At 40.0% G+C, this 72,089-nt stretch overlaps 1 protein-coding gene across 1 annotated transcript; it reads left to right on the top strand.

Moving 5' to 3' along the window:
• The first annotated feature begins 39,257 nt into the window (after nt 1–39,257).
• On the top strand, nt 39,258–41,328 carry PDC (phosducin). The gene is made up of 3 exons (XM_057402435.1): nt 39,258–39,318; nt 39,886–40,046; nt 40,756–41,328. The coding sequence occupies exons 1-3, from the start codon at nt 39,258–39,260 to the stop codon at nt 41,281–41,283; spliced, it is 750 nt and encodes a 249-aa protein (XP_057258418.1). The 3' UTR covers nt 41,284–41,328.
• The last annotated feature ends 30,761 nt before the right edge of the window (nt 41,329–72,089 follow it).

Genomic DNA, 72,089 nt, shown 5'->3' with positions numbered 1-72,089 from the left:
TTTTTTTCCACAGACACTATCAGTTCTGGCTTCAGTGTTCTACCTGCCCTCTCTTCTCCCTTCTCTTCCATACTTCAGCAACTATCATCTTCACCTCATCCTCTGTCTTTCTCTCACTTGGGTCACACCAGCTCTTGAACTGTCTCATCTCCTGACACCTTTCCCCAGTTTAGCCGGCATACTCATCCATAGGAACAGAACAGGAAGTTTCAGAAATCCCTGTTTCTAGATAATTAGTCAAGAAACTATAGCAAAAGAGTGAACTTGTTATCATGACCTAATTCTGCATTTGCTCCTCCTGTGTCTATGCAACATAGTAAAAGAGATTTCAAGGACCAGCTCCAGACACTGGTGGTCCAGCCAGGTGATAAACATGGATGAACAAAGACCCACGTGTCTCATAGGAATGCATAGGAGGTATATGTGTCTCAGACTCCAGCTCACTCCTCCCTACACCACTGTTCATGTTCCCAAATAAACAGGAAGGCATATATGAATGTTTTCTATTTGGTGACACAGTAAGTTAGTTGTTTCTCTGTTTTCCCTACTTGCTCAAAAAAAGCTCTTGGCTCCTCGCCCATGTTTCTTCCCTATTTCTTTATGCTTTATGTTGTTCTGTACATTGAAGGGGTGCAAAGCTCCTTGATTTCACTGTTCCTGAACAACTATGAATAGAGTATTTCTGTCCCAAATATGAGCAGGAACATGATAAATTACATATATTTGAGTATTACAGTTGCAGAATCTGGCATCCATTTCCTAGGAAGGCAGGAAGCCTTTTTCTTAAAGCCTTCCCACATTTTGTTAAACAAGAACACCACTCCTGAATCACACTGAAGTTGAGGCAAAATAAACAATCTCTTACATAAAGTAAGAAAGTCCAGAGGGAAAGCTAGCGTGAGTAGAAAGTAAACTTCCTTGTTATGCAACTCATCTTGCCTAACTCTTTAAAGAAAACCTTAAGAACTGAAGCTAAAACAGCAGATGCAGGATGATCTTATTTCCTGTTGAACATGGACTCTCTCCAGCCATACAAGGGCTGTTTGCAGCTGATCATCAATGCAGACCACTCCTCCTTGCAAAGCAGCTTGTGGCCGGTTCACATCAAGAATGGAAACACTTCAGGCATGCACAGCACTTGATTGCATACAGACATGTCAACACTGATATAGCTGTATTGCTGTTTTAATGCCCTTTTCTTCTCTCCTCGTGGAAAATTGAATAACCCCTTTTATTTCCTAGCTGGAGTGCATTGCTTGCACACATCTCTGCAAGTCCTTCAGGCAAATCCACTTACAAAGATAGCATCACTGCATCAAGTCTGAGAAGTGAATGTCTCTTTTCAAAGCCATTCAGTCCACATCCAAGCACTAGGCTTCTCACAGGCACACACATGTCTGCAGATACTGCTCACCAACCACCAGAGCAGAGCCAGGATCCCCAATACAGACTACCAAAAATAGACTGAAAGCACGTTTTCAGTATTACATGGCAGAGCTGGGTTAAAGTCAGTAGTAGTGTGGGTTTTATCTTGATACAGGATCTGTAAGAAGCAGGGCTGGGGAAATATTGTCCTGCTCTGAAGCAAGGTGCTACCTGTGAAGCACCTGGAAGCATCTTACCTGTTCAGGCTGAAGCATCTCCCTGTCTCTGCCGAGTTTACAACAGCATGCTTAGCTTCTAATTTGAGAACAGAAAAATAAAGTCTGGCATGCCACCCTTGAAATACAGCCCACCCATCTATTATGCCAAAACTAGTGTTTATAGCTTCCCTCAAAAAAGGTCAGTGAGTACTCTTCAGCACTACACAGCGTGGGACTGTTTATCCACATGAGATGTCAGAAAGCTCACTAAAATGGGAACTTAGTTCTGTGCAGAACTATGTTTCTGTAACTCATAAAAACCTTCCTTAAAGCTATGGATTTCCAACTCACATTAGCAGTCATAGCAGTCATCTGGGTCTCCTGTGGCATTCTGCTCAACCCAACCACCTTAATGAAGCCTGCAACTCATAACAAAGACAAATGAAGCCTTTGTGATGTGATGACTTTAAAAAGATACACGAGAAGCAAATTATCTAACATAACTTGAAAATGAAAACAGCTTTCCTTCATATTTAATACCTATACATCCACAGCTAGTAACATCCGGATTGCAGGCTATGTGCGTGGCCCCACACGCCGGTTGAAAAAGTTTTATGTTTAACATTAAAAGATTTTAAACCCTGAATATAAAGGGGTGAAAATGGCAACATTAATTGCTAGGGCAGTTTATAATTCAGCCTGGGAAATGCAATTTGCCTTTCACTGTGACCAAAAAAAAAAAAGTCTGACCATAGTTGACCACTTTGTGGGTTCTTCGGTTCGTCTGGCAGAAAATCACTGTAATTAGGACTCATCAGGAATTTGATGAGGGAACCTTTCCTCATACTGGAGGCAGGAGGCTTCAATGGCCTCTTTCTCTCACTTTTTGACAATGTATCAAAGTCACAACATAAAAAGCCTTGGAATTTTCCAACATTTCTGTTTCCTTTAAAGGCAAGAAAAGAGCTTTCTAGGAAAAAAAAAAAAAAATTTACTTTCGTCTCCAGACATTTAAAATGCAGCTGGAGGAACAATTTTTACCAATTTTCCTCCAGCAAGCAGTTCATGTAAATGGTGGGTTTGGAGGAAAAAGGAGCACATAGGTTAAATAGATATTGAGATTAAATACATATTAGCTGTTGTAGCACGGGAAGCACAACCTTAACTTGCTGCCTCTTGGCTGGTTGATTTAGCAGGCTTATTTAGGCAATTATGCTGGGAAAAGTGGCTGAGGGAGGGGACTTGCTTTCTGCTTTCGACGGTGTTTTGTTGGTTTTTAGTTTTTACATGTTCTCATTTTGGAGGCATTTCCAGAGCTCTTTTTCTTGTTTGTTTTTTTGTTTTTGTTTTTTTTTTAAGCAACTAGGAATGGGTTCCCAAGCCTGTGGAAGTGAAAATGTGGATGAGGGCCTGCCTAATTCATGGATGCTGGGAGTAACAATTCTTCACACATGGTGACTTTTGTAGACAATTGTTCAGCTGAAGAAACCCATGACTTTGCACCTCAAATTGTCGCAACCACTTTTCATTTCACAGAACACATGACAGAGCTGCATGACAATCCAGGTTGCCACCAGCTCCTCCAAAGCAATGAGAAGAATTTGTATGAATTTTTTAAACAGCTCTTAGAAATACATCTCCTCGTTCTATGATTCTCTGGTTTCTCTTCTGCCTTTTCAAGTTCCTTTCCACAGTCTGAAAATTCAAATTTATGTCACGTTCACTTCTTATTTTGAAATATTCACCTCAAGCCAGGAAGCACGGCAGGAAGTACAGACGGTACTATGGTACCATGACACTTTGAAATTTTCCCGATTTGGTGCACAAGTGTCAAGACTGCTTACACTCTGACATGCTTACTATCATACACAACTTAATCTTCAACTGTAATCTTTGTATATATTTGACAAGAGGTCCAACAAAAAATCATGAATACCAACATATAAATTATTGGAAAATGTTTAAATTTTCCCAGCAGTTCCAAAAGAAAAGCAACTTATCAAGAGCAGTCTTTTCACCAAAATGTGCGAACTTTGGAGAAAAAAAATCAGTTCTAAGTTCTCATTTATGGTTATAACAGCTTCCTCGCTAGGGCTATTGCTCCTTGCAGCAGCCATCTCTCAGGTATTCTCCTGTCAGTCCACCCAAGAAATCTGTAGAAGCTGTTCCAAAAATGTTTGAATAATTAAGCATTATGTGAAGTGAGAAATTATACCTTTTATACCATGAATTTATACTTTCCATATTCCATGTAAAGATGGTAACAAAAGGACCATGCACTACGCTTTTCTTTAATCCAGCTAATTCACCACAGACAGAGCCACATTAGAAGTAGAAACTACCCAAAAGCTAGAGCACGTGTTACAGGGATTTGACATTCAAGTCCATGCCTATGTAATACAGGAAAACTTAAAAAAATGTTTGTTGCATCCTTAGGTGGAGGATGAAATTTTTCAAAGGCAAATATTTGCAAGATTTATTAATATGGATACCTATCCTCTGAATCCTCATGACCAAACACAGACAACTATAAGGATTCAGTCATATACTCCATCTGAAATAGAAGACACACAAAAGACAAGCCTGAGAGAATAAGAACTTAGTGTTTCCACCCTCAGGTCATAGCTCAATTTTCTAATTAACATGATGTTTGCACCCAGAGACTCTCTCCCACACTTCAGCTTTTCCTGTGTGATTCATTATCCCATATGAATGACAGTTTCTTTACGGTCCTTATTTTACCATGAAATGTCTTTTACCTTTAATCATGCACTGGCACAGAGCATACGCTACTGATTATGAATTGAGCTGAATTTAATAGGCATGCAAATATTTGGCTTTGGTGAAATGCAATGAGCTTCCAGCTCCATCTATTGGTTTAAGAGATGGTATTTAAGTGAATTTTAAGAGCTGTTACAAATGCCAGGAATGGAAAAACTCATAGTGAAGGAATACACGATCTTCTCAGTGACTATCTCCATAATTCTTCAAAGACAAAACAAAATAGTTAAGACAACTAGGTAGAAATTTTGAAAGTCTAGTGCCACCATACAGATGGCATATTCAATGATCCAAGCACTTCAGCAGTCCATTCTTTTCGGTGACCACAAGGTACTTGTATTAAGTGTAGGCAAATGTCTGCAAAATAAATATTTTTAACCCTAACATAACTCTGGAGGGAAGGAATGCCATCCAGAGGGACCTCGACACACTTGTGAGGTGGGCTGATGCCAACCTCATGAGGTTTAACCATGCCAAGTGCAAGGTCCTACACCTGGAGCAATCGCAGGCACTGCTACAGGCTGGGCAGAGAAGAGATTCAGAGCAGCCCTGTGGAGAAGGACTTTGGGGTGCTGGATGATGAGAAAATGAACATGAGCCGGCTGCAGTGTGCGCTTGCAGCCCAGAAAGCCAACTGTATCCTGGGCTGCATCAAAAGGAGCTTGACCAGCAGGTCGAAGGAGGTGATCCTGCCCCTCTACTCTGCTCTCATGAGACCTCACTTGGAGCATTGTGTACAGTTCTGGTGTCCTCAACATAAAAAGGACATGGAACTGTTGGAACAAGTGCAGAGGAGGGCCACAAGGATGATCAGGGGACTGGAGCACCTCCCGTATGAAAATAGGCTGAGAAAGTTGGGGCTGTTCAGCGTGGAGAAGAGAAGGCTGCGTGGAGACCTCATAGCAGCCTTCCAGTATCTGAAGGGGGCCTATAAGGATGCAGGGGAGGGACTCTTCATTAGGGACTGTAGTGACAGGACAAGGGGTAAAGGGTTAAAACTTAAACAGGGGAAGTTTAGATTGGATATAAGGAGGAAATTCTTTCCTGTTAGGGTGGTGAGGCACTGGAATGGGTTGCCCAGGGAGGTTGTGAATGCTCCATCCCTAGCAGTGTTCAAGACCAGGTTGGACGAGGCCTTGGGTGATATGGCTTAGTTTGAGGTGTCCCTGCCCATGGCAAGCGGGTTGGAACTTGATATCTTAAGGTCCTTTCCAACCCTAACTATTGTATGATTCTACGATGTCCGGTACCCAGCAATGATGTTGACCACATTGATTTTCAGTATGATTTGGAGTTCTGATAATAAAATCAGGTATCTTATAAATTGATAGTCTAGAGGTTGCCTATCTTTTATACCAGATAAACTGAACTACTAGAATTAAAGAAGGAATCTCTGGCTGGGGCCCTAGCCCTTTTTAGGAATGCTTGATAAAGCAAATTAGATCTAGTTATAGAGGTTGTAGATGTCCCATCCCAAGAAACATTCAAGGCCAGGTTGGACAGGGCTCTAAGCAAGCTGATGTAGTTGAAGATGTCCCTGCTCATCACAAGGGAGGTTGGACTAAATAAATTTTAAAGGTTCTTTCAAATCCAAGCCATGCAATGATTCTATGATTCTGTATATTTTCTTAATCTTTTTCTAGAAAACCCATTTCCACACTTAAAACTTCTATGTTGCTCCTGAGGTATATGGGAAAACACCAGACCTGTTCCTGCTCTCTGGTCACAGTGATTCAATATCCTGGAGGACAGCAGAGACCACACTACAGAAAGAATATCAAAGCTGACATACAGCATGTCCTGAAACAATTTTCTAGTATTTCTAGCTCTTTCTCCCTGCAGAAACCTGCTCTTCTTGCCATTCAAGTATATTTGTCCTCTGAAAGCTCTTACATTATATTTACCCTCCAAATATCCACCTGGAAGCATCATTCTGCCCTCAACATTGATTAATTTAATCACTATCAGAAAATTTCTAGTTTGCATTTTCAAAGCAGTTCATCCTAAAGGAACTTATAGCTCTTCAGGGGAAACTACTGAAAGTAACTTCTCCTATGCAAAAAGACGTGCCCGAGATTTAATCTTCCTCTATTACAATTACTTCTGTTCCATGAGAAAAAACTCATAAAACTGTTATCATTGATACTAGCTTGAAGCACACATTAATTAAGAAATGAAGGTGTATTTCTAATAATACTGCTTTTGTAATGCAATGTCTATCTCCTGAAATGAACTGCAAGCAACTAAAAATAGCAAAATGAAAACCCTTTGGGGAAATACTGCCTCTGAAATAGAAACAGCTTCAGATTTTAATTCAGCACACAAAATTCCTCTGCTCTAACCCCCTTCTGTTTATAGGAAAGGAGCCAATAGAAAATAGATTTGTAATTAAAATCCTTGGAATTCATGCAGTCAAGCTATTTATTAATAGCATCATTTTTAGACATTGGGTTAGCACAAGGATATCACTGTTCAAGCTTTATCACCATATCTTTTAATTCTTCTTTTTGCATTTAGATCTACCAACCATTTCCAAATATAAAAGCCAATTCTTCATTAGTGAAGAATTAGAGTGCCCACACAAGTATTTTGTCTAAAAGAGTCTATTTTTTGATACTTCTAAAGGGTTTCTTTTTTAATAATCCACTTCTTTTTTTTTCTGTGGCAATTACACAATTAGTTATTCAGTTGATAATTTTTCTTGTAATTCTTCTAGAAATTACAGCCTTTATTTTTCTTTTCCTTTTCATAAAGAGATTTCCAACCAATTTGGAATCAACATACTGTTAACAGAGCAGAATCTGTTTCCAGCTGCAAATACTAGGTAGAAATGCATAACAGGAATGTAACTCCACCAAATGAAAAGTCATAAAATATAACTTTTTATAGCCGATAAAAATTCAGTTGAAATGGCGTTATGGCTTATATTCCAAAACTTTGTGTGACATATACTACCCTGAAAGTAAGAAAATAAAACAATTTAAACTAAATAAAGAAAATGTTTTGCTATAAAGACATTTAAAGTTGATTTTAACACAAAATTCACACATGGTATAAAAAAAATAAAACATGTACTAAGCAATTAAACCTGTGTTTGAGCATAAAACCTCAGTCTCAAATCTCCTAGACATATACAATGCATTTTTGCACATCTTCCCCTGTTACAGTACCCTTCCAAAGAAGCTTTGCATTTTGGTGTAGACTTCACCCTACCTGGAAAAAGACATTAAGATAAGTTCTCTGAGATTTTTACAGAACACAGAAAAGAGATTTTGGTTCATGAAGAATTATGGCTAGCAAAATAATAATAATAATAATGAAAACTTTTAAAACTTAAGTAAATTATTGCCATAATTTGACAAGGAAATTTGAACACTATCTTCATTACTCCACAAAAAAAAAAAAAAAAGCCTGATACCAGGAACTGAATTTCACAAAGGATTTTCTTTTTAATAAGTTTGAACAACAACAGCAAAAAAAAAAAAAGCGCTTTACTAAGAACATCTGGAAAACTGAATATACTCTGAAAGAAAAAAAGCTGCAATTTTGATCACTATACACCATTTTACTTAAGGAAAATAAGATTTTTTTCATCCCCTATTTCCCACTGCTTTAACTATTGAGCAGAATCAGCAACCACAGCACAGTGCTCCAGCAGCACTTGGTCAGGATTAATCTCTTATGAATAAGGTCAGAGTGAGTCCATCCAAAATGCTTAAGCAATCAAAGGTAAAACATGAAATAAAAATCAAGAGATAATGTTTGTTCCTGCTGACTACTGAGCATAATTCATACTCAATGCCTGAATGCATACTCAGTATGTGAATTCAGACATACTCAGCCTAGGGGAATCCCTATCATGGAAAACTTGCCAGAAAGTTGATTCAAGAGAAAAGATTTTAACTTAGGAGAGTTAAAAAAGAAAATATCATTCTCTGCACTTACCAAGTGAAACAATGAAATGAAGGATGTGTTTCTGCAGAATGTATTAGGAAATGCCATATTGAATCATATCAATAGTCTTTTAGACAATTTTAGAACAATTATTGGTAAAGTAAGATGATTCCTAATTTCTTCTATTAAAGACTTCCAATCTTAGTCTAATAGAGAAGCCACTAATAACTATCCAGCTTTCAAGTAAGTACTTGTAACAAATTTCCATCATTTTCATTGAAGCAGACAAGAAATGTGCTACCAAGGAAGCAAATTTGAAAATTTTACTTGTTATATGCTCAAGATGTTATTGATACCCAATACAGACATCATATAGCAACAGTAGAAACATATATATATGTATATTTAAAAAAAAATCTACTGTTAAAAGTCTTCTATGATCTAAGACAACCACACAAAAGACTAGCAGCAGGTGAATCAAAATCTGATACCAGATATCTATGCTCTACAAATGTGAATGACATTTGCCATTACAGAATTCACACTGAAACCAAAGGAAGAATAAGGCAGCTGTAGTGAAACTGCCACTTTCTGTGACACCCAGAGACAACCCTGAGTCAGAGTTTTGAGACTAATCTCTTCATTTATCACTAGGCTTCCTTCAAAATTAATTTCCACATGTCAGTAGGAAGCATACTAATCTCCCTCTGTAATTTTATCAGGAACTTACCAAAACAATAGGAATACTACTCAACATTGTTTTCTCAGTGGTGTTTCTAGACAAAGTAAAGACACTTCAGCTGGTCTCAGCAGCTGCTTCTGGGCTGTGAGATCTTTACCGTGTATATACATGGGCCATAAAGAAGGAAGAGAATCATGGAGCAACAACTGATGAAATACAGAGCAGTGCAGTTCATTTTAAATTACATTGCCGGGAAACTGAGACAAGATTAGATTTATAAAGATTATGATGGGAAGAGGTTTCTGCTCCGATGAGCTGGTATCTATGGGTCACCAGATCTTGACAACATGGCAGATTTGCTGGCTCTACATGGAGAACCTGCCAGGTACAGATACCCATGTGTTGATAAACAAAATACCTACTACAAACAGCAGCAAACAGAGTAATATCAGTTGCAGACAGTGGCTCTCTAACACTTGAAAAAAGATTTGTGACTCTAATGTTAAATACTCAAAGTAACATAGACATAAAATAAATATCTGGGGAAACAGGTTTACAGCCAGAGTAGCATGAATGCTCTTTGCAACCTTTCTTCCCTGAAAAATATAACTGGAGTCATTTGGTCTTCTGCTAAAATGAGATCTTCTATATTTCAAGGAAGTAATTAAAGTATAAATCCTTCTAATTTGCACACTGAATTCATCACATTGCTTTATTCATGTCTTCTCCCACATTCCGTCTCCTTCTAGATCTTCTAATTTGAGTTTCAGATTCAAATAGCTGCAATTATGGAACAATTCAATTACAGGGTGAGGAAAAGAAAAGAAAAAAAAAAAAAACACCAGAGCATGGTTTGGCAGGACATGTTCTGGTTTTAAACAAGGATTAAAATGAGCATTATTCAAAAGCAAATAAATTCATGCAAGCAATTAGCACAAATTCCTATAATTTTGGATTATGTCTGTTAGTATTCAGCTCAACAAGCTAGTCAGAACAGGAATTTTCCTTTTTATAGGTGTTGTTCAAGGCATCTGTACAGACACCTAGAAAATACAGTCATCACAGTTACCAAAGTTGGATTTTAAGAACAATTAAACCTAAATTTGTTAAACTGGCTGAAGTTTAGACTAAGAACCAATCTTAAAACCAGCAAGAAGGCTATTTTAATAGTCCTCTTGTGTGAAGCCAAGTGGATATTAGAAGAATTTCAAGAAATGGAATCTGATGCAGACTGAAATTATAAGGAGAAATAATTCATCTTCTTTTCATAATAGCAAACAGACCTCTGGCTGACATTTCATAACCTTCAACCCATAGTCTCAAATTCTTTAGAATTTGAGCCATACTTTGGAAAGCAAAAAGTGATTAAATCCAGGTTTGCCGTGTGAGTAGGACTCATTCAATCAGGACTGCAGCACAGGTCTTTCCAAGCATGGGCCACTCAGCCCAGAAACACTATCCCACCAGCTTACTCACCTTGGGTAAAACATCAGGGGGGCAATATGATCCGGAAATCTGATGCAGAGCTTTATAACTATCAGCTATAACCTTATAACTGATAACATGGTGATATCTTCAGTGATCTAGACATCACCATGTTATCAGTTTTCCTTGCCTCACACACAGGAAGAGGCAGCAGTACACCTACAGGACATTTGCACATCACCCATGTACCGATACCAAGGCAAATTGACAGTTTTGTGGGATCATTCAGTCTCAGAACTGAAAGCTGGAAGGTAGAAAAGAGATACAGGTATGCCTGCATAATGTATTCTAAATCAAGTACAGACATCAGGTACAGACACCTCATCAGCAATGAAGAATTAATTTCATTTAGTTTCAGACATATTACATCAGCCTTTGATAAAGGGTAATCAAAGGTTAGTCTTGGCAGTTAATTATTTGTTTGGAAGTATTCTATTGAATTAGTGTGAATTGTTTGAAATACATTGCACTCGTAATGCATAAAATAGGTTCATATAAAAAAGGTAGTAGGTAACAAAAGGGAACCTGGCACCTTGAGTTTAAGATTTCATTTCATGGCCATGACTAAGGTCATGTTTCAGGTTAGGAATGTGGTGTCCAAAAAGAACAGAAGAAACTGCATTGTCTCTGTAATCCTCCCTATAACAGTTGTGATGATTGATGCGCCTTGTTCAGCCTTCCTGGACTACAAATACCCACCTGCCAAAACAAGAGGTCCAAAATCAAAAGGAAGAAATATCTTAAATTTTATAAATAACTTTAGTTTTACTAAGGTGTAGTTCATCAAGCTATGCTTAAAGCTAAGACAAAAGTTAGACCTGGAATTCCTAAGGGATCTCTATTAGCTATTAAGGCTTACATTACAAAAGTCAGTAAGTGACTGGGCTGCAGGAGACATAACTATGAGGTTGCTCAACTGCATCCCTGGGTGACTAACAAGACTAGGATTCTGAACAGTGAAACATCTCTCCAGGCATAAGAGATTTCCATTCAGAAATCTGATCATGAAAAAATTAAGGTTAAAATTAGTTGCATCAAACATTTTATTAGAGATTTTCCCTGCCTCTCCATCAGTAACCCTTCTGATATCGCACATTTAGGAATATTTCTTTTAATAACATCATTTCCCAGGTAACTTTTAAAGCAAAATAAGCAATAGTAAAACATTTACTAGAACTATTGCTGAACAGGGAGTAAATTATCTGCTGCGTCACAGTAAGGCAAAATGTCAGACTGAGTGGTCCATACATAAACGATCACATAAACTTAACTTATTTTATTAATTACTACTACAGGAAAGCCCACACAGTTGTTATGTCCTCTTCTGTCTCTGGATTTACTGGTACTCTGAAATTAAACGAGTTCAAAACTATCCTCTTCTATCCTCTTTAAAACCTGCTAATGGTCACCACCTGGCTTGCTCACATTAGACCCTTCTGAAAATTGTGAGACATACTTTACATATCACTCTACTAATTCCAAGAATTCAAGAAAGTCCCTGTTCTCTGAGTCATTAGTTTTTGGTTCACCATCATTGTTTCCAGTCAAAATATTTGAAAAAGGAAATTACTGCAGCCAATATAATCAAGCATTGGCTTCCTGCGGTTGATATTTTGACACCTTAAATTTTACCATGGAAATTTGTTCTGCTTGAATGAATCAGTAACCTGGAAGAAAAACAAAATGAGTAAAAATACTACAATAGGTTGTGATTCATTTTTTCACCATTAAGTGGCTACGTGCATTCATACCATGCTAAAGGACACACTGTGAAGAAGAGCATGGCAGCTAGCAAGAAGAAGAAACCCAAACTATCATATGCATCAGCAAATGAATGCAACACATTGAGCAGGTTTCCTAACTCCATCGTTTCAGGTTCAGTTGGAAAATAAGGGGAGAAGAAAAAATAGCTGAAGAAGTCATCTTTCCACTGCAGGAATCTTTTCCTAGACAACAGGTAACATGTTTTACTTCTCAGAGTTGCTAAATATTAAACATAGTTAATAACAGGGCCCATTTGCACTTAAAATGAACCCTTTCATTTCAAGCCTGGAACAGAGTACAGGTAGATGTAGACTTACCACTTTGTGTGGGCCAGGAAGATGCAGGGAAGTGAAGAGACATACTGTCAGTAGCGACAGCATAGTTAACTAATTGCACCTACATCTAAAGCAAAAAGATTTATCATTTTCCCTATTAATACCAATGACATCATAGTAAGGAACGAGAATTTAGAGAATCACTTTTGCCAGAGGCAAGCAATCACTCTAAACATGCTTTACTTATACCATTTTGAATCTATGTATTTCAAAGTGCCTACTTGTACAACAGAGGCTTGTTGTATCACGACAATATTTGATACAATATTTGTATCATGACACTGAAATACAGATCACACTTTTAGTGCGTGATGTAACACAATAATAGTCAGCAGCCAGCCTCTTTCAACATCTGTCTTCCAAAGCATCCAAGGTAATTGCATCAATCACTAGCTCCATATATACAATCTCATGGTTGGTGGCAGTGCAGTTTGACAACCGTCATGTATTAGTTTGCTCTACTCTATGAACACAGTCACATCTCCTGCAAACCTTCATAATTCCATCTGTTTTGGGCCAAGCTGGAACTGCAATCAGGCTCATGAAGGGCAAGGAGATGTGACGCTCACAGTTTAACCATCAACCATCCAGAAGGTTGGCATTCTGGGTACACAACACACACCTATATGTAATCCTTCTGCTTCCCAGCACCCCTTGAACACAGAGGTCAGCAGCTCCCCTTGGAGAAGATCAGTCCTCAAATGTCAGACTAAATTAGAAGAAAGTCAATACAGAATAGAGTTGGGACAAAAAAGCATTTATATACTGTATGAATGGCAACATAAATTCTACCCTCCTAGTTTCCCCCAGGAAACAAAGTATAAAATAACTTTAGACTGAGGAGAGGATTTAAAAATGCCCAAACTTTTGGTTTTACTTGTCAATTACTTTTACTTGGTGGGGGAAAGGAATTAGAAAGTTCAAAGCCATCTGGACATTTTTAACCGAAAAGTTTCACTTCAAACACAGCAAAATCATTAAGATTTTTTTTTTAACTGGTTAAAATTAAAATTAAAATGTTATCCAAAGGTGGTGGCGATTTCAGTATTAAATAAGACATTTACATGTGGCACAGAGTTAAGCCAAAATCACTTTTCAATGTTCGCATTTCAACAAAAAGCATTGAAGATGTTATTCTGACTCAATCTCCCTTTTTTCAAGTTTCAGTTACCTTGCTGAACCACACCTCTCTTCTGCCTAACTTGGTGGAAACAAGACCTGTAAATTCCATACAGTGTATAGATTGAAGCAACTAACGTAGAGAACATGGGTTGGATCAGGGGTTTTCCAGGAGGAAAAAAAAAGTGTTTCAATTTCAAAAGTTCACAGTTAGCCTCCTGGAAGGGCAAGAGAAAAGAGAATTAAGTGTTCTTACTGTAGAAAATTATATATTCATAACATTTCTTCATGAATCCATCTGGCACACAAGACTGGATTCATAGCTAAAATTTACTAATGTCACTGACTTTTCTGAAGTTACTCAATTTTATACACACTCATGTAACCCAGGAGACTAAAGCACTTTCTCTTGAAAAAAAAAAAACAAAACAAAAACTAAAAAACCCCAAAAAACCAAAACAACCAATAAAAAAAAAAAAAAACAACCAAACCAACAACCCAAACTCCACAAACAAAGCAAAAGATATTTTCAAAGCACAAGTGTTTCTCTTATTTCAGACCCTGAAGTCATAGCAGCTCAGTAAAAGAGAAACAGAAATAGAAATCTATTTTTCCTTGCACTGGATTCTTAAACCACAGTGCTGAGGCTTCACAAGTGAGCAAACGAGAAAGTTTCTTTACTGGTGTACTCCTCGGCTGCAAGTTTAGTTACATCATTGTCCTTTACTGACCATAAGCAATATCTGCCCCAATGATCATGTACAAGGGTTATAGGACTGTTTCCAATTTTCTTATCTGGAAATTAGCTGTTCCCCACAGAATTTATGATAGTCCAGGCAATTTTAAGCCCATTGAGAGGCTCAGCCAGGAGGGCCGCCTGGGAAAAGATGCTGCAGACCTCTTGTTGTCCCCACACTCTCCGTCACTAACTGATGCATCACGACCAGGCAGACGAGCCACGCAGGCATGACTGTAGCATGATGTGCTCTAGGGTACTCACATTTTTGCACAGCTGTATAGATGTGGTAGAGAAAGGCAAGGAAAAACCGTTCTGGCATTTGACATTTTGAGGAGTGGGGAGGAAGGACTGCGGTTTGCGGGTTTCCTCTCACCCTTTCTCCACCAGACCCCCACAGTCTGACACCAAGGCTGTTTTCCTACCGTCTGGATATCAGGAAGGCAGATGTGAGTGCCAGACTGGTTTATGATTTTGCCTAGCAATTATTTTCTATCTTTTGATAACATGCTGTGTCCTCCTTCACAGTCAAGAGCAATCCTGACACAGGCATTCTCTGAAGCAGCTCTGGAAACTGCTATCCACTCCAGTTTGGGGTTTCCGCCCTTTTTCTTTAAATATTTATATTGGAACAACCTGCTGAAATATGCAAGTGTATACAGAAAAAGCCTGAAAACTGGAGAATACAGCCAGTTCTACTTCCTTCATCTATTTGTTTTCTTGCTGCAGTAGACGCAAAAATACAGGGCTGGAAAGAGTTCAGACTTAAACCACTGGAAGATGGCAATGAGTTTTTTCCATTACTAGATAGAGTTTATCTATTATTTTGGAAAAAGATTCGCAAACCTTAGCAGTTAAAGGTTAGTGGAAGGACACTAAAAATGAGATAAAGCCTGCTTTCGAAAAGCCCCTGCTTCAACTATTTTATGAAACTACACAACAAACTCTAAAGACAGGGAAAAAAAAAAACAAGAAAAGATAATGACTGCAATTTTCAGAAACAGCTGTGGAACATATATAACTTGGAGAGGAGTAACAACTTAGAAGAAGCCTTAAGCATTCTTCATGGTCCCCTAAGCCCAGGCCAGATGTGCCTGTTCAGTCATGTAATATAACTCACAGCATTCTGCTCTAAATTAAACCAGTTACCAATGACCCCAGGAGCTGCCAAAGATCATTGCAAGCAGCAGGTGCTCCCTTCCAGCATAATTCTCCTTACCTGTTGCCAAGATGGAAAGAGAATGGAGAAGGAAGATGATGTATTCACTCAATTTTGAATTGCTTGTAAAACTGTGGTCCTTTATTACATCTAGATAGATACATTCATTTCACCTAAAGCCTTCATTTCCCTTCATCGTCCTTTGAGGTACTTCTATCATCTGCACAGTGTTTCCTCATTAGCTACTTTCCAGTTGCGACATAGAAGTCCCATTACTTGTAATGACTACGTATCTGCTGCATGATTTCATTGATATTTGTCTTGAGATAAAAATGACCACTGTTTCATACAAACCAAAAGTTTACAGAGTTTTCTCTCTCAACGTAGTTCCTTCAGTAAATCCTTTGTAGGCTCTCAGCACACCCAATTCAAGGTGATGCTGATGCCCCTGTTCAGCTGATATGCTTTTCAGAAGTCCTTTGATCATAACTGTGAAAATAGCTGAAATCTGACTTACTTTCCTCTTGTTCGTGTTAGAAGTGTGATAAAAGAAATGTGTGACATTAAACCCCCCAGAACTCCCTGGACTTCTCAATTCAGAGCACCCCAGCATGACTGTACAATGTTTTATATATTCAATTTCTATTTCACACACAAAAATACACACGCTTATCCTGGTGAGACTTCTTTGGATGTATATCCTTTACTTAGGATACTCTGGAGTTCAGCTGTCCCTCATGAAACACTATTATAAGATATTGATGGTGTGAAGCATTAAGCATGTTCCTCTGTCATCTAGCAGCTGATGATGACAAGCTTTTAATTCACCTGTTCGATTATGTGGACTGGCAGACTAAAGGAGTTAGGTGGCTGGCTCAGTGGGCTTCAGTGGGCACTCAACACCAATATTACACACACATCTTATATTCTTTGGTATATCCTAACCAGACTACCATTTTACAAGCAAATTCCTATTGCTTAAGTCATAGGCTTCAGATTCTTGACTTATGAACAACACACAACAGCTACATAGATCACATACAGCACAGAAATTTTAAAAGGCAACTCCTATTAGTATCTAAATCTTGGGGGACCTACTCCAAGCTAAGCAAGACACTTGATGATACATATCCTTCTGTTTTGTCTCTTATTTAAAACTTTTTAGGCAAAAGATCTGGAGATCTGATCCAACCTAGCAAGATGGGATCCACAGAAATAAAAATTACATAAGTACATATGAAAACTGAAGCCCTCCACACCCTTTCCCTCCTTCTTGATAGTAAGCATTTTAGGTTTTGGGGTTTTGTTTTTTTTTTGTGGAAGAGAAACTGAGATTGAAGTACTCAGGGTGATCAGCCAAGCAATCGTTACTGACAAAAATTACAATGACCACAGGAATATTTCTCATCATTTCCCTGGATGCATTGTAATGCAATTGAAAACAGAAGAAATAGTGCCCAGACTGATTCCAGTATGCATTTCTACAACCTTTTCAGAGTCATGTTAGAAGGACCCCTGTGAGTTATTGACAGTTCCATTTATAAAAATGTATAAAAAATTCCTTATATGCATGACCTTAGGCTTTTCAATAAGTTAGGTAGCCAAGGTTACCTTCAGAAATTTGCTTCAAATCATTTTCTTTCCTCAGATCCAGCATGCAGCCTTTCATCTAAATAAAATGACTTGATACATTCTGCAGCTAAACACAGCCTGCTGCAATGGCTCAGGGGAAGATTTCTGAGAAGAGAAATGCATCAGTCCCACCATTCCCACTGTTCATAAAATAAATTGTGAGAGATATTCACAAACACTAATTCTTATTAATGTAGAAAAGCTAACTGCTATAAGCATGCTTCACAGCCAGTGGAAAAAAAAATGCTGGTTTTGTATTATTTTACCTAATTTTTTTTAGAACTGCAATATTGTAAGACATAATTTTTATTAGGGTGCAGAACTGGTATAGAAAAGATCCAAACAAAACCTTTAGAGGCTTGTGGAAAAAGGAAAGAACCTTCAGCACAGACATGTTAACATCATATAAATCAGCCAAGAATGGGAGCCAATGCAAGTATGATTTCAGAAATGCATAAATTCAAATAACAGATAAAGTGAAAGCCCCAGGACACAGAGAAAGCAATCTCTTCTCCATAAAATTTGGGATCTGCCAGATCACAGCAGTGTTGGGCTCAGTGCCATTAACACCACGCCAGACTAGGCAAAAATCATCCTCTTCAGGCAATGATTGGCAGGTTCAACAAAGGAACTCCTTTGAAAGTCAAATGAGGTAATATAAATACCCTAAGAAATCAGAAAAGGCCAGGAAACTATTTATAGCCCATCCATATATTTTTAAATTTATGAATCTGACTTACCCATAAGTCAAACAAAGCCAATGAGCCCATTACTTTAGCAGTACCTGAGCAAAGCCAAAGACTATGCTGAGATTGCTTGGACTGATTGAAATCTTAGTGTTACCTCTTGATCAATTATTGTGCTCTCTACCAAGAATCATGCACTTCAAATTCCCAAAGCAAAACTTAATTACATCTCATCTGCTTTTCACTTAGATTGAAAGCAATACATTTATACAAGATAATATCCAGCTTATCTGATTGTTGTGCCAATTTCTCATTCTAATTGAAATAACCTCTTCACTCCATAATTTCACAAATAAATTCCCCAAATTGCCTTCTCCTAATACAAACTTGCCCTGCAGTTTTTGCCAAGGTTGCAATGTTGCAATGTTACATATCCATTAAGAGGTATTAGTAGCAGAAATATTCAAGACCCTTGTGAAAGGGAGAAAAGCTACCCAGAAGACGGTCACATTGTTTTCTCACGAATCATGTAGGAAGGTATTTGCACAACCTAAGACTGAAGTCTGATGTGCTGGTGACTGAAATCACATATTAGCAGGATAGTTGTCACCAAAAAAGGGTTCAGAAATGTCCTTGGCAACAGGCGACATTATATCAGATTGTGAGTTGGTGTAAGCAGTAACCTGGACTAAGCTGCATCTACTGACACTTCTATTCAAGTATGTCTCATAAGCAGCACATAATGCTTCTGAGCTATATATCTTAGAATCACAGAATATTTACGGTTGGAAAGGACCTTCAGATCATCAAGTTCCGACCTCCCTCCATGAGCAGGGACACCTCACACTAAACCATGTCACCCAAGCCTCTGTCCAACCTGACCTTGAACACCGCCATGAATGGGTTCACAACTTCCTCGGGCAATCTATTCCAGTGCCTCACCACCCTTACAGTAAAGAATTTCTTCCTTATATCTAATCTAAACTTCCCCTGTTTAAGTTTTAACCCGTTACCCCTTGGCCTATCACTACAGTCCCTAATGAAGAGTCCCTCCCCAGCATCCCTATAGGCCCCCTTCAGATACTGGAAAGCTGCTATGAGGTCTCCACACAGCCTTCTCTTCTCCACGTTGAACAGCCCCAACTTTCTCAGCCTATTTTCATATGGGAGGTGCTCCAGTACCCTGATCATCCTTGTGGCCCTTCTCTGGACTTGTTCCAACAGTTCCATGTCCTTTTATGTTGAGGACACCAGAACTATACACAATGCTCCAAGTGAGGTCTCATGAGATCAGAGTAGAGGGGCAAGATCACCTCCTTTAACCTGCTGGTCACGCTCCTTTTGATGAAGCCCAGGATATGGTTGGCTTTCTGGGCTGCAAGTGCATACTGCAGCCGGCTCATGTTCATTTTCTCATCCACCAACACCCCCTTCTCCACAGGGCTGCTCTGAATCTCTTCTCTGCCCAACCTGTAGCTGTGCCTGGAATTGCTCCAACCCAGGTGTAGGACCTTGCACTTGGCATGGTTAAACTTCATGAGGCTGGCATCAGCCCACCTTATAAGCATGTCAAGGTCCCTCTGGATGGCATTCCTTTCCCTCCAGTGTATCAACCGAACCACACAGCTTGTTGTCATCGGCAAACTTGCTGAGGGCGCACTCAGTCCCACTGTCCATGTCACCGACAAAGATGTTGAACAAGACAGGTCCCAACACTGATCCCTGAGGGACACCATTCATTACCGGTCTCCAGCTGGACATCGAGCCATTGACCACAACAGTTTGCGTGTGGCCAGCCAGCCAGCTCTTTATCTACCAAGTGGTCCATCTATCAGATTGATGTCTCTCCAATTTAGTTTAGTAAATTTCATTTTATCTTAATGGTTTCATCATTGCAAGTCCTACCCCTTCACCAACATGAGACAAGTATGGCTCAGAGGAAATTACAGTGTGCCTGAAGGCATACAAATATCGATAAAAGGAATATATAATAAAGCATTAGCAGAAATATGCTCTGTGTTCAAACTCAGATGTACTCTGCTTACTCCCATAAACTCCCTTGGGTGCCTTGCCATAGACTGCAATATCAACAGGAATGATCTGATCTGATTTGTGAACCCCACTCACAGTATGACTGACAGACACAGATAGATGCAAACACCTTTTTTGACAATATATGTAGGACTTGAGTATAATCTTGTGCCCAAGTTAATCTGAGCAGGCTCAAATTTAGTTATTCTCAGAAAATCCAGAGTTGTTATTATCTGTGTAAATACACCTTTATTTTCTGCTCTCAGGTTGGTAGGGACAGCATCCTACTACTGCTATTTAAAACCCTCTAAATAAAAAAATAAGACCATGCACAAAAAGAATTTTGAATCTTGAATATCAAAAAAAAAAAAGTGTGCACAAAGGACCTAAAATCTCAAAAATTCTTTGCAAAGTTTTATCTAGGAATGCCTATGAATGAGGCACAGTCTGTTCAGGTAACTCACCGCACCAAAAGGGCAAATTGGAAATGCAAGAGTCAATGAATTAAACTTTTTTTCTGTAATTTTTCAATTCCTCCAAGAAATCAGAACCAATTCAAGAACTTGCATTTTTCAATGTTTAAATGTGTGTGGAACACTAACATGTATAGGTGACATTATCTGCGCATATATATACATGCATTATGTTGTCCTACATCTATGGGACAACATAAAACAACATATGCATTCAAGCCAGAGATTCTTTAGTAAAAAGCTAAGACATAAACCCCACAAAATTTCAACTCCCAGAGGATATTTTCCAGGACTACTGTTCAGGAAATGAAATTACAAGTTTACTTATTCACTGAAAATACTTAGGTGGAAGTTACTGAGAAGCAGTAACCATGGAGCCCAAATTATGCCATTTTTTAACTGACATTTTCCAGAGTTTAACAACATTACACTGCCGTGCTTTTGTTTCTAAGACATGGACAGTGCAGCAAGCTGCCAAGAATCATCTTTTTCTAGACGTAATGATTACTCGGCCTCCATCTGAGCAGGAGCAGCTTAGCATAATAAACTCTTCCATGACGCAGGCGAGTAGACCTGATGACCAATGAAGGATTTCTTCCAAATATCTTTCTGTGATTATATGCTGATTAAATACCTGTGTGTATTGCCAGTTTATTTCCCCATTTTGCTCCAAATTAATAGACAGGCTTGCATCTGCATCATTTTATGACGTCCAATACTGTATCAGGACCTATGAATAACTGTGCATCTCCTTTGTGTGTCTGCCCTGGTCACTTCTGTTTTTTTGGGGTTTGTGTTTTTTTTTTTTTTCCCTCTGTGGCTTTCTAATAATTTATTCTCTCCATGTTATAACCATAGCTTTTGTATGCAGACCTCCCACCCAGCCCCTGTCTGACATTCCTGTGGTATATTCAAACATCTGCCAAAAATATGCCTTTGATAAACTGCAAAAAAAAAACCCAGCATTATCACAGGCAATTAGAATTCAACTGCTGCCCATGACATTTAAGTTTAAATAAACTTTGGAGGAGCAGCTGGCCTTGGAGAGAAATTTGAGAAGCAGCTTAAGGAGACCAGCAAGCACTGTACTTCTCTCACTGTTATAAAGACTTTGGATTTTTTTTCTAAACAGGCAAATAGGAGAGAGGTCCAAAAGACCTTTTCTGAGATCTCAGTGACATTGCTCAGCAGGTGACTTATCATACAGCCAACGTGGCTCTCTACCATATGACCCATGCATACTGTGATTCTTGGAGACATCATCCAAAGCAAGGGGAACCATGTAGTCTGACACATAGCAGCTTTTTCAGTTGCAAACTCTCTGGACCAGGAACTGTGACGGCCTGTATTCAGATATCCATTTACTGCCTGCAGTTAGCTGTTAGCTGTCATCTTAACAATTGTCTATGTGGTAAATCAACAGCTGCATGAGATCACCTCTATTGCCTGCAGTCTATTAGGGAAAAACTTCCTATTCACTTTTAAAGCCTTCACTGAACCATGTGTGGATCTCTGATTAATCCCTAAGAAGGAAAACAGATATGTGTAAGCTTTCCACACTTGACTACTGAAAGCTTTTGAATAACGGGGTGACTGACAGGTCAGTTTGCACAATTCAGTTTTGAATGTTACCTTTTTTTCCATGAAAGTATTTTAGTCATGTTACACATGTTCACAACAGGTTTTTGTAATTCATCCTTTACACTTAGCCCATAGCAAATGTATTGGGACTCCCAAATTGGTAACATCCTAGATGATACCATATCAATCAGGTTTGAGACCATTGAGGAACTTGAACATACACAAGTCTATGGGACCTGATTAAATGAGAGTCCTGAGGGAACTGGCAGTGGTACTCGCCAAGTCACTCCACATCATATTTGACAAGTCATGGCAATCAGGTGAAGTCCAGTGACTGGAAAAAGAGAAACATTACACCCATTTTTTAAAAGAGAAGGACTCTGGGAACTACCGACCACTCAGCCTCACCTCTGTGCTCAGTAAGATCATGGAATCAATCCTCCTGGAAGCCATGTCAAGGCATATGGAAGTCAGGAAGATGATTAGAGACAGCCAGCATGGCTTCATCAATGCCTGACTAATCTGATGGTCTTTTGCGATGGAGGGTCTGCATTGCTGGATAAGGGAAAAGAAACTGATGGGACCCGTCTTGACTTCTACAAGGCCCTTGGCACAGACCCAGACAACATCCTTCTCTCTAATTGGAGAGGTATGGGTTTGACGAATGGACTATTTGATGGATAAAGAATTGGCTGGATGGCTGTTTCCAAAGAGTTGTAGTTGATGGCAGTGTCTAAATAGAAATCAGTAATAAGTGGCTGTCCCTTAAATGTGTTGGGAAAACATATATGGCAAATCTCTATGAGAAGACAACGGAACAGCTTGACCTGTACCTGAATTGCCATTCAATTTTAGCAAGCAAAGGCTTCTAACATTAGTGAAAAAGTCAGGGAAGTTTTATTATGTAGCAATAAATTAGTATAGAGACTGCAAGTGCATCATTAAACAGTTCCCAGCTTCACCCTTTCCCATGGTTCTAGTGAAAGAATTTGCTGCCTGTATGCACCAAGCCAGGAGAAACTAAGGGGTGAAGGGAACGTTACTATACCTTAGCTAAGAGTGCTCCCTTCTGGCTACAGAGCCCAAATAAGAAAACCTGAAAAGAAGCAATCTTTTTTTGCCTAGACATGAATCGAGGAAGTCATGCATTATATTGCCCTATCCACTTCATTTTAAAAATAAAAAAGTTAGGGGACACAAAGCTGGGTGCAAACAGTATTTGAACAGTATCAGAACCCCTGATCCCACTCCCAAGACACTTAAAGAGGGAAAACACTTTTTAAGGAGGGAAAAATAATATCAGAACAAATGTATAAGTACTTTCAGCTGAACACTTCCAGTAGTGCATTTCCAAAAGTACTAGTTGAACCATGCTTTTAGCAAACATTTAATTTATAATCTATCATTCATATAAACTTCACAATGAGTGGAATGGTAACTACTATCAAATTAAATCAATTGCTTGGATTCTTGCATAAAAATGGACACTCTTCAAAGAGGCCAACTGAATTGAAGGAACACACAACTATTAATGGTAGTTTTATCAACAGGCATGAAACATAAGAATTCATACTACTTTTCAGGCAGGCATACAGCTCTAAGTCACTTCCAACTGTCACACCTGACGAAGCTAAGAAATGTTTATTTTTGTAAACAAAGTTCCATGTCTTGATATGATAATTGAAGATTTTTATTAAAACAGTAAATTCATTTAACAGTTCTGCCTAAAAAGCATTTAGACAGCTAAGAAAACTGCAGTACACACAACCTAGGGGTAGTTTACAACTAAAGTTGAGACAATAACTAAGCGTGGTACAACCCACAGAATTCTCACTTCACTTTCTGTGTGAAAGAAACTAATTCAAAGTAATATTTTTCAAATGTCTCTGGGTATCATTAGCTACAGTTAATGTAAAGAACATTTGAGAAGACAGTCCTTACAAAATACAACCTGCAGTCATTGTTTTTGAGTACTGCTTTTATCATTTCCTTACAGCGCTCACTCAAAAACACTTTACAGGCTTTATGTCCCAAAGAATATTCCATAATCTCAGGCAATTAGCTCACGTGATTACTCTCATACAGCCACAAGTGTTACTACTACTGACAAATAATGGCAGATAGGTCTGAGGATAAAGAGGGAGGGTTTTCTTCTACAAGTGCATCACTTAAAACATTTAATGTTTTCAGACAGAAAATGACTGCATAAAATATATGTAAGACGGTAACTACAGATATGGTTCTCTCTCTGAATCATCCTCTAGTCCTCTTTCAGATATGCAAATATTTTCTGAAATGTTGTTGGTTTTTTTCGAAATACCATGTTTGATCTTTTAAAATATGTTAAAGATAGCACAACATAACGATACACCAAAATACATCCTAACATTTTCCTTCTCAGTTGCACCTTTAGAAGCTCAAAAGAGATCCATGTAATGTCATTAACCCAGAGAAATGAGTAGAAGCAGATACGAAAGCCAGCTGCATGTTGTGTGACGGGTATTACAGCTCTTCAGGCAAACAGGTCTCCTTTTCAAAGGCAAACACCGACCTCTATGGGCAACATGTAAATGTGCAGAATTTTGTAAAGATACTAAGGCACGTTTTAACTTAAAACTATAGAAGTGATAGCTCATCAGAAGTAAGGAGGAATAGAAAAATTAAAAAGAAAAAAAAAGAGAATTACCTAAAAATTTAAGAAACCCGACTGTTACAGAAGACTGTAAATTACTTCAGAATGGCGGTTTTAGGCCTCACAAAGCTTTTTGGCTATGCTAATTTAGAAACCTACCTCCACAAGGCATACTGGGTATTTTTAAATGTTTTTTACATTCCTGTGACTTGCAGCAGAGAAAACCTAGAGGGTGATGTGATTAAGACAGAGTGATGGAATTAAGCCATATCCAACCTTATACTAAAATAATGCTGTTGAAGAGATGGAAACTAATGCCCTCAGTCTCAAGCTGTAAAAATGGATTAAACAAACAAAAGTAGAGGTTAAACAATTAGAAACAATGATATTCAATATCACACTCAAATACAAAGGAGTCTCAAATCTAATGCAACCCTGTATCTTCAAAGAACTGGAAGCTAACGAATTTATATTTAGAAATCCCCTGCTTGTCCTTTTTCCTATATGTAGGTCCTCCTCCTATAGGGCTCTGGAAAAGCCCCATCAGTTACTTCATTACTAAATTGAATTCTGCCTACATGATGCTGTCTGAAAACAGTGATATTATGTATTTTCATAGGGCATGGAATTTCTTGGTTTGCCTTTCGGAACAGAGTCAAGTGAGCTTCACAATTTAATGGGAACTTCCATTAAGATTTAACAACTATCTCATAAAAGACATTTAAACATTGCATTAAAAAAAAGTGAAAGAAATGAAGCACCTGAAATCTCAGAAAGCTAGTGCATATCAGGTAGGAAATAGCTCAGGCCAGGCTTAGCAAATAGAGATATAATCAAGCAGAAAACAATAACAGACAAAGAAAGATGTACGTGAACTTCCAAATAGAAGTTGCGGCAAAAATGTCACTGAACTGGAACATATAATTTTAAAAGGAAATACTGTCATCTCAGCTTCTGAAGATTGTGATTTCTTTTTTAAATTGGAGCACAATGCTTGAGAGCTATGGCCCTTACTCTGAGTGCTGCTGTTAGAGGATCAGTCTGTGCAGACCACAAAAGGAATGCAGTACACACTAATTTTCTGGATTATCTTTATCCCACCAAACATTATCATACTTACAGTAGGATAAACCCACCAGCTATTTCAGGGTCTGAGTAGAGAGGAAGGACTTAAAAAGAAACATGCTGTGAGAGACAGCAAACAGCTTCAAGCACAGCAGTTTCCACCACCCCTTGGGTCATCAGTGACAGCATTTCCCAGTTCTCCTTGACGGCAGAACCAAAATGAGACATGAGCTCATGGAAAGGAAGGCTCTCGGCTAAGGTACCTCACTGCATTCAGGTCATTTCTACAATGTCTCACCAGGGTCCCTATCCCTTTTGAACCTCTGCTGATGTTCATTACTCGTATTTCTACAGAGCCACCCTCCTTAAGCTCATCTGAGCAACAGTGTGGGTGACAGATGGAACCCTCTTTATTGCAATGCATCCAGCTAAGTGTAACATCCACAGCTGCAGATGTTTAAATACAAATCTTCCACTTAAAGTTGCTCTGAATTTAATGTTTCTTAATGCCACATAAGACATTTCTAGTTTTCCATAGAATAAAATTACCTATTCCATTTTCTTTATTTGCACTCTGTAATTACTTCAATTTTTAAATTAATGAGTAGCTAGGTATGACTGGGTGATTGATTTAATTATTAGCATCATTTCCATGAATAGCTTTATCTCTTTATAAACTGGAGTCCTATCACAATTCAGAAATATTTAGAAGGTCATCAGGGTTGTAAGGGTAGCTTTCCTGCATGAAGTAATGGGTTCTTATACGTGCTTATAATCCATCTATATATCTTCAGCATTTTCAATACACCTTGCTCTGCAATACCCCTTGCTCTGCAATACCAAGGTGCCACCTGTAACTCCTCTCCAGGCTCAGTTGTTTTTCTGCCTCTTCAATTATATCTATGCACTAAGTCCCTTAAACCTCCATCCAGTCTGCAACTTCATTGGCTCAAACTAATGAACAGAATTTTCTAATTCCCTTAAGATAATCCTATTACCTATCCAAAGCTATTTCTGCAAGGATAATCATTACACAGAGATGTAAATCTGAGACCAGGTCTATCTGTGGTCAGTTGTAACCCAGCTCCTCTCCTGGAAACCATCAAGGACATTTGTCAGTACTCAGAAAAAGTGGAAGTGAGCAACTGAACTTCTCAGGTAGGTGATTTGTACGTTGATTGCATTTGAAGTTTTATTTTAGTAGAGGAATAAAATATGGTCTTTTGAAGATGGCCACAGCTGCTAAAATTTATTAGTGGCGTATTAAATATTCTAATAGATAAATTCAACTGATAGTCTGTCAGAAGAACCTCACCTTTGGAATGTAGATGTAGTTATTGAGATAAAAACTAATGCCAGATCTCCAGTTATGGATTTGGCAAGCTCTTTTGATTAGGCTGAGAATAACAAGCTACAAGAGCTGTTGTCAGCTGATCTTTAAATAACTACAGGTTTTCCTCTAGCCTGGACAGTAAGTGGTGCTTCACTCCACATGGAGTAATTTTTGGGAAGAGGATATATATTAGAAATCTGACCCCCTGAGCTGCTACGGTGTGCCAAGACTACCAGAAGCAACATCTATGTCTAATTTAACAGAGCTTCTATACGTCTTACATGGAATCTCATCTGTCTTTATTTGACATTGCCATTGATTTAATTCAAAAGGGGATTTCTGCTATTTTGTAACCTATCTTTGAATACTAACCTGCATATAAGAATCTGCAAGAGAATACAACCACACAATTTCTTCTGCCTGTAGTGGAATAGAGCTCTGTGCTCTGCTGAAGGGTGAGTGAAGGGCACTGGTGTCTGGGATAATCCCTAGAAAATCTTCATGTCTGGGTCCATCACTTTCAGAGCCTTCAAGAAACTCTAAATTTTAACTTTAGAATAAATCCTTCTTACCCAGCTATCTAATTTCAGGCTCAGAATTCTTTTCTTGCAGAATAATGCTTTGGTAAGTATAAATCTTGGTGTGAATGAATAATAAACCAAATGTACTGGACACCGGACAAGAAATTTTGCTATGTAGTTGGTGTTACAGCATTAATTTTAGGAAAGTTGCAATTACATAACTACAGGTATAGGTGATGTATTACATGAAAAGGTGAAGAAAGTGTCTCTAGCTGGTGAGCCTAACTACTTTAAAGGCAGTCTGTCACTGACAGCAATGGAAAAAATTGTCAAGGTCCACAGTTCAGTAGAGATGCAGAGACTGCTTTACTTACCTATCATTATTTGTCATTCATCATGTCTTTGTCATTTGTACTCAGATTTGTATTTGGCAGTGGGCATAAGCACAGCCACATTTTATATATAAATGCCAATCTTTATTAAATAACCATAACATGAGCAGACAAAGCAAGCTTAGTATGTACAAATGTCCACTAACCCCCATTTTTTGATACTGAGAGATTTCTTTCTACAGCTGAGATCCCCAGAAAATAAGCATGTTCTGAATTGTACAGGTCTAAGTGGTCAAGAAACTTCAGGGCAAAATTATATTTTGGATGCTTGCTTCAAACCTGCTTGCAGAAATGAAGAATATGATCTTCACAATCAACAGGTTTACAGGTTTTTGGCAAGTACTTGAAATTTTTTTGACAGGAGGGAACAGTCTGAGCATAAAGTTACTCTTCTGCAGCTTATGTAGACCAGATTGCTAGAATTATATGCAAATACTTCATCCTGCTTCAGAATAGGATTTTAAACTGATCTCTGTTATAAATATTTACGTCTAATCCTTGCAATTCTAATTAAAGCTCAGCTTAAATCATGGGGAAATGCATTAGGGAAGAAAGATAATAATCAAAATAATACAACTTGAGAGTAAATTGCATAGCTAAAGATGATTGCTATATGCTGGTATATGCAGCTGCTGGTTTTCAGTGATAAATCCATCACTAGCATCCATGGATATTCAAGCCATCACAGGGTTCCCTACTCCCAATTTAGAAAGTGCAAAAGCCCTACGGTATTTTGCATCTTCAAAATACTGATGATGACATCTGTTCATATCCTTATTTCAACTGCAAATTTTTTTTCTGGGTGAATTACATTATTAAAAGGCATCCCTGCCTCTTTCCATCTCTCAAAAAAAAAAAAGGAAACAAGAAAGCACCAATTCAGGAAAAGGGGCCTGACTGAATCAACCAGTAGCCCCATTTGAGTGGGGAAATTTTTTGACAAATATCACTCTAGACCAGATTACAGGAATTGGTCAACTCAGTTGTGCAGCTAACTGCAGTTACGGCAGGCTGCAATTCTCAGTATATGCAAAAACTGTGAAACTTCAGAACAGCTTGCAGATAGGTGCAAGAACTTAGGAAAAATCTACATTACCCCTAAACTTCCACCCCATCTTTCAGACTTACTGTCTTCTTAGGTCACTATTAGATAGATAGTGGTATAAAACCAGTATAATAAACCCATAATCCATAAGCCACCTGTGGACAAAAAACCCTCCAGGGATGGTACAGCACTCTAGGTAGACAACGGAGAGCAAGGAGAGGCAAGAAAAATCAGACTACCTCCATTATCTAGAATGTTTAACATGGCAAAAGAATGCAGGAAACTCAGCTGGAGAGTCTGGTAACTAGCTTTCAGTGCTATCCCGTCTTAAACTACATAATAGGCTTCATTTTAAGGCAAGTGGCTAACCACAGTTCAAATGAATTATATCCTTAATTCTGAAGTCCACGGATGAGCACAAAGATTTATCTCAAGTCCCAGTACAGTGAAATGTTTCTCAGTGATTTAAATGTAGGCCTGAACATTCTATAAATCAACACAGAGAACTCTGTTTTATTGTGACAAGCATACATCAGAGTTTTTGCCTGTAACGTTCAATGCCTATAGAGTTCAATTGAAAGCTGTTTAACGATTTTCACAGTATGGATCCAATTACAGAGCAATTCCTATTCTGCTGCTTACTGGAAGGAAGATATCAAAGAAATATGAGTAAAAGAACATAACATTAAAGACAGAAATGGGGTCTACCCAATATGATGTAGGAGAAGAACTGACCAAAATTAGGGGAAAAGCACTTTCTGGGTAAAACAACAAAACCCAAAACAGAACAAAAAAATAACTTCCAACTATTTCAAGCGAAAGACTTAGTGAATTTCATGACAGCTCTTGGTTTTTCTTCTTTTTCTTTTAAGCTGAAATGAAACATTTCAGTTTTTTCATTGGAATTTTCTTTTCAGACAGACATGCAAAATGAAGGCAACAACAAGTAGAGGAAGTATGATAAGCCTGAAAAATAGCTTCATATACTTCCCTGCCAAAACAAGAAACCCTTTTTGATGACCCAGAACCCTTTCCACTCTAACACGCACAGATAATAGAAGAGAAAGAAAGAAAATGCAAGAAATCGCAGTGAGCTAATGCCATATATTTTTTCCTCACTGCATTCAATTGAAGGAAGCAATCACAGTATTGTGGGAATGGTGATTCCTGCAGAGAGCAGGAGGCTGGGATTTAATGAGCCATCTCAGCTGCTCTGGGCAAAGTACCTGCTTCATTACAAAACTCCACACAGTCAAAGCCCCTCCAAGAAATTTCCAAGTTACCACTTGTTACCTAACCCAGCCATACAAATAAAGCTCTGTGAACTGTCACAGCAGCAATGACTTCAGACTACACTCAGCCACACTGACTGGTAGATTCAGTTTTTGTTCTTTCTCAGCCTCATAGAAGACTGCTGGCTAACAGGTCTTGCACAGAGCCAGGTGAAAACGTGTTAATAAAGTTGTCCTTAACAAAAAGCTATTTCACTGATTTATTTTTTTTATTTTTTTTGGCAATTCTTTCAGTATAGATGAGAACTTTCACAAAAGCAATGTCTTTGTTTTGAAAACATTAAAGTAATAAATTAAAATGCCATATTGAAATTAAATTTGTTTCTATTTGCATATCCTTGCCATTTTAGTTGTATGTCATTCATAATATGACCTCATAATTAAAATACTCTTAAATTATTCCATTTATGCACTATCTTAAGGAGACGTCCTTTGCATGGAGTTAGATATTTTGTCTTAATTTGACACAAAAGCATGGTCTTGTAATTTTGACACAAAGTATCGAATAAAATAATTGCAGTGTTGAGTCCTGTCCTTCATAATTGCTGGGATCCTATTAAAATACCTGCCTCTAGCAGTACCTAAAGTACTTCCAGCAGTATCTAAAGTACCTAAAGATAACCACACATTCCCATTTCTCCTTATAGCAGGGATACTGTCTAGGCTTAAAGCAGTATAAATACTGGCTTGTCCAGTATACCTTAAGATACCTTAAGGAAGGCCTTTAAAATTTTTAAATAAAGCAAACCAAAACTGTTTTGAAATAAATTATGAGATAACTTACTTGGTCTGCTCTAACTTACTTTATACCTGAATCATCACTGCAAGATGTACATAAATCTAACTAAACTGACAAGTCAATAAATACTCCCTACCAAGAGCTATTGCCCTAGCTTGCCCAAAACAGTACATGCTGCACTGTTTGTTTTTTTTTTCACATAGGGACATGTAACAGGGATGAGTATTGATTCACTGTTAGAGTGTCAGAATTGCATGATAATGTAACTTTTAAATGATAGGAAAACAGCAAGCAAGGTCCTCATGCATCTCGGAGGATGCATGTTAATGCTCAGAGAAAACCAGGAGTGAAGAACACATGAATTTGAAGGCTGCACTGAACAAAGAGATTTTTGGGTTTGTTTTTGGGGGGGTTTGGGGTTTGTTTTTTGTGGGGTTTGGGGGGGGGCTTTTTTTTTGTTGTTGTTTGTAGGTTTTTTTTCTTTCTGCTTAACTGTCAAATTTGAGAGAAAGACTGTTTAGGTAAACCCTGCATTTATGGGGAGCCTGTTGGCTACATCAAGCCTGCCTTTTGCAGATAATGGTAGCAAAGAATAAATATGACGAAAGCAAAAGCAAAGCAAGACTTCCTACTGATTTACTTGTACACTTATAAATACACATTTGAAAAAAAACTTCAACCAAGCTAAGAAAAAAAAAAAAAAAACAAACCAAAAACCACCACACCAGAATTAAATATTACCATTTCTGAGCCAAGCCTATTTTGCTAACTGTTCTCTGTGCACAATCTTTTGCATCTCCAGAGCCTTGTGAGGCATTCTTGGTCAAGCCCTAACCCAAAACAGACAGTAGACGTTCCAATGTTCTCCCAGTTTCACAACATTTTATATCTCCCATTCCTCTCCTGCAGGCACCTTCTTCCTTGGAAGGAAGCTGTAAGAGTGTATGTAAAGTCCATACAAGGTACTACTTCTGTTAGATGTTTAATTAACCTCACAACAAATTTAAGTTTCTTCTCTTTGCCATAAAATACTGGCCATCAACTTCTCTGAACACCTGTCTCCAGTCACTGCTAGAGTTCCAGCTCTGACATATGTGATTTTTGACAAATTATAGGGATTATCTGCACTGCCAAACATCTGTTGAGGTTGGGGGAAAAAAAAATAAATATCTCCCCTCGAACCAAAGCTCCAAAGGACATGTCAATTCCAGCAGGCATAGAGTTCAAAAATAAAATATGTACTTAAACATCAACCGAAAACTCTGTCCTGACCTTCAGAGTACTGCTCAATCCATCTGACAAATCCAGCCAGGCTTTGAGGTTAAACATGGATTGAGGTTCATGCCCCTAAGTATCTGCATTTGAAAGCATTGGCTGTTCTGCTTTCACTTCAAATAGACATTTTCTTAGCTTCCAGTCATTCTCCTCCTCTTCTATCTGATACACCCAAGTGTTTTTAAAAATAAGGTCAATTAATAGGTTTAAAAATTAAGAAATAATAATATATCATAATAGTAACAACTATATAACCACCCCAATACGTAACATGCTCAAAAATATTAAGTCCTGGTTTTCAAAAGAAATTCACCATTTAATACATAAAATTAAGCTTTTTCAAATAAAAAAAATAATTCAAATTTGACATTATTAATGTAAACTAATTTTTTTTTCTGAAATAATAAATCAAATCCTGATTTAAAATCAGGATTTTCCTAATGCATTCTGCCTTTCCATACAAAACATAGTCTTACTATGGTAGGAGTGAAGCTGATTGATGCTAAAGACACTGAGCTAATTGCCCATTTCAGATTGAAATACAGAAATAAATGTGCAATTCATAAAAGATTACTAATTTCTGGTGCATAACTACAGGCCAAATTTTGAAAGGCCTACAAAAAGGAAGAGAAAGAGATTTTTTTTTTAATCCTATGATTTTTAACCTAACATGATGCTGAAACCAAGGAATTTCCTAATTGGCAAAGCCTTAAGGATAAATGAAACATTGGACTCATCTATTTAAAATGTTTCCACCTCACAAATAAAGAACAGCATAACCCTCCTAAAGCGGATAGAACAAATAATCCAATCCCATAACCCTCTCATCAGTCACAGTGACCTGTAGTGAAGCTGACAGCTTTCTACGTCAACCCATCCTGGTTTATATATTCTTTGTATCATATGACTTCTTTAAGCAAATAAAATCCCATTCCAGTGTTTTGAAATGATGTTTTTTTCCCCAAACACAGTGATCTAATTACTATATGATACACCATGTTTTTCCTTTAGGTAAGCCCAGGAAATTTCCATTTATCCATACAGTAAGCCTGTCTGTGCACATCTAGGTAATGCAATGCTGGTGAAAGTGATCAAGGCAAGTGACCGCAGCCCTGACAACTGGCTCTTAATTCTGTATTTACCCACCTTAATGTAAGGGACCTGATTGTCTCAGAATACAAAGGGAGCTGAAGGTACTCCATGTTTTCGACTAGCAGCTATTTGGCTTGGTGCCTGACAGATCACTAAAGGTCCTTATGGCTTTCAGCGCCCTGTGCAACGTGCTGGCAAAAGGTCTGAGACTCTGACCTCTGACCTTGATGTCGCTTAACTAATGATGCTAATGCCTCTTGCAAATCTAAATGGATATATGACCAAGTATAGTAGCTATGAAATAGATCACAGCTGGGGCTGAAGCAGGCATGTCCTAACCATGCAAATCACATGCAAATACACCTTCAACCACTTCTGCTCAGTGCTGCCGATGACATCCTGCAGTGCACTGAAGTTATTAAGAAGCGTTCCATGACATCAGTGAGCTCTGGATTAGGGTCTTTGGAAATCTGTCACAATTGCTAACACAGGAGGACCCCTCCATAAAGCAGGTGCAGCACCCCACACACAGAGGATTTACTCGATTGTGCTACACTGGGATGTGTCCACTGCTCAGGCAGGAGTGAAAAATGCCTATTTCCAGTTCCATGTCATTGATTCCCCAAAATTCCAGCAACACAAACATTTAAATCCATAGCTGGTCCTTCTCTTGGCTTGCTTGCTTAAGAAGCTGCCTATATGCCTAGTAAGTTTGGTAGCCATTATCGTTTGACAGAGGGAACAAGAGTAAACAGGCAAGGAATTCTGCATATGGAAACCACGAAAAACAGGCAGAGAAGGGAGATTCAAATTAGTGCTTGGGTAGAGGGAAATGCTGTTAAAATTCAGACACTTTTCCCAAGAGGCAAGAGCCAAGGGGACACTCTGGACACAGATACCAGCTGACCAGCCACCTATATGTAGCTCAAAACATAAATGTAAAATAAGAGCTTGCTGACAAAGATCCTTTACTTTTCATTCTTACATAAGCTTTCAAACTTTCATATATGCCAGTTCATATGCAATCACAGTATCACAGTATGCTAGAGATTGGAAGGGACCTCAAAAGATCATCTAGTCCAATCCCCCTGCCTGAGCAGGAACACCTAGATAATGTTACACAGGAATGTGTCCAGGCGGGTTTTGAATGTCTCCAGGGAAGGAGACTCCACAACCTCCCCTGGGCAGCCTGTTCCAGTGTTCCGTCACCCTCACTGAGAAGAAGTTTCTTCTCAAGTTTAAGTGGAACCTCTTGTGTTCCAGTTTGTACCCATTACCCCTTGTCCTATCATTGTTTGCCACTGAGTAGAGCCTGGCTCCATCCTCATGACACTCCCCCTTTATATATTTATAGACACTGATAAGGTCACCCCTCAGTCTCCTCTTCTCCAAACTATAGAGACCCAGCTCCCTCAGTCTTTCCTCATAAGGGAGATGCTCCACTCCCTTAATCATCTTTGTTGCCCTGCGCTGGACTCTCTCCAGCAGCTCCCTGTCCTTCTTGAACCGAGGGGCCCAGAACTGGACACAATATTCCAGATGGGGTCTCACCAGGGCAGAGTAGAGGGGAAGGAGGACCTCTCTCGACCTACTAACCACCCCCCTTCTAATACACCCCAGGATGCCATTGGCCTTCTTGGCCACAAGGGCAGTGTTGGCTCATGGTCATCCTGTCGTCCACTAGGACCCCCAGGTCCCTCTCCCCTACACTGCTCTCTAACAGGTCGTTTCCCAACCTATACTGGAACCTGGGGTTGTTCCTGCCCAGATGCAGGACTCTACACTTTCCCTTGTCCCACTTATTGCTGGGCATTATCAGAATGCTGCTGATTGATGGCCTTATGTAAACCCAGACACAGAACAGCATTTTTGGCAGGATTTGCACATATGAAAAGCAGCAATGTCTAGAGCATGTTTATATTTTGAGAAAAATATTTCTCTTGTTTACTTACTGGACTAGCAGCAAAAACTCTTTCTTTAGACAGCAAGTTTTATTTATTGGCTTTTTTCCTTTACAGAATGCATCTTGCCTTTTACATTTTCTTTAGAGGTTATTACTTTCTATTACCCTCTCTTCTGTAACTATAATTTATCACTAGAAGACACAGGGTTTTGTATTTACAACTGCAGTATTTTTACACGGATTAAATAAACCTTCATTACAAATACACAGGTACAGCACATTCTTCCTGAGCTACCTTAGAAATTCATTATGCATAAGAGAAAAAAAAATCGTAATTTTGGGTAAACAGAAAACTCTCTGTGAAGGCCAAAGGCACAAAATATTTGTTAGTAAGTAAAGAGCATTCTTTCATGTTGGATGAAAAGGAAACACTTCATTAAATGGTCATTTTTACCCTTAGTAAGGCTGGCCCATCTGGTCTAAGGACAACAGAAGGTTGAGCATCAGTAAAAGCAATTGATATTCTTGAACTACACATCCAAAGCTCATAGAAATTAAATGGTAGCTTCAGACATACACCTAAGGGTTTGGGTTTTTTTCTTGCTGAAGTGACTTTTGGGACACAGATAGGTCTCAACATCTCCTCTACGAAGAAACTGTAATTTTGCTTTCTTCACACAGAAAGTCCAACATAAAGACAGTAAAGTTCTAGAATGATCACTCTCTTAATATGTGTATGTGAAGTCACCAAATGCCTTACAAATACGGTCTAATACATTGATGATCTGCAGACCTGATGAGGAAAATTTTTCTCTCCATTAGCATTTTTCAAATAAAAATATCAGGAGCCACTTTCAGTTGTCAAAACCAATGATAAAAGCTAATGAAAATGGAACGTATCTTCTAAATCAGCAACTTTTTCCCCACAAAGATTGCTGTTGATCTGGCACATCACATGCTGTTAAAATGGTGCAAAGGGGAAAACCTGGGATCAGTAGCAATGCAGATAGTTCCCTGAGAAGTCTGTCGGTACTTCCTTAGAACTAACAAGACACTTTGCCATTGCTGCATTGCTGTTTGACCTGACTACACTCTCAGGAAAATCTGCTCTCACTGTATACTCTTACCCCAAGCAAGTATTTAGCAGAATTTTGAGGCTGCACATTTACATGGAAAAAAAAAAAAAAACAACAAACTAATTTAAACCAGTAAGGAATCTATAAGAGATGGTTGCAATGGCCGGGAATATACATTCTAAAGCATGCAAGCTCATCCCTATCAAATGCAACCATCCCCATGCAGCTAAGTGCTGCCTTTGCATTCCATGATGCTCTCAGGCTGACTCAGGTTTTAGGGGCTTGTACTAACAGATGACCTTAACAAATTTCTAAAAGACAGCACTGTCAGTCAACCAATTATGACCCACTTGCAGCTTAGTGTGAATGTGAGTGCTGAGCTCTGTCCACTGGGCTGCAAAGTGTAGCTGCTTTTACAAGAGCATCTGTCCTACAGAGAGGGTGGCTCTCGCTGTCCCAACTGCGGGGCACACCAGATGTCAGCACACCTATTAAGCCAGGAGGTGGGAACTTCAGATCTAAGACACCTTGTGATGATCTGTGACACTCACCATCTGCTTTACTGTCTCAGCATTATGCATTCACATTTCCTCATGGAGACACTTGCACAACATGCTCCAGACCTGGTAGCACCCACATTTCTCCAAATATTAGGAACGTTTTTTTTTTTTCCTTTGGAAAATGCTGCTTGCCCAGCATATTGAAGAACACCACCTCACCACCAAAAACATAAAATAAAATAAAATAGCAATAGCTTACACCTTTTTCCACAGCACTTTTTTGAAAGGAAATGTACTACAGAAGAGCCAGCTCATCCTATAACCAAGATTCCCACGGATCACCTTGCAGTTACATGTTTATATGCCCTTGTCCTCAGGCACCTAACTGGAAAACACCTGGCTTGGATGGCCTAATTCTCACAGTGCCAAAACAATAACGATAAATGCTTACAACTCCATTGAGCAGAAAGAAGAATGGTTTGCATGACTTTCTCCAGGCTCAGAGCCTGACTCAGTCACAGGGCCAGGCCCATGGGCAGCTTGCCAGCCTGTGCCTTGTCAGCATTGTTGTCTCATACCAAACTGCAGAATGGTGAAACGCAGCTGTCCATGCTGTTGCAATTCGCCTAATCTTTTCAGATTTATTAGGTACAATAGATCAGTAACATAAGCTTTATGGAGAGCATTCATTTGTTAAGCAATCAGTTCCCATCCCTAATGCTTCACCAAAAGTGCAATCAGCTTTCTGGTTTGAGCCTGCAACAGACTGCTTAAGTTTCATATCCCATATTTTTAGTGCCTTTCAGGGCTAAAAGCTATGAAAAAGCAAAGCATTCAGAATCATACCCTCTCTTTCCCCATGGGACAAAGAAAAACAACATCAGCAGACAGAAAGAAAAGTTTTTTGTAAATGTCCGTGTAAGTCATCAGAATGATTTACAAGGCTTTGACCCAGCACACCCACATAGCTGTCCAACCCTGACAAAGCAAAGATTTTTAGTTTTGCATACATGAAAAGGGATTAGCTTCATATTTCTATTTTGATATCAACTTAATAGCACTTGAACCAATACCCTGGATCTATATGCTGACAACAATCTATTTACAGAAAGAATTTATATTGGTGAAGTATTATTTGTTACCTGCTTTTCTTCCAATATTATTTGCAGTGCTTCTCACAAGTGTCAGTTAATTGCCATGAGTATACATATACTTTAATTGCACATTTACTGATCAGCTTTAGTTCCAACATAGAGAAAAATCAGATTCCTTGATTGCTCAGCTGTTATTCCACTTTATCCCTTGATGCTGGTATGTAAAAATGAAGGTGCATTTCCTTCTGTGCATACAGGCTACAACACTAATGTCACTTTAGTCTAACACACTATCAGCTTTTAAATATGGCATTCATGGCATGATAACGTTAGCATTTGCATCAAGATGGGATTTACTGTGAAATCAAATAACATCTGAACAGCCAAAACTAGTCTAGACTAAATGTGAGAACTTCAATCATCTGACTTAAGACTTCTGTGGACAGTGACACTTTATCACATTAGAATTAGTTTTCAATTACAAAGGAAAGTTGTGAATGCCGTGCAACATGAGAAAGGACTCAGTACTTTGTGGTGGCAGAGCTCATGCAGATTGGCTATCCCAAATGTCTATCAGCAGTGTAGTGAAAATGCATGTGAAGAATCAGTACTTTTCTGCACCCGTATACCCTCCTTTAACAGATATCTTCTCAAGAAAGCTGCAGAACCCTGAGAACATTTACTGTGACTTTTGAGAACCAGCAGAAACCAGCCTGACCTTCAGAGCTCGAAGCTCTGGCCAAATCTTGCTGCTCCATAATGCTCTGGCAGCACCCAACTGGGCCTGTCTTTTTGGTATGAATACACTACCCCTTGCTCAGAGAACAGTGGTTCTACTTCACCCCTCAAAGATTCCATTGTAAAAGATAAAAAATGTGTTGCTTGAGTACTACTGTATTGCAGCACCCCGAGATTGCCATCTGCCTCCTTGGGTTGCCTTCTTTATAAAGATGCACCATTTTAATAAAAAAGAAATCAGAAAGAAAATATTCACTGCACCCTGCATTATTTGAGTCTGCATACCCTCTGCAGGAAGTTTCACAACCACTATTTCACACCATGTTCTTGGTATTCTCTGATGACCGAGAAGGAACAGTATAATGAAGAAAGTCTTGCCTAAGCACTTCAAGTAAGAATCTGGCAGACATCTTTTTTAAGAGACTGACAAATAATTTAATTGCTCTACAGAAGATGATGAGAAGCTCTACAGTTACGTGTATTTTGATCTTTACTGATACCTGACAGCTGCAGGAAATTACAGCTGTGTTGTACCTGCTGTAATCTTATCCCTTTTCTATGCTGTTATTAACTTGCTTTGCTTTTTGAACTTGCAGCATCTCCTACTCTAGCCACCAAAATGGAAGAAAATGCCAACACCAGCTTCGAAGAAGATTTTGAAGGACAGGCAACACACACAGGCAAGGAAACTATCTGCATTTTGGCGCTTTTTTTTTTTTTTCCTAAAAATAAGCTAAACTGTCCCTGTTCACTGGGAAAGCCCAGAATTCAAGTAGATGCTGTTGGTTTGCCAATTAAAAAACTATTTATTTTTCAAAAATCTCAACTGTCCTGTATTCTTAGTTTTACTGTAAGTCCTTACGAATGTTAGGGTATACATTGTCTATAGAGAAATGCAAATATACTTCTACACAGCAGTAGCTTTGACCAATATGTCAGTTTCGACAGGTTTCAACATCCCCATCTCTGTTAACTACTCATGCAGTTCACCAAAACCCTTTACAGGATCCTGATAGGAACCAGACCACTAAAGTAATCCAGGTTAGAAAAAAACACTCTTTCTTTTGGAGGCTAACATAACACATTGGTCCCAAGACTTTGGTTTTCAACACTTCTGGAGAGCACTTTGGAAAGAAGAGGGGCAGACAGTTAAACTGTGGCACAGAATGACAAGCCAGTAAAGACAGAGACTTCTTAAGACAGTTTCTTGTTACAGCCGGTTTTTCATCTTACTTCCTATCTCTCAGGGCCCAAAGGCGTGATTAATGACTGGAGAAAGTTTAAATTAGAAAGTGAAGATCGAGACTCCTTATCCTTAAGCAAGAAAGAAATTCTTAGACAAATGTCTTCACCACACAGATCATTCAGTAAAGATGACAAAGACACCAGAGAGAGATTCTGCCGTAAGGTAAGACAAGGAAAGCAAAACAAATTAATTTTGATTCTATATAAGACATACTGGTTGAAAATCCTGAATTTGCCAGACTCAGTTCCTTTGCAATGTAGCAGAGCTCACATAATATACATAGACAACAAATGCACGTGCAACCATCTACATAGTCCTCTCTCAAGCAAAGTCTAACTTCAGTAAAATCAGCAGTAATTTCACAACAACGTATCATGCAACACAGAGTCTGACCTTTCTTTCTCCATTCCTTGCCTTCATTCTCTATCCCTGGTTAAGGCAATGGAAAATTTTTTAACATGTTCAAAAACCTACTGGTCAGACTAGAGCTCTGAGCCTGAATGTTACTCATTACTATTTACCAGTTCTGAAAGGGGGGAACACACACACACACACCCACACACACACACACACCCCAAAAAAAACATGGGAATTAAACTTTGACTCCACTATAGTCACTGGCAAAATTCCCACCAACTCTGGAAGTTTTTGCCAAATATGTAACAGTCTACAATACCACTGAGTTAACATGCAAATGTTGAGACAGCATCTTCACCTATCTCTTGAAGAGACCTTCCAGAGTCATTGTAGGAAGTGACTGCCTTTACCTAAGTTTTCAATGTGATGTGCTTTGGACAACAACTTAGTCTCTTCCTGTTTCAGCACCAACAGATTACTACTTGTTAATGTAAAATTCTCAAAACATTCACAGATGAGCATGCAGGAGTATGAATTAATTCATGATGAGCAAGAAGATGAAAGTTGCCTACAAAAATACCGCAAACGCTGCATGCAGGATATGCACCAGCGGCTGAGTTTTGGGCCAAAATACGGTTATCTGTGTGAGCTGCAGAATGGGGAACAGTTCCTAGAAGCCATCGAGAAAGAACGTAAAACCACTACAGTCATTGTCCACATTTACGAAGATGGCATCAAGGGCTGTGAGGCTCTCAACAACAGCTTGATCTGCCTGGCAGCCGAGTATGCTACCGTTAAGTTCTGCAAGATCAAGGCCTCCAACACAGGGGCTGGAGACCGCTTCTCAAATGAAGTGCTTCCCACTCTACTTGTCTATAAGGGTGGGGAACTTCTGAGCAATTTCATTAGCATTTCTGAACAATTCAATGAGGAGTTTTTTGCTGTGGATGTGGAGTCTTTCCTAAATGAGTATGGGCTGCTACCTGAAAGGGAGCTTCCAGCACTGGGAAATGGCAACACAGATGAGCAAGAAGTTGAGTAATTAGAGAACCATAGTCCTGTCTACCTCTCCTTTTCAGTATGTTGTATATCAGCCTCAGTAACACCCATCTCATTTAAAGAAGGCTCTCTTCACTATTTTTAAGATACACATATGCATAAAAAAATGCTTAACTGTTAGGATGTGAATTTTCCTTAAAATACATACAACTGGTAGTCCTGTATATAATTATTTCTACTCCAGACACAAGTAATAGGAAGAACAGGAGACAACAGTGGTGATCCCTAAGAAACTAAGGGGAAATAAAAATAAATAAAAAATATAGTGAGGGCCCATGCCTGTCTCCAGAAAGCACAACAGTTTCATTTCAACAGGAAAAGAACTGATCCATCCCTCTGTATATGCAAAAAAAAAAAAAAAAAAAAATGCCTCTGTGCTCTGGAATTACTGCAAGTCCTGCCTTGTAACATTCACTTCTACCAACTTTGATAGGAACAAGATCTTATCCAGCAGTTTTAAGGACAAACATACAGCCCAAAGTCCTTGCACTCCTAAATGGCTTAGGTATCTAGGACATTATTTTCCTCTTCTGCATTTAATTTCAATATTCATGAAGACACAGAAGTTAGCTCAGCAATTCTGTAAGTTTGTCATCCAAACAGCTAACACAGACTCATTATTAGTCAATTTCAGTTCATTGTTGCTCCATATTTTGAACAGTAATATTTAAGATGTGTGTAAGTTACAGAAAAAGTATATTGTGCTATGTAATAACTCTGAATAAAGCTTAACAGCTCTCAAAACCAGCCCTTGGAAGTGTGAAATATATTGGTAGTACATAACCTTAACATGGGAAATGTTAATAAGCACTCATTAGATGTTTATTAAACTCAAAGTTGGTTTTGCTAAAAGGAAGCTGCTGACAACTACAATTTAACAATCTGAGAGGAAGACACAAGGTAAAATCACTATAAACCTTCCTTTCTCTCTGTATATCAAAAAAAAAATCCACCTCCTTCAATTCCTGAAACGAGACGACAAAACATTAGAAACATTTCAATGACCTCTTTTGCACACTGGCAAAACTGAAGGCTGAATTTTACTCTGATGATAGAAGTATCTTACCCCGAGGACAGAAATATCTGTACCTTAACCAAACACAGTTCTGCTGATAACATTTGAGATTATCAAAATGTTAAACATAGTACTCACATGGCTCACCAGGTTTTATTTCATTCGATAGTTTCACATTTTGTTCACTTTGGAGTGGAAGTTTTCAGTTTTTCTTCAGCTCAGGATCCCACTATGGAAATGTTACCCTGTGAAATGCTGCACATGGATCTGTAAGAATTCAGAACTGAGCAGGCAGGGCCACGGAACCACTGCTGCAGTGACATACCCCACACACTCAAAGCAGGTTCTTACTTCTTCTTTAAATACATTTTTTTCTCTATTTTTCATTCACACAAAAATCTCAAAGGGGTAGCTGAAGGTTACACAACCTTCCAACAGATCTGTACAACAAAGTAATTCTACTCAAAATATTTGGCAGACATCGCACTGCAACACATCACTGAAAAAGTCACAGGATGCCCTTTCAAACAAACTTATTTGAGCATAACTTATGCTGTTTTAAATAATAAAATGAATAAATAATAAAGAAAGAAAAGGAAAAAAAAATATCAAAATGCTGCTGAGTTTCTACTTTTAATTCCTAAAAAAGCCTCTAAAGTGATCAAATGCGAAGGTCAGAAACACTCGAGCCGCTGAGCTGCTTTTGGTGCTCAGGTAGCGAATGCCAGCTGCGGACTGCAAGGGAGCAGGACAACGGTGTAAGCTCCGCAAGCAGCTGCCGCCTCAGGTGCTATAAATAGGGCGGCGGGAGCGGTACCTGCTCGGTCGCTCGATCCCTGGGGAAGTGCTGCCCCCCAGCGATCCATGTGCGGTGCTGCAGCCCAGCAACGCGACACGCCGCTGCTTCCGGTAACCGAGCGCCGCCGCCGCCTCCCCACGTGCTCGCTGAGGCGGGAGCTCGGAGCGCCGGTACTCGCGGTGCTGCCGCCTCGTGGCCGAAGGGTGGCGCTGCAGCGGCGGAAAAGTTGGTGTCAGCGGGGAGGGCGTGCGGATGCAGGTCTTGCCCGCTGGGTCCGGGGAGCCGGGACGGGAAGCCTCAAACCGCCCGGTCTGCTGGGGCAGGGGGGTGGGGGGATCCCGGTCGGGGCAGCCGCAGGTCATTCCGCAGGAGCTGACGGAAAGGAAGAGGGGAAGGAGGCGGACAGACCCCCAGACGCAGACACCGTGCACCTCCCCGGCTCGCCAGAGGTGCCCCTGAGCCCCCGCCGGCCCCACTCTCCCCGTGCAGCAGACCCATCCCCTTCCCTGAAAGCCTGTCCCGTAGCCCCAAGTCAGCTCTAAGCCCAGTGTTGCAGGCAGCAAGCTGGTCCTCGAATACACTTGATTCTCCCTTATCGTAAGTGCCATTTGCAGGGAGAAAGTGGCATCTTCAGAAGCCTGTGCGGAAGGAAGGTCTCCAGCCAGGGGTGACCTACATAAATAACGGTTGCTGCTGTTTCTTTCCCTCTCCCAGAGGCCGTGTTGCGGATGTGGTTGTTGCTCCCCTGGGGATGCCGTTGGCTGTACCCGCCTTGGAGCAGTAGGTCTGCAGTGGAGGCCTCTCCCCTTCGGCTGTGATGCTGCCTGGGACAACTCCCTGTCGTGTAGTATTTGATTCTGCTTGGTATCTGGACCCTGTAATCTACTACTGTTGTCAGAGTATTAAATTGTTTTTTATTAGAATAAATTTCCTTTGGGGCTTGTAGTCTGGGACTAAGTGGATCCAGCTGCAGCTAAATTCCCCTCTGAGAAGTTTAGAAAGCAAAGGGGTCTTCTCTGAACCTCATGATTCAACAGGAGGGTCACCCTGGCAGTTCTATTTAACCCTGCCCTCCGTGTAGTAAATAATTAAGTGAGCTTTGCCATCTGTCGATCGTACTAAAACACTGTCACAATTACCATTGCATTTAATTTAGTGAGATACATTGTTACTTCTCTCTTGTGAGCCTAGTGCTTGATTCTTCCATGACACCCATCAGAGTGGATCTTCAGAGACAGTGTGCTTAGGAGCAGAAGTCATCAGCAACAAGACTTTTCACTCTTTTAAGGCGTTTGGTTTTAGATGTGATGGTGTAAGCATCTCATGATGTTCAATACCCCCCAGCCCAGGTTTGCCTGCAGGTTTGCCTGCTGGTCATTAGTGTACTTGCATAAGGGACCAGCCCCGCATCCGGAGGCTCCAGATAAATATAGATAATGTATAAAAAACACATATATTCCCTAAATATATGTATGTGTAAATAGATACCTAAGAATGCCTTTTAAAACTCGACACCTACCACCCCCCACCCCAGTATCTCCCTATTGAAGATATAAAAGCGCTTTCAGAAGCTGTCCCATTCCTTTCTCTTCCCCCTGCAATCTGGGGCCAGTTCCCCAAACAAGGACTTCACATATTGCAGCATATAAATACCTCAAAGCCTCACATTCTGGGTCTGGAATAGGGGAGCGGAAACAAACAAACAAACAAACCAAAAGACAAAAAAAAAAAAAAGGCCAAAAAAAAAAATTACAATTTGGCAGGGGGGGAAGCCCTTATTTGGGGCTCCTGGGAAAGCCAAATCTATCTGGATTTGTGCAGCTGGAAAGCAGAAAAGAAAACCCATTCATGCCATCCACATAGCTTAGATTTTCTTTCTTTTTTTCCTCTACAGATTTATCACTTCAGTATCCACCTGCATCTGTCAGATGCCATATCCTGTCAGAGCTGTCTCCAAATATCAGAATGAATTAAAAGAATCCTCAATGAAAATTGTGCAACAGTGTACCAGTGAGGTTTTAATCACAAAACAAATACTTGGTAATGGTGCATGAAATGCCAAGGGGCACTTCATGATACTTGATGGTTTGTGTTTGAGTGCTGATGAGGTCAAAGAAATGTACTGCAGCTCCACTAAGGACAGTTTCTGCAGCAACACTGAGCAACCTGGACTCCGTATCACCTGAGTTTAGGGGAGGCTAGGGACTGCTTTAGACTTTGTTCCAGCTGATTACAAACAGATGCTGTGATGTAAGAACCTGCTTTACAGACTGGTGAACTGAAGCATGACAAGTTAAACCAAGGCCATAGTAAACCACAGCCAGAAATAAACACAGACTAGAAAGCATGTTTAGGTTGCATAAACAAATTTTAGAAACCTGGACTCTCAATCTGCCTGTATTTACTGAATCACACTTCTTTTTACTCCATCAGGCTTCTTCAATGACAGTATTTGCAGCGGTGATTTGGAGTGGTGTAAATTCACTCCCCCAGAATTAAGGGCAAGAAGTGATTTCCTCAGAGGTTCAGTGCCTCATGGTGAGCTACATGACCTCAGATCTCTTTTCACACGCTTTGTGTGGCCTTTTGGGGTATACTGTGAGAAGAGCTTCTGCTATTCTCTTTCTGTTTGATCTTACTTGGTTACTAGAGAGACTCATTATTAACTGTTTGAGGGTGGCATTTCTAACTGTTCTCATTTTTTTTTAAATTGTGTTATTTGAAAATACATCTTCAGGTGCTTATACATCATTCATGTTTTCTGCTTCAGAAAACTGGCTTGCTTTTAGATAAAGCTAAATCTACTTTAGCTAGAATGTAGATTCACCACAACAACTTGCCAGTGTTGTCAAATGTCTCAGATCTCCCTGTTCCATTGCAGCTCTCAGACTTGCTATGATGACTAAGTCCTGTCATTGTCTGACAGTCCATTTCTAGGAAATTATTGTAAAGTCCTAGAAAAAGAAATATTGTCATTCTGTGTTTGTTTTTTAATTGAAAACCAGATCAAAGCTAGTCAGTGTTGGAAGTAATGTAGTACTACTAATGTAATAAAGATACCATGTGTCGTGGTTTAAACCCAGTCAGACAGCTTGTTCACTCACTTCCCCCCCTTCTTGCCCTCCTCCTACTCCTGGAGGGACAGAGAGGAGAATCGAAAAGAATGCAACTCCCATGGGTTGAGATAAGAACAGTTTAGTAACTAAGTGTCCTGGGTTCAGCAGTAGCAGTTATGTTTGTTTTTTTTTTTCCTTTGTGCTAGCTGGTGCAGTGCTGTGTTTTGACTTTCAGCCTGGGAACAGCGCTGATAACACCAATGTTTTTAGTTGCTGCTCAGTAATGTTTACTCTGACCAAAGACTTTCTGAGTCTCATGCTCTGCCAGGGAGGAGGGTGAAGCCGGGAGGAAGCAGAGATGGGGCGCCTGACTCGGGCTAGCCAGGGAGGTATTCCATACCACAGCACGTCATGGCCGGGGTGGGGGGTGACTGGGAGTTACCCGGAAGGACACGGGGCTTCCGGGTGGAACTCGTCTTCTTGGCTGGTGGTATCGTATTCTCTTCCCTTGTTATTTTCCCTTATCATTGTTGTAGTTGATAGTTGCGGTGGTGATTTGTGTACATTGGTTGCTGGACTGTTCTTGTCTCAACCCGTGGGAGTTGCACTCTTTCGATCCTCCTCCCCGTTCCTCCGGGAGTGGGGGAGAACCCTGGTGGGGGGGGGACACGGACCTCGATTGTTGTCAGCTCGGCACCACTCACTGGGAGTGAGTGAACAAGTTACCTGACTGGGTTTAAACCACGACACTAAGGTATAACACAAATCACTACTGCTACCACCAATAATAACAATGATAACAAAGGAAATAACAAGGGAAGAGAATACAACACCTCACCACCAGCCAACCGATAACTTGCCCCCCCAGCCCGACCAAGCTCTGACTGACGCCTCCTCCAACCCCGCAGTCCCCCAGCCCTTCCGGCTAACTCCCAGTTACCTCCTGGGCATGACGTGCTGTGGTATGGAATACCTCTTTGGTCAGTCTGGGTCAGGCCTCCTGTCTCTGCTTCCTCCCGGCTTCCCCTCCTCCCTGGCAGAGCATGAGCCTCACAAAGTCCTTGACCAAACCAAAACATCCTTGCTATCAGCTCTGTTCCCGAGCTGAAAGTCAAAACACTGCACTGCACCAGCTACCAAGAAGGAGAAAAATGACTGCTAGTGCTGTACCCAGGACACCATGTTTCATTCATTTCCTATTAAATTGTTGAAGAGTGGTTCAGAAAGGATATTACTTACATCCTTATTATATACTTATTATATATAAGGATATATTGTGAGAGCTAATGTATCTTTGGTCTTAAACAGTTTCTGCCACTTGTTACTTTTTACAGTAATTTTGACTGCCATCTAGTATTTATCTAGAATGCTACAAAAGCAGAGAACACTTTTTCCCAGGAACTGTATGTATGATTAATTCTGGGAATTAATAGTAAATTAACGTCTTGTACATGTTTTGTTAGTTTTCTGTCAAGCGGTTATATGAGAACATGCTTCTCTCTAGTGGTGGAGAGAAGACTAGGCTGAGACCCTGCAAGAGCTGTTGGAACCATTCAAAGCAATGTGCAGTATTTAAACACTGAAAAATCAGCTGCATAAATCATCACCCTTTCTGAGTTGTGCTTAAGGGTCAGTGAGCCAACAGAATTAATACATTTAAAAATATTATAAATACAAGTGATTATTTTATGCAAATACTGAAAATTATTCTAAAGTATCCAAGTAAAATGTTTCAATATTCACAGTAATTTCACTAAAGTGTTCTTTGTTGTAAAGCAAAGGGAAAGGCTGCTAATAACAAATGCCGATTAACCTATTCCAGAAAGCAAACAAGTATCCTACACCAGTGTTATAATCAGGCTTTAGACTGGAAAAGAAGAAATTTAACCAAATTCTAGCAAATAAATTTATAAAAGCTTCCTCTGAAAAGCCTCACACTGTGAGATTAATATCTTAATTTAGGATAATTTTAATTCAGTTAGTGTAGCTCAGAGTTCAGCTAGTTTACACTAGAATGTGTCTTACTTTACTTGGTATTTTTTAATATCTCTTCATAATCAGAGAGGCATTAGAGAAACTCCAAGATTACTGACATGCTAGTCTGCCACTGATGGTACTTTTGGCTTCCACAGCACACAGAATTCCCTTTTGGTTATTCCAAGATATTTTCAGGCTTAACCAAGTCAGAGAAATGAATTGCTGAGCTGCTGGGAAGCTGTGTACTATTCACCCCCGCAGTAGGGCCATGCCAGCATAGAGACTGGAGCTGTGGCTAGAGAGCTCTTTACAAATTGTGGGGTGGAGGGGTAGGGGTGGTTCTTTTCTGCACAGCTGACCACTAGCTAGTGTGTAAAGGAAAGGGCACAGATGGAGCATTGCTGATGCATGAAGTGATTGCAGGGGACCACATAAGCAGTCACATAAGTAATTTCCATTTACAGGCCTGGCAGCTTGTTTACTGCACAAGGTGTCTGCCTTTTCAAGAGGTGTACAGGCTGTTAGTTCAGTGCAAGTTTTCTATGCAGTGCTGAATCCCGCTAAGCCAGCCCTCCCTAAAGAGAATCCACAAAGAAATCATGGGCCATCTGCACACAGAGGAGCAGATAAAACTGCAGCCTTTCAAAAGAGCTGGTCGGGCAACCCTTGCAAGAGAGGTTTTGCTTTGAACCTGGAGGGAATCTCAGGACCCGCTGTGCTTTTCAGCTCTGTGATGTGCAATGGAGGGCACTAACCACAGGGAGGCAGGACAGGCAACCCTGAGTTATCGGGGAAATTATTCAAAATGTCAAGTATTTCTGGACTTTACACATATTAAAAATGCAAAAGGTTGCCTCTGTCCCTATTAATGGCATATTCTGCTTGTGCATGTAAGAAAGACACAGAAAAAGGATACGAACAAGTGGTCAGATGTCCACTGAAACTGAGAGGTGGGGTGGTGGTGGTTGATTTTTTTTTTTAAAGCATAGCTGAACAGTAGCTAGTGTGCAAAGGAAATGACACAGATGAAGCAACGGTGATGTACACTGTGGATTTTAGGAGACCACATAAGCAGCCCTATTTAGTAATTTCCATGCCCTGACCTTCAAAAGGCATTTAAAATTTTTACCAACCTCCTTTTCTCTAGGTTGAACAAATCCAGTTCTCAGACTTTCCTCACATGGCAGCTTTCCAGCCTTTTGATCATATTTGTGGCTCTCCTCTGGATTCTCTCCAGCCTGTCCACATCTTTCTTGCATAGAGGGGACCAAAACCAAGCACAGTGTTCCAGCTGACAAGAGCTGAGTAGAGTGGGACAATGACATCTTTCTCTCTGCTGGTGATGCTGTTGCTGATATAACACAGCATCCTGTCGGCTTTCTTTGCTCCAGCAGCACCCTGTTCACTCATCTTGAGCTTGTTGTCCACCAGGACACCCGGGTCCTTTCCTATACAGCCCCTCCCCAGGCAAATAGGCCCCAGCCTGTGCTGCTCTCTTTGGTTGTTTTTACCTGGGTGCAAGACCTTACACTTGGCCTTGTTGAACTTCATACAGTTCTCATTAGCCCACTCCTCCAGCCTCTCCAGGTCTTTCTGCAGGGTGGCTCTCCCTTCTGAAGTGTCCACTTCCCCACTCACTTTGATAGCATCAGCAAACTTCATCCAAGTACTCTTGATCCCATCTTCCAGATCACTTATTGAAATATTTAACAGCATTGGACCCCATATTGATCCCTGGGGGACCCCATTAGTGATGGGTTGGAAAAGGAGCAATTCACCACCGCCCTCCAGGTGCAACCAGTCAGCCAGTTCCCCACTCACCACACTGACCACTTGTGTAGACCATAACACCTGGATTTTTGTTCCCAAGGCCTGGGGCTTAACCATGCTGGTAAAGACAGAGGTGAAGAAAGCGTTGAGAACCTCTGCCTTTTCAGCATTGTTGGTAAATAATTCCCCTCTCTTGCTTAATGATGGGCTGATATTTTCTTTCTGTTTCTCGTTGTTGTTTATGTACCTGAAGAACCCTTTCTTACCATTTTTTACATCTCTGGTCAGTTTCAATTTGAGCTGGGCTTTTGCTTTTCTAACTTCATCTCTGCAAGCCCTGGTAATGCCCTTATAGTTCAAAATGGGTATTCATCTACTTTTCCATCTCTGGTGCACTTCCCTTTTGGTTTTGAGTAGACTCAGAAGCTCATAGTTAAGCCAAAGGGGTCTCTTGCTCTGCCTATTTACCTCTCCTATGAAGACAGGCTGAGAGAGCTGGGCTTGTTCAGCCTGGAGAATGCTCAAGGGAGACATTATAATGGTTTTCCAATACCTAAAGGTGGTCTGCAAGAAATCTGGAGAGGTACTTTTTACAAGGGCATGTAGAGACAGGACTAGGGGGAATGCCTTTATGCATAAAGAGAAGAGATTTAGATTACATGTTAGGGAGAAATTCTTCACTGTGAAGGTGGAGAGTGTTCATAGAATCAACTAGGTTGGAACATACATACAGACCTCCTGTGTGTGCTTCCCATGCTATAATCCTTGCTTAGTTTGGCATTCCTATGGAGGAGGCTACGGTTCATATTTTTCCCCATCAGTGGTGTAGTAGGGAAGTAGGAGTCTATGTGATCCATTCACCCCTGCACATCACAGTGCCCCTACTCTCTCAAAGAAAGGACACAGTAAACAAGGAAAGAAACTTCACAGGTATTTTTTCTGCTTCACTTTCCATCCCACCTACTCTCAGTGCAGCTCGGCTTTAGAAGAGCAATTTACTCAAGTTCTGAGTTCCTGTTTTCTGCTCTGTTGGCCCTCTGAGGGGACATAACACAACTGTCATTTATGCTCATTTCCCGCTTATGGTACTAGGACCTTTCAGGTTCAATGTTCACATTTGCCTAAAGTCATTACTGCGTCTGCTAAGTAGTGAATAATGAGGTTGCCAATAGAGCAGCACTTTATTCATTTCATGCAGAAAATCTGCACTGACACTTAGCTGGGAGTCTATTTTGAATTTTTCTGACTATTGATCTACATTCTGAAGTGCACCTCAGACCTTCTGTCTCTTGACCTGATCATAATTTTTAGTCCTTCATTTACCAGGAATTAAAGGATCATTTCCAGGAAACCCAAGTGTAGCCCTGGAATGCTGCCTCATTTGCTGGAAAATACTTTAACTGCTGTTTTCAAAAGGACATTTAGACTTACGTCCTTAAAACAGAGGCTTAGGGCCAAATACTGACTTCATTTGAACCATGCTAAGTCTAATATAATTATTCCGCTTGTAGAGAACCCTTCTCTCATCCTCTCCCTAATTGGGATTTGCAGAATATATGTCAGGACTAGTAATAATTTCCCATGAAACCATCTCCAGGCAATGGTCAGTGAGTGGCAAATCTTACATGATTTCCCTGCATTGGTCAATGAAAAGACAGATACATCAAGTAAGTTATTGCTTGGCCCCTGGTATCCAGTGTCTCAATATCTGTGCTGTATAGCATTTCTCAGAAACTAGAGAAATATTATCTGGTGCCTACTTAACTCCATTTTTAATAAAGAGGCTCTTTCCTCCAGAGTCTTATTTCCAAGCAAGAAACTCTGTCCGCTTGGAGAATGCAGTGAAAAGGGAGAGATCTTGTGAGGATATTACAAAGCACAGCACCTGAGCTGAACTGTGATGACTTAGCCTAGATCCTTAGCCATATTTGCAAGTATGAAGTAAATGACATTGAGTGCGAAGGAAAATAGGTTTCCAGTACAGAGGGCACTGAGAAGTCAATGCACACATTAGAATTCAAAGCACACCTGTGTGTCTTCTGTCCTCTGGAGACCAGGCCACAGATGGCTTGCGTGATGCACCTCAGCCTTTTGATTATGAACTTGGAGCTGCCAGCTGATGCTCCATTTCCCACCGCTGCTCGCAGAGATCAGGCTGGTGGAGATCAGACATTATTACAATGTTAAATTGCCTTATATGCCTCCACCACATGCCTGCTCTTTAAAAAATACCCTCAAAACCTCTGATGTAAAAGCATCACCACGTATTCCTTGGGCTAAATCATTGCAGTTAGTGGCCATGGGTAAGGGAGAGCAACCACGATGGTTTTGTTTTCCTTGTCACAAACACCATTCTAATTACATCTCTTGTGGCCAAGCAGCACCTAGAATACTGACTTTTAACAAACATGTCACTTGAGAGTTTACAACTAGTGCTTGTATGTCCATTTTGGCTTGCTTTCTGGCTTTTAGGTCTAGAATTTGCTCTGATAATGTTTGCAACTTTTGCTCTAAATCCATGAAAGCTTGAGAAGTCTAGAAATGCGTCACCTAGCCCTAGAAATCTGGAGGCCCCTAGAACCAGGAGGTCAGCAGTTTAAATTCACATCACCGCCCAACGATGAAATAGTCATCATCATTTAGAAAAATACAGCTTGCAGAATCGATGCCGAAATTTAGTCTCCTTCATAACAGAAAGAAGAAATTTGGTTGAAAGAGAAAGAAACGGAGTGGCAAGAATAAAACAAAGGAAAACAAACTATTTATGTATGACATGGTAATGGGCTAAGGGAAAGCCTTGCTTTAGGAAAGGAGCTATGCTGAAGGGGAAAGAAGCACCCAGGGGGAAGAGCTTTTCTTGTGCCCATCCATCATAAGAACCAACCTAGCCAAAATCCAGTCTCTCTCCTGTAGTCCTGGCAACAGCATAGAGGTAGAAGGATGAAGCTGCCTTAAACTGAGCTCCGTTGCAGCTTATCCCAACTTAGAATAGGAATGGAACTAGTTAGTTGCAGTCTTTGCATGTATACAGACAAAGCAGGCTGCCAGCAAGCAGATTTATGAGTCAAAAAGCATTTTGAACAACACTGGCAAGAAGTGGCAGAAAAATCCTTGTTCTCCTTCTATAGGCAATAGAATGGGCCTGTAAACAAAGCCTCTTACTTCCTCTGTGTGCCTCACACCAGACCTGAACAGCATCAGTCTGGCCAGTTGCTAATATTAGTCCGAAAACCCCAGAGTGCCTTGCAGGGCGTTCTAACTACTGTCTGCTCACTTGGTAGGGATGGGAGATTGTAACCTGTCCAAAAAAAAAATAATTATATTCTTTTGATTTGGTTCAAGCTTTAAGAGGAATTTTTGAAAGTGGAGAAAAAAACTGTTAAGCTGGGGCTGCATAAGGGAGGAGGCTATGCCAGGGGAGTACAAAGACAGCAACTGAAGTTCAGCTTTTGCTTTTATCAGACAATGGGACTGAGAGACAGGCATTTAATATTCACAAACCAACCAACTAATCTTGTTGTGCTTTCTTTATTACAAATTTCTGATAATTTTCAGATCTGCTGTTTGAAGGGCAGCACTGTGTGGGGATCTGTGTACAAGACGTCTTTTCAATCCTGGTTATCTAAAGCCTGTGCTCTATGCAATCATGGTGCTTGCACTTGCTTTCTTTGTAATCCTCATCTCAGCCCTGCCTCTGGAATGCATACCGAATGCCAGTTGAAATAAAAAGTTATAAAGAGGTAGGAGTCATTTCTAATCAGGCTGTTACAGTATTGTGGTGTGGAATCCAAGAAGATTAAGACAATGCTACTACAGCCTACACTTGCTGTAGACAGCAAAGTTTAAACCAAATTAGACAGGCAGTCTGAATGGACTGAGCCACATAAACACATCGTGTCCTTTGTTTTTTTTTAGAAAAAGTAAAATCAAGGCAATTGTGGGATTGATTCAAAATGAAATAGCTGCATCTGGCAATTAGAAGAATTAGAGAAATGGTGAAGAGTCTAAAAGAAAGCCAGTTTCATGGTCATATTCTTTACTGCTTTCATTCTGTTGCTGTTACAGAGATGGGAGTACAGTCATGCTTAGTGCTTGTTTACCAGCTCAGATCCAGCTGGGAAAATGCAATCAGTGTTTCCACCAATAAGAGGTAAAGTTTCTAGTTTTGATACACATCCTGTTTACAAAACACTGAAGCTCTAGAATTCTACCTCTGCTTTTCAGGTGAATTACGCTGGAGTTCTGACATCCTTCTGAAGGCTTCCTGCAGGAAAGATGGCATTTCAAACCTTTATGTTACCTGAACCTTGAGCACATCTTGTCTGCTATTGAAATATATGACCCAAAAGTGCTTCCTTCTGAATTAGGCACTTGTCATGCATTTTAACCTACTTTGAGAAAATTATGCAAGCCTCTGAGATGCCTGCATGAGTTATCTTTTATTCATTAGAATCCTAAATGTTATTGACATGCATTCTTAATTATTCCCTGCTGAAAACAGTAGTGTTCTTGAACAAGTATTTTGCATTTGTTATGCCCTGCTGCTGGCATAGTTAATAATGTATATAATAATAAAATAAGAAACTATCAGAGCAGAATAAGAGAACTTCTTAATATGATTCAATTTAAGAAAATTGTTACCTCTGGCATTCACAGCCTATGAACAACATTGAATACTTCAAGCATACAGAATCTTTGCTATAGGTCTAGCATGGAAATAACATTGCCAAAAGAGGAGCTGGTAAGACATCACCTGCTATCCCCACATTCATACCCTCTAAAATCACTTAACTATACTAATCCTTTACTTAATAGAACTCATGTTGCCAAAAGTTTTCAAAAACAGACTTCGGACACATTTCTGGAATTAATGATTGTTTATTCAAACAGAAATCACAACCTTTAAAAATTATGGTTTTGCTCCAGTGTTTCCCCTGTTTTTCCTCTTTTTCACTCCCCCTCTCTGCAAACATCCCATACTTTTCACTTGCTGTTCTCTGTATGGGAAACCAAAAGGTTTCTAAAAATTCAAAAGCTGGTTCTGAAAAAATGTACAATATTCAAGGTCAGTAGGAAATGTAGAAGCAGTAAAAATTACAGCCTTTTGTTGAGTTGTAGTTTTTTGTGCAGCTGCATCATACCCCTTTGACTCACTACACAGAGTTTGAGTGATTTGCCAGTGTGTCCAGATCTTTTTTCTTAGTCATTTCCAGCTGGCCGCAATTCCTTAAATACATGGCTTTGCATGCTGTGCAATTAAATATCATCCAGTTCCTATTCTGTCACCCCCCAGATCTTTGATTTCATCCTGTAGGTTATTTCAGCCCTCTCTGATATTGATGACATGGCCCATAACATAGCTCTTCTTTGACAAATAATACCTCCTGCACCTTTTTAATGACAATGGCAAAATTAATCGTTAAAGGGAGTGGCAGTCCCAATTTCAGACCATGAAAAGATCAGTTAGGAACCTATTTTCAGCCCTCTCTTTTTGGCAAAAATTATTAGTTCTTTAATTTAATCAGATCCTTTCTGGTTTATACTTATTGCACTAAACATTTTCCTCAGATTCAAAAACTTAAAGTGCTTTTTAAACACAGCAGGTCTAAGCTACCTGGAATTCCTTATCAAAGAAGATACTGGGATGATCTGAATGATGTGCTGCTCGTAATCTGATATAGGATGTTATCTCAGTGTCCATTCATCACATTGTCTTCAGTATTTCTTTTCTTTAAAATGTATCCTGAAGTCTCAAAGCCTGTTGAAGATAGACTAACAGGCTCCCAGTTGCTTAGTTTGCTTTTCTGTTATTCTCCAGCCATGTGCAGTTTATCTGTTAACAGCTCCCTGTAGCATTTCTTTCTGTATCTAAGAATCATATCATCATAGAGTAATTTGGGTTGGATAAGACCTTCAGAGGTCATCTAGTCTAACTCTAAGCACAAAGCACATTTAATGAGGTCAGCACATGTCTAGTTGAGTTTTAAACACCTCCAAGGAGGCAGGGAGATTCCACAGCCTCCTGGGCAGCCTGTCCCAGCATTTGACTACTTTAATGGTAAAAATATTTTCTTTGTATGTAATCATTTTTCCATGTTGCAACTTATGTTTGCTGCCTATCATCCTACCATTGGGTACCTCCATGGAGACTCTGGTCCCATCTCGTCTTTACCTCCAATCAGGTAGCTGTAGACTCTCTGCAAGTGCTTTCTAGACTGAACAGGCTCACTTCTCTCTGCCTCTCCTCTTACATCATGTTCTCCAGCCCCCCAACCATCTTGGTGGCCAACCACTGGATTCAATCAAGTATGTCAATGTCTTTCTTGTACTGGAAAGCCCAATACAGGATATTATATCCCAGAGAGGTCTCACAAGTGCCAAATAAAGGGAACGATCCTTCCCTTGACCTTCTGGCTACACTAATACAGCCCAGGTTGAAGCTGACCTTCTTTGATCCAAGGGTACACTGCTGATACATATGAATTTGTCTGCCTGGAACTTCAGATCTTTTTCTGCAGCATTGCTTCCCAGACACATGGCCCCAGCCTGACTGGGTTGCAAGGGGTCATTCCATCCCAGATAGAGGAATTTGCATTTGCTTCTGGTTTACTCCCCAGAGTTCCTGTCAGCCCATTTCTCTATCCTGTTCAGGCTGTTGAGCAGATCTGCCATCCAGTGTGTTGACCAATCCTCCCAGTTTTGTGTTGTCTGTAAATTTGCTGAGAACACACTCTGTCCCATAATCCAAATCATGACTGAAGACATTAGACAGTACTGATCCCTGACAGATACCAGTAGTTGCTGACTGCCAAGTAGACTTTACATAAGTAGGTATTATTGAAGCACTTGTCCTGGGTATGTGCTTTTAGCAATTTAAGTTTTGATTCCGCCACAAAAGTGTAAACCAGCGATTACCAGAGAGGACTTCTAATCAGATCTACCTTTCCCTCTGTGTCCTTTATTATAGACATTACTGAAAGCTCAGGCAACATACATGGTTTTTTTTCAGATAATATTCAAAGCACTTAATTTGGAGTTTTGGCAGATCAAGTCTAGGGAAGTATTCAGTGGATAGGGGCTGTTTGTACTGGGTTATTTTCTCTGCACGTACTTTCAGAGTGCAATAAAATATATTACAGTGGTCACAGCATGATGGCTATATCCATGATAACTTTAATTTAGCTAGCAGCTGTAAGACTGCAGCAGAAATTTGGTGGCATGCTCTCGAGCACAGAATAGCATCCATATTAGAGCTTGCTATTGTCAGAGCTGGCTGCCACATCTCCATGGCAAGCATTAGCAGAGGTAAGTGCCGATGTAATGATATCCCTATTTTGCTGTATAGACACATCTTGTCTGTTTCTGTCTGTTGCTATTAAACTGTTCAACTGCAGCCAGCCTACATGAGCCTGATACGAGTTTTACCTTGTCTTTTGCCACTTTGGGGAAGTAGGACATAGCATTTCCTCTATTTTTCCCAGAAGTAAAATAGTAAACACAATGGCTGCTGAAACCTGACAGCTGCTGATCCAGTTACTAATTTCTTTTAATACCTACCATATTCATAACAGATAAAGACCACGTATTGGGTTTGCACAACAAGGATTTGGTAGCAGGAAGGCCGCAGGGGTGACTCATGTGAGAAGCTGCTAGATGCTTCCCCCATGTCCAATAAAGCCAATGCTGGCTCCAAGGTGAACCTGCCGCTGGCTGAGGCTGAGCCCATCAGCTATGATGCTAGTGCCTGGGGGATAACATATTCAAGAAAAAGGTGTTGTAGTTTAAACCCAGCTGGCAACTAAGTACCACACAGCTGATCACTCACTCTCCCCTGGACAGTATGGGGAGGAGAATCAAAAGAATGTAAAACCCACAGGTTGAGATAAGAACAGTTTAATAACTAAAATAAAGTACAATATAATACTACTAATAATAATGGAAATAACAACAAGAGAGAGAGAGATGAAACTAAAAAGGGGAAAAAACTTTAACAACAGTGATGCACAGTGCTCACCACCTGCTGACTGATGCCCAGCCCTACCCAAGGAGCAATCAGTCCCTTCCAATCTCTCTACTGAGCATGATGTGCTGTGGTATGGAATACCCCTTTGGCTAGTTTAGGTCAGGTGTCCTGTCTCTGCTCCCTTGTGCCCCTCCTGGCTGGCAGAGCATGAGACACTGAAAAGGCCTTGATCAGGGTAAGCACTACTGAGCAACAACTAAAACGTCAGTGTGTTGTCAGCATTGCTCTCGGAATAAAGCCAAAACACAGCCCTGTACCAGCTACTAGAAAGAAAATTAACTCTATCCCAGCTAAAACCAGGACAGGGGGAAATTTACTGTGCAATTACTGTATAATTACTGTGTAATTTTTACTGTGTGAAAGGAGTGAGACCATGCGAGAGAAACAACTCTGCAGGCACCACAGCCAGGGCAGAAGGAGGGCAGGAGGTGCTCCAGGCACCAGAGCAGAGATTACCCTGCAGCCCATGGTGCAGCCCATGGTGAGGCAGGCTGCAGCCCATGGAGGCCCATGATGGAGCAGATATCCATCTGCAGCTGAGGGAGGACCCTACACTGGAGCAGGTGGGTGCTCAAAGGACACTGTGACCCTGTGGGAAGCCCACACTGTGGACTAATGTAGAGGTGCCCATGCTGGAGCAGGTTTGCTGCAGGACTGGTGGCCCCGCAGGGAACCCACACTGGAGCAATCTGCTCCTGAAGGACTGCACATTTTAATATAAGCATTATTGGAAATGCAACTTGTGTTCTGACACTGGTTTTGACAAAGAAGAGAAAGCAATTATATAGAGCTGAAACATGTTTGCTATCCCTTGTATTTGAAAAGCCTTCAAGTTAAAATTCTGTATGGTACCAGAGTGGATAATGTGTTAAAAGATGTTTAGAATGTACAGGAATAAATGACTGAGTTAAATTCTTTTCTCATAATATTCTAACTACAAGAAGTAGTCAAACCAATCCATATTTGATGTTAAGTAATATTTCTGCTCTTCATCCATTCACAAACTACATGAAGATAAAATTCTGCAAGATGACATAGGATGGGGAGTTTGCTAACCCTGTAGGGTTCTGGGTTAAAAAAGAATTCATCTGCTATACCTGTAACCTGTATCAGAAGAAAGAAACATACAGAAAGAAACTGAAACAATTAGAGGCAAGGCTGAGATACTAAGTACAGTCTTTTGTTGCTGCCTTTTTGGAGAGAAAATTTGTAGAACAGCTGTTTTGGAGGCACAACCTGAGATCATATAAGATAAAACAGTAACCCTGTGGGCAGATCTGTCTGACCTGATCTTTTTCAGATTTTCAGAGCAGGCAGACAATGAAGTTGTGTCTTTTCTCTTAAGGCAAGAAATTCCTCAGTATACAACTACTCTTTCAGCTCATTCGAGTCTGAAGTTTCATCTGTGTTTTATCAGGGTGCTCTGTAATGAACGCCTTTGTGCCTTACATTCTGTTGACTTTGAGGGGGAGAACAAGACATAATCACATGTGACATACGGGCTGCAACTGCAACAGGAGTTTGTCTTGTAATAACAATGATACACTGAGAAAAGCCAGAGGTATCATAATTCAGATTCTTTATATTTTATAAGCCTGATCCATCTTCAATTTCTCTTCAGATTATTTTTTTTTTTAGGGATGTGCGGTGCTGGTTTACACTAAATTGTGCAACTTTAAACACTTTTCGCCGGACTGCTATTCTAATCTTCATGCACTGCTGCCAAATGACACATAGCAAAGTCTTTCAGGAGATGAGATTAAACACACCATGAGACTCCATTTCTAATGAAAGCTCCATGGGAACACCGCTGGGATCCCTGCTACTTTGCTGCAGTCAAAGTTGCGTGAGCCCATGTGCCATCCCTTTGTGCCCTAGGGAGAGAGCAGTATCATAGATACAGTGCAGAGTGTTCTGCTTTCACGCTTTAAGGCATTCATTGCAAAGAATAACAATATTTTCCTCCTGTCCTCAAAGCCACTTGTTTACCCATCTCCTTTGTTCAGAACTAAAATGTTTAGCTTTAAAACTGGAGAGGAAAACTGTCATTTTTTATTTATCAGCGGTAGCAAAGACACACGAAATCACTGTCTCTTTTAATGAGCTTCTTTGTTTAAGCATCCAGGGTGTTAAATTAGCTTTCTCATCTGTATGTGGTTTAATATGCCACCCATCTATTGGCTGAGAACAAAACAGGATTTAACACAGTACTACCTACTGTGAAAAGTGCTGTGATGAATTAGATCTTAAAGATCATATAATGAGAACCAGTATCACAAGGGCCCGAAATCTATCGAACCTTGTACTGATTGGACTGTGAACTGCACATTTGTTATAGGAGTAAGCAATTACATACATGAGAGAGGGGAACAAATAAGCCCAAGACTGCTGGAGCTCGATATTTTTTTAAAGATACCTTTTATGAATTCTGCTGCCTACTTACCATTTTCAATGAGAAAGCTGTTAAAAGGCTGAAGGCTACTACATTTATTCAATTGATTATTCAGTGTAAGAGTTTGAATGCTTACCAAGTCTATAGTTAAAAAATTTGCCTTCTGCAGGGGATTTCTAATCTACCAGAACAGAAAAAAATACAGCAGAAAACATACTTTCAGAGCATTATAAACAGGGGCATCTAAACATTAGATAGCACCCTTACAGAAACACAGGTTGCTGTATCGTCTGCTAAGAAACAAGCATGTACTCTTGTGCAAGATATCAAATAAACTAACACGTACAAACAGTACAATTTCATTTCACTCACAGGTTTAACCCGTAATTCTAACTGAGACTTATACAGTGGTTTTACTTTTTTAAGTATGATCAGCCAGAAAAAAGGAACATTTAAGTTTCATAGCACACCCTGTGTAGATCTGGTTTTAGTTGTCCTTTTTCCCAATTGCATATGGTCCCTCCTAAAGGGGCACAAAGCCTTAAAAGGATTTACCTGAGTTACCTGGCATAGTTTGCTGTCTGGTTTTGATTGTTCCTTTGAGACACCTCAGCTCATCTTCATAATTCCCATCTGGCTTGGTTTTACTTCTCGTGAAGGAAGGTGAAGTAAATCCGACACCACTGTAGCTAAGAGCCGAGTGTAAGAGTCAGCTTGCTTTGTGTCTGTGCCAATTTAAAGGAAATTTGTTTGGGTTTGTTTTGCTTTTCTTTTTTAATAGTCTTTAAACGCATACTTAATATTAGCAGCAATTCAGTGGAACTCAAATATGTATTAAACATAAGAATGCTTTCCTCTTTCAGAACTTGCACTTGACTGTGGGCAAGAGGCTTTCATTGCTATCTGACTTTTTAAAAGGGCTAATCCTCCTCTACTTAGTCATGCTGATATAAACCTGAAATAACCCCACTGAGGTCACTGGGGAGATGGCAGAGTCCTTTTGTGTATCTGAAATCAGCCTACAAAATAAGCACAACCAATGTAGGCTACTTTAAATGCCCTAAGAACCTACTAAGACTGCCATTGAATACAGGGTGGGGGGAGGGGGAATCACTTAAATGATGTTTCAAATTCAACTTCAGAACATGAGGTTTTGAGGAAAAAAAAAAAAGAAAAAAAAAACAAATTTCAGTGGCTAATACTACTTTCAAGCTTCTGGAAAGGAATATCGAGCTATTGGAAGTGGGGAAGGATAATGAAACTCTTCAAAAACTCTTTTCACTTAAAGGCTGTTGGGAAAATAGTCCCCTGGTTTCCTGCAGCTGCAAATGCAACCAGAGCTCACTTTAATGACAGTCAGCGAGAGAGAGGCAAGTGGCTCTATTTTCTCCACACTTGGTCTACAGCTCACAGTGTGCATAGATGTTTGGTGCTGGGATGAAGATCCAAGCCCTAGTTCTCCCATAGCATAGATGTGGAGATGAGGTTCCAAACTGGGAGATGTTTTTAGACCTTTGAACAAGTGACAGACTGAGAGTATTCATGCCCTGCCTGTCTGTCCAGTTGGTAAAGGTCCATGGCATGTATTCCTTACCATGCTATACATAAATAGGTAGCTTGATAGATCTCTCAGGCCTTGATCCCTAAATATGACCTGAGATCCCTCAGGTATGGTCCCTAATTCACATTTAAGGGAGCCTGCAGCTTTTTCTGTAGCTTTCTTCTGGGTAGTAGTAATTCTTACTCTCGCTCCTATATCTGAAAGTGAATCTCTTAAGACTGCTGCAGCTGGCTCACTTTTCATTTGGGGTCATTGGATTAATCAGTTTCTTACTGACAGCTCCATTCATATGAATATGTTTGGTTTCAGACATATATTTGAGCTAATAAGCATTCAGGTCATTGCTTGGTTGGTTCTTTTCATTATGGGCAAAATGATGCTCGTCAAACGATTTGTATTATTTAGCTTTTCTCTGCAGTTACTATTATCAAATGGTCTTTTTTGTCATCACACAGCTCACAACTCATTTGTCTCTCTCGCACATTTCTGACTCAATACCCTCCTGTCTTTTCTTGATCTTGTCCTGCCCTTGAAACATGCTAGTTTATCTGCATACAAAAACTAACAAGACAAAGAAGTCACAGCTTCTCTGGGGAAAAAAAAAAAAAAAACAACAAAAAGAAACAAACCAACAAACCAACCAAACAACAAACCAAAAACAAAAACCAAAACACCACAACCCACCCATAAGTTCTCAGAGTGACACTAACAAATGATTTATACTAGCACTGGCAGGCACTCCTTATAAACACTGAATGCTGACAGTCTGTATGTATATATCAGGGTGACCTTTACAGCCTATTTGTTTCTTCAACCTAAAAAAAAGAACGCTGTCTTTAACATACTGAAAATAAAAGTACTACCTTTCCCTGTATGACATACACAGTAAAGTGTAACCTCCGAGTAGCCTTTTCAGCATCTATCATTTTACAGAGCACTTCAACATTTTTTTGTGGGGTTTCTTTTTTCCCCCAAGCAATTGTTATACACACTGAAGTAGATTTTGTTGTCATCCCATTGCATGTACTGGATCTTCAGCTGTGAGCAGGTGTCATTCTCCTGACCAACTCTCACATATCAGCTTAGTACCCAGGCCCTTTGTCTTTTTTGTCTGTGTTTGGCATACAGAAATCTTGTAAGAGCTGATTTTTGAGAGACTGTGATGCTATTTGTAGAATATTAAAAGAACTGACTAATACACAGCACAATTCACTGAGGAGGGTGTCACTGGGCATGTCTGTAAAAAACAGATGCCGCAAGAGGCTGGTATAGGAAGGAAATATAGCTTATGGCCCTGAGGGCACTCAAGAGCCTTAATGGTCCTGACCAGCCTCACCCAGTGTCCCCATCCAGCCCCGTCCCCCAGCCTGTGGGCACAGGAGCCCATTTAACCTTAGTCTAGGACCTTCAGTCCTGGTGTGAACTATGCCATTGGGGTGTTGGTCTCTAGTTCAGCTTTAGCTCTGCCTTGCTGTGGACCACATTGATCTGGACCCTGGCATGACCTTGGGCATGTCTTGTCCTGTGGATCTGCCTGCCAATCACTTGGTCTGATTCTTACCTGTGGATTTACTTTCTCGCTTGTCCTGGGACCTGCTTCCTCACCATGAACTCACCTGAGGATCTGGGTTCTGGTTTGAACCTGGCTCTCAACTCAGGATCTGCCCTGCTCCCCTTGTTTGGTTGCTGTGGGGCTGGCCCTGGGTGGCAAGGCTCGTGCCCCACAGGGAACAGCTCACCCTTTCAATTCCCTCAGCATGCAACTGCAGCTCAGAAGCCGTGTGAATGGGGTGTATCAAAGATCTAAAGTACTGACTTTAGGATTTCAAACGCCTGAGTTAAGTAGGTATTTTTCTGATATCATTTATACAGTTTTAAATCGGCAGTAACAGTACTGAAGGCAGTGAAATTATCCCCCTATGCAAGAAGTACAAATAAATTGTATTTTCAGAGGAAAGATGGGGAGTCTAAAAAAGGGAGTATGGAGACAACGTCAAGAAATAGCCCTAGAGTTCAGGAAAGTAAGGACACTTATGACCTCTGAGGCTGTACTAATGTATTATTAATTCATTAACAAAACTTGAATGGCAAGAAACTGTAAATGCTTTGCCAAATAATGATTCTTGGATCTGCCAATTCTGCTTTTTGTTCTAGAAAATGGTAAAGATCTGTCTAGGGCTTTACTAACCAGGACTTGACCTGATTATTTTTTTTCTTTTTCTGATAGAAAAAGTAATGTTAGAAATGGGCTTAGGGATTTACATGTGGGAGAGTAATAGTTTTGATAGTTTCTCAGCTGTTCTGAACTGCCTAAGCAGTGCAAAACACTCTGGACCATCACTTCAGGATTCACGTAAATTTATTCTGATCTAGAAATTCTTTCCTAAAAGTCCATGCATCTGATTCTGTGCGTTAATTTTCAGCTGCTGTTTATTTCCCAGTTTCTGTTCTGTTTCAGTTGTATTGTCAAAACCTAATTCTGATGAAGGTCTGGTTTCGATCCCTGAAGATTCAGCTGTGCAGTATCTGAAAACTTTAAGTGGAAAAGCAAAGTATTTGAATCCTTTAAAGGCAAGGGAAGAATTAGGAATTAACTGGCTAAAGAGTTCATAAGTATAGATTAAAATGGGGAATATTATTTTGTCCCCAGAATGTACTAGGCAAAGATCTGCAAGAACAGGAGAAGTTTAAATGGCCTGAAAGGAATCAGACAATTGATCAGACAATCAACTACAATTGCAGTTTCCTTATCTAGTTCTCCTCAGAATACTGTCTCTTGCCTGCTTATCATTGGTGTTCACAGTGGGCTCATCCAAACTGCATCAAATATTAAAATATGACTTTTTCTATTCCTTGTATGAAAGCAAGTTCTCCTAGGGCTGCAGCTACTCTTGAGGTTACTGGCTTTGTTCATCTGACAAACCTTAAAGTAATAAGGAGGAAATGAATACTTGAAATACTCACCCTGTGTGGGTGTGGAAACAGAGAAGTCTGTCTTAGCCACATTTACTGCTTTTCCTCTGTCACACCAAGAAAACACAACTCATTCACTGTCTACATTCTACCCTCTTATTTACTCCTACAATGCTGGCAAAATGCCTTCCGTATGTTAATGCAGAAGCATCAAGCCCTAAAAATGAACTGTATTCCAGACATGAGTATTGAATACAGTTGTTAGAAAGAAATTATACTGAAGTGTCTGGCTTTGTATCTGCTCACTACATTACTATTTCTGCCTTGGGTCAATTGAGATTTAGATTCGGTATTAGGAAGGAATTCTTCCCTGTGAGGGTGCTGAGGCGCTGACACAGGTTGCCCCCAGAAGCTCTGATTGCCCCATCCTTGACAGTGTTCAAGGCCAGGTTGGACAGGGCTTTGAGCAACCTGGTCAGTGGAAGGTGTCCCTGCCCATGGCAGGGGGGTTGGAACTGGATGAAATTTAAGGTTGCTTCCAACCCAAACCAGTCTATGATTCTATGATTCTATGATACTGGAAGTTCATGTAATGCAGCAGTATGTGCATGTACGTGTGTAGAAGAAGCCTTCTGTTTATTCACAATCTGTCAGTCATTGTTAATTTTAAGCAGTAAGGATTAAAAGTTCAGGAAGGTGGGTCTTGCAGTCCTATTTATCTTCACTTAAACTAGGACATGGCTCCACGCTAAACATGTCTTGCATTCTCAGCCAATAGATTTGTTCACAAAAATAGGAAGCTAGGATACTCAGATACTTAAATTGTTTGGTGTTATTTATATTTCAAGTATCAATGGCTTAATATTCTTATTTGAATGTTGTTTCTGCTACACCCACCCATGTTATCTGTATCCATATATACATTCTTTCCTGATGGAACATCAGTTTAGTATGCTGAATGCAGCTGTACCTGCTGGCTTTAATGCAAACCAGTGTTACTGACTATAGGTTAAGGAAACTGACATGTCCTGTGACATATGATTTTTTTCCTTTCTGAAAGGGTACAGTATGAATAATATTTTTATGTCAACATGATATTCTGTGTGTGTCTCCATTAAGTATTCCAAGACTTTTCCCATCTTCACATTTTGGACAGCAGTGTGGGACATACATTTGCTATGTAGGTGCCCTTGGTATTGGTTTTAATAGAAGGAAAATGACTAAGGAGGAACAGCCATTCTTTTTCATGTCTGGCTGGGGTCCTTCATGAGCAGGTTTGAAGCATATCAGGGAAAGGGGTAATAAGGAAGCTGGCAGTGATAACGGCTATGCCAAGGGCCTTTTTTCTAGGTAGGTTTTTCTAATTAGACTTTAAAAGTTGTCAGCTTCCCTGAGAACTAAATGCAACAGGGAAATCTTCTAATGTGCTTAAAATTCACCTAGCTTCATGGACAACTCTTTAGTTCCACCCACCAGAAGGGTCAGAACTCTTCCTCAGCAAGGTACCTGGGCATTCCTCAGGCACCACAAAACAGTCAGATACTCTAAAGCAAGTTTTGCTGGCATCTAACCATCTGGTCCCGGCTCACCAGAAGGGCTAAAAGCTGTCACTCTGAGTAACTTTACTGCCTACCACTTTGGCAAGGCGCGTCTGAATTTAACTAAAATCACAGCTTGCAGCAAGAATATTTATGAACTAGGAAACCCTCCTGTGAGTGCGTAAGGGCAATTATATATATATTTCCACACCCCCTCCCTTTCCTCCTATCTCCATGTAAGCAGCACAGCTATGCGGCCACCCTGGTTGCCTAGGAAGCTGATTGCTGCTCCTAAAGGATCTGTTTAAAATTCTGATCCAGATTCTAGTCATGTTTGTGAGACCCTGGGAATGGAGCTGTTAAAGTGGTGGGTACTTTCCATTTTTTTACTCTCCTCAGCTCCTCTGCACTGAGAGAAGGCAGCTGTGCTGCTTTGCTAGACAGAGCAGCTGGACTTGGTTACCCCTAGAACCAATTAAGTGCTGTAAGAATGGCCTGCCTTATTCAGGGGAGACAGAAGGAGCTGCTTGGGATCATAACTGACACTGGAGAGTAGTTGTGTATATATGCAGTTATTTTAAGGGTTGTTTTTTAGGCTTTTTCTAAGCACCTGCTGCCTTTTAGGGCATTTGTACTTTCATCTGAGTTGTTTGAAATGCAAATAAAAGCAATGATACATACTCACACAATCTGAGACCTGTGTTTTGGAGGACTATGCTAAACCCTTTGTGGAGTTTCTTTTCAGAAGCTAATCTAGTGGAAAATTATCAAACGAGGCTTCAAATAAGTGAAACAATAAGCTAGACAAATAGTGCACATATTAGCATGGCAAAGGTGGATGTTGTCTACAAGTCAGTTTCCATATCATAGCCCTACACTGCTGGCTACTATTTTTAGGGGCAAAGTGAAGTGATTTAGGAGCAAAGTTCCTCAACATTTAATTTTGTTTTAAGGCTGTTCAAGAAGTTGTCTGTCATGTCTCATTGCATGTGCTATTCAAACTTATATAGGTGTTCAGAATCTTTTAATAGAATAACTGATCATTGATGTAGCCAATACTCACTAAAAGAGATCTTAGATGGTAACAAAAGCTAGAGTTTGAGTCACTTGTTTATGCTCTTAAATGAGTATAAAATCTCATTTGAAATGGCTTTGAAGTGGGAATTATGAACAGGAGTCCTTTGATCAGAACTGATGTATAATGTGTCATAAAGCATTATGCCAAAATAAGCTTCATTTCCCATGGCACTGAATGAAATGAGAGCTATGGTTCCCATACTGTATCTTACGCTAGCATGTTCATGCTGAAGAAATTTGGCTACAAAGACTACTGCTGAACCTCTGCAAACTAGAAACAGGTGCTTAGTTTTTTGTTGGGGAGAAATCATCAATGCATGATATGGGAATTTTCTTAGCAGACTTACAAAGTGTATTTGTATTGCACACATTCCTCTATGAGTGTGGTCCCATGCAGACTTCCTCTTTCAAAAATTTCAGCCCCAAATTTAGTTTGTGGTTTCTGCTGCTTGCAGTAATTTCTCCATAAAGAAGTGACAACAAGCTCTTTTCTTCAGAATACAGCACCCTCTTGGCACATTTAGAAAAAGGACAATTGGAAGGTAATGTGCAGTATTGCCATTTGGTGATACCTATCCCACTAATACTGAAACTACCTTTGTAGGTAGCTGACTGCACTGCTGTTGAATGACTTGATTGACTGGTCTTTGTTATTCTGACGTGCACTCACAGTTCTCTTGTGACCATGCAGGGTCCTGCTGGGATAAAATATGGACCTGCTGGGATGAGGTGCCTGGGTTTTAATCCCAGGGTTGGTATGCATCCAGCTGCATGACAGCAGGGCTTGGGAAAAGAGGAGGAGGAAGTAATGGGCCAAACTAGCTATTCAAGTTATATTTGTTCAGAGGTCCTAATTTATTTTTTAAAATCCTGCAATTAAATCAGATGATTTTCTAAATGAAGTAAAGTTATAAACCCACTTACACACCAGCACATACAGTCATGTGCAAAGAGCAGTCTTCTGTTCACTCTGAAAAATAAACAGGCTTTTCTCTGAAAAATAAACAGGCCTTCCTCTGATGCTATCCAGAAGAAAGGGGAATATTGGCAAGTACAGACAGATAAGGCTTTTGCTATGTCTGTTTCCACCTAGAAACAGTGTAGAATTTGTAATTATTATTTGGGAGTTAATCAACCTGTGAAAGAGTAGAAGAAAATAACAAAATATGTGGTAATATTCCTAGTATGTACTTTAATTACTGATTGCTTGATTACTGCTGAAACTGATGAGGCTGAGTGTGATATTACCAGGAAGCTAAGCCTGAGAGCAAGAGATGAAAATATAATATTTAACACAAACATGATATACTGCAAAATAGCATATTTGAGGGTTGAATTGAGTGACTCCCTGCAGAGATAATTCAAATGCTGTAAAGCCATATATGTAGAAGTGCTGACGAATAAGGTAATAGGCAGCCTCTGAAGAAAACAGAAGCTGCTATAATGAAATCAGAGTTACAGAAATCTTGGGTGAGTGGCTGTGGCACCTTATCCAGACCTATGGTTATGGAAACCAAAGTTTCCAAAAGATCCAGTGAGGCTCAGAGTGAGGAAACTTAATGGGTAACAATATTGGCATCCCAGGAAGTTGGAGGAATATGATGTTGAAATATACATGAGTCACCAAGGCACTCTAAGCTATAAAACCAGGTCTAACTTTGTCAGGCATTGGATAGATATGACACTGGAATATTGCAGGAACATCAACTGAAAGAGGTGACATCAGTGTTCAGGTATGTGGGGGCAAAAAGCAGGCATAAATAACTGTTTCCAAAGGAGTTTCCTTCCAGAACTGCCAGAGGTTTATCTAAATACTTTAAAGGAGTAGGACAGAGACACAAAGCACTGCGATCAGTAATCAGCAAACTAAAAACAGTGCTTGCTAAGAATGGCGTATTGCCAGAAGCAACCTTTAGCTAGATGGAGAGTAAGGACTCTCTAAACCATTCAGGCATGTAGCTGAGAAATCCAGCCAAGGTCAAACAATGGAACTGAATCAATGGTTCAAACCACTGAAACTCTTGTTTTCTTGAAAGAAGGTGGAAATAATCCCACAAACATGTAGGGTCTAAAACTGTTAGAGTGAAGAAGTAACCCTAGAACTGAAATATCTCATTCAAATATAACTTAATTTAAAATACTCTCACACAGTTCAAAGGTACAATAGCTTAGAAATGCCTGAAATCCTCTTTTATGAGCAAAACCGACTGCAGACTCATCTACAGAGTATTGACTTGGTAAAGTCCTTGGCCTTACTTCCTGATTCTCATTTCTTGCAGAAGTATTAGCTCTTGGATTAAACAGAAAATTGAAATATTTTACATGGTGAAAAGTAACTGATTGTGTACTATGTGTGTTAGGATTTGTCTGCAGGACATCCCTGAACTAAGCCATACCTTCTCCAAAGAATCTCGTATTCAAAAGCTCTGGCAAACAGAAGGATGTGTAATTGTTCTAACTTGGTGACTAGAAATGAAGTAGAGGGAGAAAAACCTCACACCTAACAGTTAGAACATATGTTATTATTAAAAAAAAAAAAAGAAAAGAAAAGAAAAAAGTAGGATTAGGACCAGGACCTTGGAAATCTAAGTAAACCATAAAATAAGAACTGTCCTCCCTGGATGATGGGGCTGCATTTCACTACCTATCCTCTGTAATTCAGGTTGTCAGTTTACCTCTTCAGATTGAGGTCAGGTGGAGGAATACTACAGTGTTTTGACCACATACAGTCATGGATTGTCCTGGTAGTGGTTGGTGGATGTTAGTGAGTGAGCTTATGGTTTCAGTGCTCACACGTGCTCATGGCTACTGTTCAGTTAACGCAACACATTTTTTGTTAGTTCATAGCTAATCCTCTCTACTGTGAGGACATTCTTACAATACTTGCCAAAGAGCAAATTCTGATCATGTGAAGTAGTATCTGCACTGTGAGAAGGTTGTTGGATGCATAATAGTATGTATAGGAGAAAGTAGATCCATTTGCCGAAGAATATCAGTGAGGTGATATGATAAGCCTGTGCATAATTCCAAGACTGCTCCAAGGACAGTGGTTGCAGTTGCTCTGCCCTGTGAGTATTCAGTTTGCCTCCTTTAATTTTATCTTTAAAATACAAGTGTATGGGGTTTCTGCAGATAAATTTTCAGAATATTAACAACTTTGGAGTACATAGTCATTTACATTATAAATATCTTCATGGCTATCTCTAACAAAGTTGATTTCTTTTGTGTGTGTAAATAACTGTATTTTAGTCTCCAAAGCAAAAACATCCTGTGAAGAAAATGAAATCCTTTTATTATATGGAGAATAGATTGACAGTTTCTGAATCCCAAATCCTTTGTGAATTCCACTTTATTCTTGATGGAGGTGGAAATGTAACTGCCCTTGCTAGCATCTGCTATCAAGGTAAATTAATGTTTGGGGATGGATTTTTCTGTAATGTATGTATTCTGCTTTCTGGGCAGGGAAACAACAAATTTCTTTGTGCTGACGTGGGTCATTATGTAATCCTAACATGCCCTAGGGTGATCTAGTGAAGGGCAGTCAGAAGCCTCACTGTTCCACACCTAGGGTCCCATAGTTTGTCATCTACTCTTCGGCAAATCATTCTTTTTCAGCCGGTCAGTACTGTTTCTTTAAAAAAACAGGAAAATTATTGTGACTGATTAGCTGTAATCTAATGTGATGCTGTAGTGGGAAGAACAGCAGTGCCTGTGTACTCTATGTGCAGCAGTTGGTACGCTGGGCATCTCTGGGGATGGTTTTTAAAGAGCAGCAGCTGGTAAAGGCTCTGGTCTTCTGATCAGCAGCTGGACAACCACTTCCCACACCACTGTGCAGTGTGTTAAAACAAGATTAATTCCTACTTCTTATCCCAAATGGAGAGATGGAGAACCTCAGCACATTTCCAGATGAAATCATACCAGTCAGGTACTAGTCTAGCCAGAAAAACAAGCCCAGTCTTTTGCTAAGTATGTTGACTGTATGGATGTGCAATATCAAAGAAAGAAAATTTGGCTCCATGCTTGTTTTTACAGGGCAGTGACCCCTGGTCACCATGACCCAAGAGTAGAGGCCATGCAGATAAGTAGGTCAGCTGGCAGAGCAGGATGACAATGGAGTTGGAAGCTGGCAGAAGGATCCAGGGCAGCAAGCAGAACCTTGGGAGTATGTGACCCATATACACTCATTGAGGTTACTCCTGGCTGCAACCAAAACCCTGCAGCCATTTGCCATAAACACCGGCGCCAAATGTTTATTAGTACCAGCATGTCTGCTTTGATCACCCTGTATTTGCATGGGCTCTGCACAGACACATCAAAACAGATGTGTAAAGGGAATTAAGGCATTTTCCAAATCTGCAGAACTAATTTCAGAGTCTGGTTTAGGGCTACACTGAGGAAAAATCAGTGTATTTCAGAAATTATCAGCTTGTAGGATTGCACCAGCTCTCCTGCTGGCACAGCAGGAGCAGCTCCTAGAAGGGAAAAGGCTGGTTAACTGGAAGCTTTTTAGTTGGCAACAGATCTTGGCAAATACAAGTTATGAAATTACTTCACTTGTATCAGCTATATAGCAAAATATGTTTTATCTTTTTATTGAAATTCATGGAATTCTCCTTTGACAAGGGCCTGAAATTAGCATTTCTTACAAAAGGGCACTACAGCTTC

The sequence above is a fragment of the Pezoporus wallicus genome, unplaced genomic scaffold, assembly GCF_028554395.1.
Source record: "Pezoporus wallicus isolate ANWC-B61680 ecotype Strahan unplaced genomic scaffold, APGP_CSIRO_Pwel_v1 contig_6665, whole genome shotgun sequence".
Taxonomy (NCBI): Eukaryota; Metazoa; Chordata; class Aves; order Psittaciformes; family Psittacidae; genus Pezoporus; species Pezoporus wallicus.
The sequence above is the reverse complement of the archived record's forward strand: the minus strand, read 5'-3'. Positions and strand labels throughout refer to the sequence as shown.

Excerpts from the sequence above, each read along its gene's own strand:
- PDC (XM_057402435.1), top strand. The coding sequence starts at position 39,258 with ATGGAAGAAAATGCCAACACCAGCTTCGAAGAAGATTTTGAAGGACAG. Across the intron at positions 39,319-39,885 it reads AGGACAGGCAACACACACAG|GGCCCAAAGGCGTGATTAAT; the intron begins GCAAGGAAACTA and ends CCTATCTCTCAG. Across the intron at positions 40,047-40,755 it reads GAGAGAGATTCTGCCGTAAG|ATGAGCATGCAGGAGTATGA; the intron begins GTAAGACAAGGA and ends AAACATTCACAG.